Here is a 72,089-nt window from a genome sequence, read left to right as displayed (position 1 = left end):
TAACTCGAGTTTGCTGTCTGCAATTGCAACAATTCCTTTTTTATTTAGACGTGTAGAATTTGCTCTTTCCAGTGGTATTTTCATTTTAGCAGATTCCTTGCATATCTTGAGTTACAACCCTCAAACATGAGTTTACTTTTTTGATTTCAGCCTGTATGTAGGTGGATTAAAATCCTGACGATCAATTGAAAATTTTGACCTTTCGTATTGAAGATATGGATTTTTTTTCTCAAAACACCAAATAAAAGTAGGTCTTTTTGGGGAAAAAATCCATATCTTTAATATGAAAGGTCAAAATTTTCAATTGATCGTCGGCTTTTCCTCCCAGCTACATACACTTTAAGAATATATCATTTGATTTATAACATTTAATTCGAGGACTGTTATAATATATCAAAAATGTGAAAAATATCAAATTTTAATAATTTGTCATAAAATTTGTATTATATCGTGAATTTCAAAAAATGAAAATTATTTGATATCAGAAAGACATTCTTCGTATTCAGAATGCAATTCGATATGTCTGATGTGCTCTCATGTGCTCTCATGTCCCACAAAAAATACTGTCGAAACGCTCAAAACGCTCATTCCAGATCCCTTAAAGTTATAATAGATGTTGTAATTTATCAGCACTATTTTGGATAAAGCATTCAAACTAGATAGAGAGAATGATTTGGAACGGAATTATTATAAAAAACAAAGCGCCCTCTATTGATAGAATGAGCCCTCTGTTTATCACTTTAATTTCTTTGGTAAGAATATTAATCCAAAATGCACTTTAGATCACCACATTCAAACATGACACCAATTTAAAACTCAGTTTTATAATATATTTGATAATTTTGAGGGCTTTCATTTGAAGTGCCCTCTAGCGGGGTTGTATATTCTGTCATGGGATCAAATCTTTTCTTTTTAACAAGATTTGGATCAAATCTTTTCCACTTGCTGTATCACATTGTAAGATCAATAATTGCGTAATTTTCAAAGAGTTGATTAGCTATTTTCATGGTTTTCATAAACAGCGCCCTCTAGTGACCGGGTTTTTAGATTGCAATGCAGGTCAAGGGTAACCGATTGATTTGATGGTACTACGCACACAAAAATATGTGAAAGGTTTGGATTACTATTAGACGAAAGATATTTGCTGAAATAATCATCTCTTTGCTCCTTAGAATTCTCGATATATGGCATTTTCAGTATTTTTGGGAGCCATTTTGAAAAGCGCCTTCTAGTGGTCAAATGCTAAGTACCCATGCCAGATAAGATGAATGCAGATTAAAGACAGATTACAAAATCATGCAATGAAATATCAAGTGGCACTTTGATTTGTCTTCATCTAAGTCATTACAACACTATAATACCATATACTGATATCAATCTTTGTCAATTTAGAGCAATTTGGTAGCAAATGTCACGGTAGTATCCAATTGGTGCTAACAAGATTCTGCACACGACCGTATCAATCAAATTGTCATAACATGCGCATGTTTAGATGTATTTCTTAAATTTCTACTTTGTGTGCACGATTGTAATAATGCGTATGAAGAGGACAATAAATTTTATAGTGCTACTGATACATTTACACATAATAAATTAACTTCGATGCATTAATTGATTTTGATGAATAGCAGCCTTGCCACAAACCAGATCAGTGACTGACAGCGTTTTAATTTAAGGGGGGTAAACAATTTTTGCGCCAATTTTATATAGAAAAATATAACAGGTGTTACACCCCAATTAACACGACCGCCTAGAGCTGTTGCCCTGTTGACGGTCGAAAAGGTATAGTTTCATTAACTTTCCATAATTTTTCGCCATCTTTCCTTCATAATTATTCTTGCCGCCCATATTATAGGTCCCGCCCATTTTCTTTAGTTATTCTTTTTGCCGCCCCTTTATCTGCCGCCGCCCCTTCTTTTTTGCCGCCCCCTGCTTTAACCCCTGGGGACTCTGCGCCTCCAAAGCCCAAAAAAAAAAAAAAATATTCAGGCAGACATAATTGAAAAGATCACTGTTATACCTCATACACTGCTGGCGGTGATGAAGAAGGTCACAAATCCAGGGAATAATATTTCTGCGCACACCCAATTGAATGATCTTATATGATGGGTTTTTTTTATCACTGATATCATTAAGTACCCAGCCTGAAACAAAGTGTTCGGCAAAACCCCGGTTCCGGCACTCCTGGTATCCACGGATACTCATGCTCGTCGGAAATTTCGCGAAATTAGGGGGTAGCAATAAAGAAACAAGATTCGCGAAATACAATTATTAAAAACGGGGGTAATTTTTCATACACTTGTTCGAATTGAAAAAAGGAAAATCACATGAATAAATCATTGTGGTATAGTTTCTGTATTCAGTTTCATTATTCCGTTTTGCGCACATTACATTATAGCTCACATAAATGATATGATGCATACAACAGCGGGTGCCGCGCGCCGTGCGTTAATTTATGCGTTTCCATCAAAAGGGTGTATATTAAAAATATTGTTCGCGTTTTAGCGAAAAAAGCAGGATTGTAGAAGGGTACAAATTTCGCGAAATCGCTAAAAACAGGGGTATTTTCATCCTGAAAAGTTCGCGAAATGAGATTTAAAAGCGGGTGTTTTCAATGTTCGCCAGACGAGCATGAGTACCGCGGATACACTGAGTGCCGGAACCGGAGAAAAAACTAGCAGTATGACTCGGCTTGGATCGTATATCGGGAGCTGCTGCGCCATTTTTAAATTGCTTACGCCGGGCCTGCCAATTTAGCATGACGTAGCCAGTGGGTACTTTCTCTTGATGTACTCCGGAAAGCTGCCGCCAATCAGAGGAGTCGCTGTTTCTGCTCGATTGCCGGGTTTGCTAGGAACGACGAGTGTTAGGAACGACAGATACCGGCTGTGACGGAGACTATGCTGATATGCCTGGACTGCTGACAAATAAAATTATCAGAGAATTTGATTAACTCAAATATGTGTGTATTTATTTGTTTGTTTTGCACCACCATGACCTCTGTGTCGATAATATTTTGCTACCAAGTGTACGTGTGAATTTGTAAAACCAGATATAAAAAGCACCCGAGCTGTAAACATGGATTTCTCCGCCAATTCACCAGCCCTTTGGAGTGTATCTGAAAAGTGGTTCAATTCATATTTTGCGCTCGTGTTGATCTTAACTGTACTGATAGTGTACTTCTTGAGAAAGCGTTTCCAGGAAGGCCCGGATATTCCAGTCCCTTGGGATCTCCCTTTAGTTGGTAGCTTTCCATGGATTATCTGGTCACTTTACCGTTCTGGTACACCATTGTATGAATTTACACGGCAACTGAAATATGTTTACGGAAACGTTTATGGGTTGAATTTCTGTGGTCAGCTGGTGGTAATGATGAACGAATTTGAAGCGATTAAGACAGTTTTTGATAGCCCGCATGTGGTTGCTCGGCCTACTTTAACTTTCGAAAACCCCAATTTAGGATTTGAAGGTAAGACAGTATCACAAACATAAATATCTTAATAAGGTGATATTTATCGTTTTTGTGACCGTGAGAGCAGAGAAAGCCGAGACTTAGGTCCGTATGCACAAAAGAATTACCGTGTCTAAAGTTAGACCAGGTCTAACTGGAATTTAGTTCCATCAAGAATGGTCTGTTACTCTTATTTAAAAAAGTGGCTAGCAAATTCTAAAGATTTTATTGCCATGTTCAAATATAATACAGAATAACTAAAGCAAATTTAAAGGAAAATATACTTTCTCCTGACTAAATTCCACTTAGACCAGGTCTAACTTTAGACCCGGTCTAACTCTTTTGTGCATACGGACGTAAGGGTCGATAACGGTTCTGTGAGATAATTAGAATATAATGAGCCCCATGTTCTTCACAAAAGTATGGGCTAACTTTAGGAGGGGGTAAATCCATAATATAGGAATCGCTATCAAACTGGCCATCTTAAGGTGGTACTACACCCCTTGATGAATTTGTGACTTTTTTGCATTTTTCTCAAAAAATAATAACGCTGGTTACAAATTAAAAGTTATGTATAGGGGCAAGGAATCCAGTTACCATGGAATTTCAATAACTCAAGACAAGCGGTACGTTATTTAAGATAAGAAAAGAGGTACCACCAGCATGTACCATAATACAATGTTAATATAATGAACCACTTGGCTTGAATTTAAAGGATCAGACTTTTGGCCTTGGCAATCATTTTAACCCTGTGTAAATCTCATTGACCTTGATGATTGTACACGGCAGCGCAACTTCATAGGTAAAGCATCCATTACGTTTTGTTACCTAGACTCAGATTTGATCATGTCTCACCAAATCGACGGTAATAACTCTTGTAGTGAGGGATCAACATTTAACCACAAATTGCCCAAGGCAAACCTCACTTCCTGGGAACCAAATACGTACCACACAAGGTCATTTTTATATAACTCATTGACCCATTTGTGTTATACCTCTAGCTATAATGACATCCTTGTGACCTAGTCAACTCATTGACAGATACGAACCTCAGGAGGGAATTCAATTTTTGATCAATTCTCTGCAGGTAGTGAATACTGAATAGACTATGCCATAGTCGAATTTTATTAAAAATATGTTATTATTAGTCATGAACCCATTTCGTTGAACTCAAAATTATACTGATGTTTATTAAAATTAAAGTATTCAATAGTAAAATGGTCATAAAGAGTTAAAAATATCAGATAATTAGTGACAATAAAAGTAATTGAATGCAACATTATCTTGCATAATTATAATCATGATAATGGCTCACTTTAATACTGAACAATTCTGATTTTGGAATCTACCAGTTTATTGATAGCGAACCCCGAAAATCCGACTATGGACTTTGAATTTTAAGCAGAACTTTACCCCGGGACTTTGCTCTCTAAAAACACACAGTCAAGCATATTTGTTTATCAGTCCATTAACCACAAGTACTAAGCATGGTAAAGTACAAGACGCGCTAGATGTTTGATGAGAGATTAAATTTCGCGTCAACACAAAAGCGCCGCAAATACCACAGATAGTTGTGTACGGTGTAGTTAATGGTAATGGCGCGGACCCGGAAGATTTAAACAATAGCGAGATATGGGCGACCAATCACAAGGCAGATCAATTTAAAGATGCATTACATCATGGCCAATTTTAGTTAGGCCAGAAATTGGACTAACACTCCATAGAGTCCCGTGTTAAAAATCTTAACCGCAAGGCAAAGTCAGTAGTCCACTTGGGAAGCTAACAGAGGGAGTGCGGTGACTGAAAATATCAGATACAGATGTGAAAATCTATCAGTTGCACACAAATCAATATAAATCAGAGTTTTATGCTTAAATGTAATGGTCAGAGTATGCAAAATGGGCAAGTGGACTACGGAGAAGTCTAGGTAATGAAACGTAATGTCAAACAATAATGAGTTGCTAAAATTGCTCATTTGTGACCATCCATCACAAAAAGCTCGTAAAGTCGGCAAATTGTATTTCGAGTTACAGTGTAAAATATTCATAGAGGTTGTATTCATATGTCCCTAATATTTGTCCGCCATGTTTCTCATTTTAGTCCAGTCAAACACCAATCTTTAATACTATTGTTGAAGAGGATAATAAGCTTATACTTATGTATAGCATTTAATTTATTTTATTATTTAGTAAAAAGCTTAAGTCTTTGGCTAAATCCTGTTCAGTTCAAGTGGTGGGTTAACCAACAATTAACAATGAGAGGACATTCCTGAACCTCGTTCAGTTGGGGATGATTTGAAGTGACCGCCAATTATGACCATTTGATATTTAATACCAGCAATGTGGAAAAAAAATAACGTAGTGCCAAAATAATGTACCCTTTTACTGAAAGAGCAACGTTTAACAAGTTATATCTCCGCTTCTGGATATCGTTTGAAGTCAAATGATATATCATTGTAAAGCTTATGATATATATTTTCTAAACACGGAAGAAAACAGATTTGACCAGGGGCCGACTTTACGAGCGTTTCGACCTGGACGGTCACATTTATGCGTCCTGCCGGACTCTGAAACACATAAACTGAAGAGATAAGATAAAAAGTGTTAATATAAAGTGTATTGTATAGGGCCTGCCCAAACTCAAAATGTCCATCTCTTTAAAAAATACTGTCTTTGCGCAATAATCCTGGTGGAAGAGGCGCAAACTAGTCTCTTTAATTATGCCTTTGATTCAATAGATAATAGGTATAATGTTCAAAGTATACATGAGAAACAAATAATACTAACGCCATGACCTATGTGTCGATAATCTTGATATGTAAAACCAGATATTTATAGACATAGGCCTAAAGCCCAGGACAGAACAGTACTTGTAGGCTTACACGACACCGGTCCCGAGCTAAACATGGCTTTCTCCATTTTACTTGCCCTTTCCTGTGTATTTGAAAAGTGGTTCAATTCATATTTTGCGCTCGTGTTGATCTTAACTGTACTGATAGTGTACTTCTTGAGAAAGCGTTTCCAGGAAGGCCCGGATATTCCAGTCCCTTGGGATCTCCCTTTAGTTGGTAGCTTTCCATGGATTCTCTGGTCACTTTACCGTTCTGGTACACCATTGTATGAATTTACACGGCAACTGAAATACGTTTACGGAAACGTTTATGGGTTGAATTTCTGTGGTCAGCTGGTGGTAATGATGAACGAATTTGAAGCGATTAAGACAGTTTTTGATAGTCCGCATGTGGTTGCTCGGCCTTCTTTAACTTTCGAAAACCCTAATGAAGGATCAGAAGGTAAGACAATCAAAAATGTAATTAGTATATCTTAATAAGGTGATAAAAGAGAGTTTGCGAAATGCAGTTCGAAACCACAAACATTAACGTCTACTCTAGAGGATTATGTATTCAAAACCACTCTGCCATTTAAGCAGCTCGAAGTCGAAGTCAACGCGGAAATCTATAGCTTGCCGTGAATTATGTTGAAAATACGTCAATTTAAGAATAATAGTTTTGCATATTTCCTCACTTATAGACTACATAATTTACCTCTTAATATATAGTTAATCAAAACAGCTGAAGATTAATAAATCTTGCTGTTATAACATAATTACGCTGTTTTATGTATGTTTTAATTTACCTCTTATGTATTATCTAGTTAATAGACCAATTATTGGAAATCTAATTTGGTTTGGGTAAAAAACATGACACATGTTGCTGAAAATTATTGAATGAATTAGATAGGGTTACGGTAAAATGAATATCAAACTGCTCGTCTTAATTATGTGGTCTTGTCACAATGATAAAAACAAAAGTATTATTTATTTTATAGTAAAATTAGTTCTACCATCATTAGCTATCATTACTCCAATCCGTAATTCATATTAAACTGCATGCATAGATATCGAAACTACTCAAACAAATGAAAGGATCAGTCTTTTGGCCCTGGCAATTTTAAACCTTTTATGAAGCTCATTGACCTTGAATATTGTACACTGCAGCGCAACTTCATGCTATAGTAAAGCATCAAACAATATGAGTTGCTACAATTGCTTTTATGCATCCCAGTCAGCCGGACTCTGAAACACATAAACTGAAAAAGTGTTAAAGTGTATTGTATATGTCTGCGCAATAATCCTGGTGGTATATAGAGACTCAGTTGTGAGGCTGTTCGAAGACTGACGTTGCCAGAGCTGTTCAACTAGTTGAGGATGGAATGATTCAGACAAGTGGCTGAAAGAATGGGAGTGGCTCAGAGCGTCACTAGAAGGGTTGTGCACCAGGCACAGGGAGACTGGCTAGTTCCATATGACAGCTGCTCAAGGTCACCCGAAGGCCCCAACCCGGTCAGGACCGTAGCTTAGAACTACTTGGGAATTCGTACCCTCAGGAATTGGTTCCACACCGGGGTTCCACATAGCGGTCCTACTAGCTCCTACTGACTGTTACAATGCACACATAATACCACAAGAGTGCAAGCCAAGTCGTGACCCGTGAGACCAGCCGCACACGTCTTTACAATACTGGTCTCTGTGCCAGAAGATCAGACGTGCGTACGTGATCTGTTTGTAACACCTCACAGAGCCGGACTTTACTTAATGCCAATGCTTATGTGGACTGCATGGCAGCTAAGACACTGCACTCATATCATCTTTACCGACGAGTCCAGAATTTGAGTCTCGACTAATGATAGACGTGCACTCTTGTGTCAATGTGGAAGGCAGCAGTTCGACCGCTGTTTGGAACCGTTTCCTGAAGATAAGATTTTTACCGGTTATGGTCCTGGGCAGGAGTTGTGACCATTGGGAAACCTTCACTAGCTCTTTTGGTACTCGTCAGTGTCCCTATACCTCTGTATAACTTTGCTAATGACATTTGCGCCACTTTCCATTCGTTTTATAGTCACTTGCCTCTCAGTCATATAGGTATCAAACACGTTTAGAATTTCATAATGAAAAAGTGGTCCAGAATGATTTCGATAGTGACTATTAAATATGGTTAACCATGGTTACACATCCCTTTTTTGAAGCTCATGTATTTTTACACGTTTCCCCCAAATGAGAATTCCGTAATTAATATATGGCAAGACAAGTCAGAGTCCCGGGTCAGAGTACAATAATAGCGTATGCGAACCCCGTTCTGATATGTAAAATTAGGTTTGCTGATAATGCCAATATATGCTCAATAAGTATTCCTTATTCCTCTAATATCTCTGTACAGGGCTGGTTCTTGCAAGTGGGGACGTATGGAGCCAACAGCGAAAATTGACACAAAGGGCTTTCCGCAGCTTTGGAGTTGGAAAGAAATCATTTGAAGAGAACATTGTCTTAGAAAGTCAATCCCTTATTGCGGAAATGGACAATCTCAAAGGTAGCGTGTTTGAAGCTCGGAATATCCTTATCAATGCTGTAAGCAACATTCTAAGCGCTGTCATTTTTGGAAAGCGTTTTGATTACAACGATGAGAAATTTCTTTATTTTCAAACGTTGGCTGGAAAACAATCGGAATTAGGTAATAAAGTTTTACCTGAGCTTATCATACCCTTTCTGCGTTACTTCAGATCCAAAGGCAGACAAGCACTTGAGAAAAACAGGCAAGAATTACATGCATTTTTAGATAGCATCATTCGCGAACATCAAGTTGATTTTGATGCAAACCATCTTCGAGACTACATCGACATATACCTCAATGAACTACAGTTACAAAAAGACGGAACAACCAGCAATTTGGATGAACAAAACATGATGAATACAATTGCTCAACTTTTCTCTGCTGGAACTGATAATCCTGCTGGAGTTCTTCAATGGGGACTCGCCTACATGGTAGCATACCCTCACATTCAGTCTCGAATCCAGAAAGAAATCGATCAAGTTGTCGGTCGAGATCGATTACCCAAGATTTCCGATGAGCACTCATTACCGTACACTTGCGCAGCATTACATGAAATTCAACGCATGTCGGCTCGAAGTCGTCTTGGCTTTCCACATCTGTGTACCAAGACAATTTCTACTTGTGGTGTCACCATTCCTGAAGGCGCTATGGTTCTCTCCAATATTTGGGCGGTTCATATGGACCCGGATGTTTGGTCGCACCCAAGCACTTTCAAACCTGAACGGTTTTTAGATCAGAATGGAGAAGTTTGTCAGCCAGAGGAGTTAATACCGTTTAGTGTAGGTGAGTATAGATCTGCTCTTAAACATTTTTTTGAAGTATCCGTGGGGGAAAAGGTTTCTAATCAGTGGGTTGGACCTCAAAGCCCATGTGAGGTTGAGAGACTATTAATAAACCAGGTGTGACATAGGGCAGCGAGCGTTCAAAACTTGGTTGAAAGCCTTGCTTTAATTTCTAATAATTTGTATGTGTATCCCAAATGTGTATGGTGGTGCGAATATGGTGGACGTACATGGCTGAACTGACTGATCTTAGCAGTTGAATAATTAATATCGCACAATAGGCCATGGTGGCTAATTTCCCACCTGATCATAGTCTGTGCTACAAACCGAGTACCTATATTACAAATAGGGAGCAAATGGGGACTGTGTCGCTAAAATATCGTCAATTTCCACTTGTTTAGAGGAAGGGGTTGGCCAGCAGCTCCTTAGGTCCTGAAGAGGCTGATTTGGGCTGGCGAAATGGAAGTCGCCGATTCGGATCGTCGCACATACCTTGGCAGTGCGTCGCGGACCTGTAAATGCAACTGTTAATCTTGGCTTTTAATCTCTAACCACTTGTTTCATCATTAGTGCCAAATTTTGCAGGAAATTAATTATAAAGTACAATAAAAAAAATTGTTAGAATTTTAGTAAAAGAATTATTTTAGAATGAAATTTTGGTAGTAATGCTATTCCCCCTATTAATTCCAGGTCGTCGTATTTGTTTGGGAGATAAGTTAGCCAGGATGGAACTGTTTATCATCTTCAGCCATCTTCTTCATCAGTTTACATTTGAGCCATCGGAGCCTACTGAAGACCGGGCATCTCTAGACCCCGGAATAGGAATGGATCCTAAGTATCCCAAACTCCGAGCAATCAAACGGGAATGAAACATTCTTATAAACTTCTTCTCCATTATTATTCTTTTGTCCAAACTAAAGACTGCACAAAAAGTAACGCAGCTGTTATAAATACGCCTATAGCTTCAGAACTAATAATTGTTTACACAATATTGAAACATAGAAAATTAAGGATAATTTATTTACACACATTTTGATACCCCATTCGTCCAATTTTGTTCATTATTATGTTTTGATGGATCCAAGTTGTGATAATATTGGATCCAAAACATAATAATGATAAAATTGGATGCTTTACGCCCAATATTTATTGGTCTCGCTATGAGTTGTAAATGATATTGGACTCGACTACGTCTCGTCCAATATTTTAAAACTCATAGCTTGACCAATAAATATGGGCTCAACCGATCCAATTTTATATCAATATTAACAACACAGCAGTGTTTTGAAAGACAAATGTCCGAATGTAAAAGTTGCAGCTATTTGTATTGATTTAAAGTCAGCGCGAAGATAATGGAGGGTTTTACGTGCCACAATGCTGCGTAATAACCATTTGAACGCTGTAAACTGCAACTTTTAAATTCGGGTATTTTTGTTTCAAAATATTGTGAAAACAATTATTAGTTCTGAAGCTATAGGCGTATTTATAACAGCTGCGTTTCTTTTTGTGTAGACTTTAGTTCTTCGTAACACGGAACGTCATTTTACCCAATATTTCTTTGTATTTTTGTTAACAAGAACTTTTGCAAATTATATATTGATAATGCTGATGAATAATTTGGAGCAATTTACTAAATATTTGAACAAATACCCAGATGATTTGATGTTTGAGTACTAGACTGGTATTAGTCGCAATTAGTAAGATACCAACAATTGATTTTGAACAATGGTGACTAATTTGCATAAAATCATCAAATTATGGAAATTGTCTGTCCATTTCTTCCTTTTGTGGTGGTTTTTCGTTAACAAAGTCTAATACTTTGTCTACAGAATTGAAGAAGCAAGTATCTATATTTTTTATTTAGCAGAAGACTTGTATTTAGATCTCATTATCTAACTCATAAAAAGCTCTTTGGTGTCTGTCCATGACTTCCTTTTGTCATGGTAGCCTAGGCCATCAGTATTCGTTTTTGCTCATCATCCTGTTGTTTCGTCTTTTTTTACACAGAAATGAATAGTAAATTTGTAACATATTAACAAATAATAAAGGCCTCCGTCACCAAATTTTGAAAAAAGTTTTACTTGGCCTTATTAATAATTCGCGCGATTCACAATACAATGCGCCGCCAACGGTTGCTCTTGCTAGTCCAAACTTTGACCTTTAGGGTCGATATCGCCTTCCTAGCCACCATTGGGTTTTTACGTGAGTGTGATAATAATAATACTGAAAACAGCTTCACAAAGGATTCCGTGTGATCAATAGATCGAAAATGGATATACTACAATTATTGTAAACTTCTGTAAGTGTACATTCGCGTGAACGTAATTATATTGACATTTACACACACAATGACATGTTCCCGTGTTGAATTCGTATTACGCGGGCTTTGGATGTCGACATTTACCCACGATACACTGCGTATTTCGGCCTTTCCCCAGCTACCGCTGGAGGCGCATCGTATTGTGAATCGACCGAATTGCTATCAGATTGATATCTTTGTTTATCAAAACACTTTGATGTATGTAAATATGTTTTATCGTAAGATGCACTTTGCATTATCGTTATAAGTATAATAAATAATTATTTTCATACATATTATTATATAATAATTATAATATATATAACGACCTATTATTATATACATGTATGCAATGCACATTTTATTATTTTTATACAGTTTATTATTATTATTAGTAGTAGTAGTAGTAGTAGTAGTAGTAGTGGTAGTAGTAGTAGTAGTAGTAGTAGTAGTAGTAGTAGTAGTAGTAGTAGTAGTAGTAGTAGTAGTAGTAGTAGTAGTAGATACATTTTGTGACTATTTTTGCATTTTTCTCAAAAAATAATAAAACACTGGTAACAAAAGTTATGTATAATTATTATAGGGGATAATTATAATTATACAAGAATAATTATTATTGGATTTGTTGCGAATTTGTGATGTTATTAATGTTTAAAATATTGTCTGAGAGTTTCAGACCGGAATATAACTGGCATCTTGTATTTTTTGAGACATTTTTCAAGGTAATTCCTACTCTCAACATTGTCAATAATATTTTTAAAGGCCAATATCTCAATTTCCAATTTTATAATACCATAACTTACGAACTCAATATCTTCACTTAAGAATATCCGATTTCTTTGGGAAAAACGGCATTGTGGAGCAAAATATCTTTATATTTAAGATATGTAAAAACTTCAAAATTGATAACCTGCCCACAAGTGTCTCCTTTTGACATGACACGTCATATATAATGAACCACTTGTCTTGAATCACTGAAATAAATTTCAGTGAAGTAATTGGATTCCGTGCTTTTTATACAAAACTGTTGTTACCAGTGATAGTTATTTATTGAGAAAAATGCAAAATTAGTCCCACCTTAATAGGCAGTATTTAAATTGTTAAATAATGCCTTTTAAGCTTAAGGGAACTGGAATGAGCGTTTTGAGCGTTTCGACAGCATTTTTTGTGGGATATGAGAGCACATCAGACCTATCGAATTGCATTCTGAATACGAAGAATGTCTTTCTGATATCAAATAATTTCATTTTATGAAATTCACGATATAATACAAATTTTATGACAAATTATTAAAATTTGATATTTTTCACATTTTGGAGATATAACAGTCCTCGAAGTAAATTTTATAAATTTAATGATATAGTCTTAAAGTGTATGTAGCTGGGAGGAAAAGCCGACGATCAATTGAAAATTTCGACCTTTCATATTGAATATATGGATTTTTTTCCCAAAAAGACCTAATTTTTTTGGTGTTTTGGGAAAAAAAATCCATATCTTCAATACGAAAGGTCAACATTTTGAATTGATCGTCGGCTTTTCATCCCACCTACATACACTTTAGGTAGAAATCATCAGATTTATAAAGTTTACTTCGAGTACTGTTAAATATCAAAAATATCAATTTTAATGATTTGCCATAAAATGTGTATTACATTGCGAATTTCAAAAATCTAAATTATTTGATATCAGAAGGCCATTCTTCGTATTCAGAATGCAATTCGATATGTCTGATGTGCTCTAATGTCCCACAATAAATACTGTCCAAACGTTCATACCCCTTCCTTAAGCAAAAAATTTAATCCGAAAAGTTAGATATGTACAATTACGTCATGTGGAGTCGCAAAAATGATATGTATGATAAGGTTTTGATGTGCTTATAAATTGGGACTGTTTAAAACTTAATACCGGGTACCAGATTCCTTTACGTTATTCGAAATATGTGACCGTCCACCACGAATGAGCCGTAAATGTCCTCAATTGTATTCTGAGTTACAGTGTAAAATGGGCATGAAGGTCATATTCATAGGTATTTCAATTTGGTGCTACGTGTATCCCATTAAATGAGGTACACGTAGCACCAAATTGAGGTACCTATGAATACGACCTTAATTCCCCTTTTACACTGTACCTTAGAATCCAATTACGGCCATTTACGGCTCATTCGTGGTGGAACGGTCACATATAGGCCGAAATTGTGACGCACGAGTATACTACGTAGGCTAAACAAGGTCAAGTTAAACCCCAGGTTAATCCAACCTGATAGGCAGTGGCGTAGCCAGGATTTTGGAACCGAGGGGGCACAACTTGTAAATGTACCGACGGAAGTTGTGATTTGTTGACCCAAAAATTTTTTTGCATGGTTTGAAAACTGAAGAGCAAAAAAAAAAATCATCATTTTGTTATAATTCTCCCCTTTTTTCTGTCACCCTAGGTAAAAAATTGTCTATTGTTAAAACCCATTTTTTTTTCACCAACGCCTTCCGTCTACCGACGGCCTTACATGAACCGACGGCCATGGCGAGGTGTGTTGCTAATCTTCGAGTATCGAGTTTCGAGTTCGAGTATCGAGTTTCGAGTTGCAATTTTCGAGTATCGAGTTGCAATTTTCGAGTATCGAGTTGCAATTGTCGAGTATCGAGTTGCGATTGTCGAGTATCGAGTTGAAATCTTCGAGTATCGAGTTGCAATTTTCGAGTATCGAGTTGAAATCTTCGAGTATCGAGTTGCAATTTTCGAGTATCGAGTTGAAATCTTCGAGTATCGAGTTGCAATTTTCGAGTATCGAGTTGAAATCTTCGAGTATCGAGTTCAATTTTCGAGTATCGAGTTGCAATTTTAATTTTCAATCTGCTTTTGAAGTAGGCTATAGGATGTCCCCTCTCAGCCTCCTCTCCGACATGAAGAGAAAGCACAAATGTTTAACCCTTCTCTATCCAATTTGTTATTACGTTCTCCACGGAATTCGTAAAAGCCCCGGTAAAAGCACACTAGTTGTTCATAAAAAGGGGTAGGCCTACTAGTGGATAGGTATTAACCTCGGGGGTATATTTACTATATATGAAAGGCAAAATACTTCAGATCAATTTAGATTAACCTTTGGCCTAAATAATATGTGTTTACCACTTTGATTAAGGGCCGCATGTGCGACAAATGCATCATTTGCAACAGAAAAGTTTAACTCGAACTTCGTTCATTTGAGCGCATTTCGAGTAACAAACTCGAAAACTTGCAAAATGAGCGTATTTCGAGTAACAAACTCGAAAACCTGCAAAATGATCAATATTCGAGTGAAATCCATATTTACTATATATGAAAGGCAAAATACTTCAGATCAATCTAGATCAACCTTTGGCCTAATAAAATGTGTTTACCACTTTGATTAAGGGCCGCATGTGCGACAAATGCATCATTTGCAACAGAAAAGTTTAACTCGAACTTCGTTCATTTGAGCGCATTTCGAGTAACAAACTCGAAAACCTGCAAAAGAGCGTAGTTCGAGTTAGAAACTCGAAAACCTACAAAATGATCAATATTCGAGTGAAATCCATATTTACTATATATGAAAGGCAAAATACTTCAGATCAATCTAGATCAACCTTTGGCCTAATAAAATGTGTTTACCACTTTGATTAAGGGTCGCATGTGCGACAAATGCATCATTGCAACAGAAAAGTTTAACTCGAACTTCGTTCATTTGAGCGCATTTCGAGTAACAAACTCGAAAACCTGCAAAATGAGCGGTAGTTCGAGTTAGAAACTCGAAAACCTACAAAATGATCAATATTCGAGTGAAATCCATATTTACTATATATGAAAGGCAAAATACTTCAGATCAATCTAGATGCACACATTTTGGCACTTTCAATTTTGGCCACCTGTATACTCCTATACAAACGTTACCTTTTTATGTCATTTCAAGGTCATGTGAAAAAAGATACATTTTGGCAGACAGAATATTTGGAATCAATATACCCCAAATGACAAAACAAAGGTGGTTGCCAGCTTTTACGCGGATATATAAACATTATAACAAGCTCTTACATCATTCAAATGACAAGCGCTAAAGGCAGACTTTTTACCGGCCATTTTGAAGGACACATGATCAAAATAGATTTTGAAAAATAAAATATTTGCATTCAGCACATCCAAAATAACAAATTAGAGGTGGTTGCTAGCTTTTACATGGATTGAAACATTATAACACTTACATATTTTACATCTATCAAACGACAAATGTGTGCATCCAGCATATCAAATTAATCCGCATTCTCCAAGGATTCCAGAAATGCATTTCTTTTCTCAATAAGACCGATGGTTTTCAAGATAGGGGGTTTTAAAGGCCAGAAGTCTTGTACAGGGGTCAGAAAATAAAAATGCTCGGATTTTCTTCAAAATGGTCGCAAAATGTTCCTCTTGTCATTTGGGATAAGAAAAAGAATAGTTTGCACAACGTCTGATGTCCAGTTCTTAAGATATGGGGCGCCAACTAGAAATCGCTATTAGCCAGAGAAGGGCGGCCACGATTTCTTGGAATTTAAATCCCGTTGCCGTTTTCCCATTCGATTAGGCCTACATGTGATTTTCTAAATTCCCCCCGAAATTCACCAAAATCACATATGTTGTGAAAAAAAATATTGCGATTCATTATCTGCAGGAGTTCAACTTTGGACTCCAGTCTAAGTAGGTTTTTCAGCCCGTTTTCAGTCGACCCAATGCGGAAGTCAATGCGGAAATTCTGAGGATTTTATGACGATGTGTTTAGGCACGATCGAGTCCCACCACCACTGCTATTAGCCTCAGTTGTTATGATGGTGACAAGTGGAATCGTGATCGATACACCATGAAGGAGGCATCCAAGGTGTCCCAAACTATTCTTTTTCTTATACCAAATGACAAGACGAACATTTTGCGACCATTTTGAAGAAAATCCGAGCAACTTTAATTTCTGACCCCTGTACAAGACCTCTGACCTTTAAAGGACCCTATCTTGAGAACCATAGGTCGCATTGAGAAAAGAAATGCATTTCTGAAAACCTTGGAGTACCGGAAGTAATTTGATATGCTGCATACTGACATTTTGACTCTTTTAATTTTTCACCCTATTTACCCGTGTACAAACTTTACCCCCTTATATCAAGGTCATGTGGGAAAGAAACATTTTGGCAGACAATAGATTCGGAATCTCTATACCCAAAAGGACAAAATAAAGGTGGTTGCCAGCCTTTACGCGAATTTGCGTCTAGCTGAACGATTTTTCCATTTTCGCACCAGACTATACGTTTTCAACGATCAGATCGCGAAGTACTGTAGTCTAAATCCCAGTCGTCGAAAAAAGTAAAACTTTGCGGCAGCCGCCTGCTTGACGATATCAAAATAAAAATGCTTGACGAGAAAAAAATTCGACAAATGACTCCAAAATATAGGAACTGTATACAAGTACTAAATTTAGAATACGATGATATGATCATGGTTGTGTTGTTAGTGTCTAAGTAGGCCTATATATGTTTTCGGAATAGTACATTTGTCGCGCATATTTAGGCAAATTAATCTAAATTGATCTGAAGTAGGCCTATGTTGCCTTTCATATATAGTAAATATGGATGAGACTCGAATATTAATCATTTTGCATGTTTCAGTTTGAAACTCGAGTAGGCTCATATCAGCGCTTATTTCGTAGGTTTTCGAGTTTGTTACTCGAAATGCGCTCAAATGAACGAAATTCGAGTTAAACTTTCCTGTTGCAAATGATACATTTTTAGGCATGCGGCCCTTATTAACCCTCGTCCTACCAAGCCTTTTTTTTTTACTACGTATCTTACCATAGGGGGGTTACCACCCCTCGGGAATTCGTTATAAAGCACCCCACACTTACGAAAGTGGTACTAGTGGTTAGCTATGACCCTCCTCTAAACATTGATACCCAACAAGTACCAACATTCCCCATAGCCTAGAAGTTATGACGTCATAATGAAGCCCGCCCTCGAAAAATCATGATATATCAGAATACACACAAAAGTATAGGAAAATTGAAATTTTGCTAATTTTTTTTAGAAAAATGCTATTTTGATAAGGGTTTTCTGTAGAATATTGTGGGAAATGACAATTCTAAGCTACATACCAAATTAGAAGTCAGTAGTACTTCAAATATTTATGTAAGAGCAGTACAAATATGCCCAGGTGGCAACCACCCCCCCCCCGTACCCGCCATCTTTGACGAGCTACCCTACCCCGGGGAAGGTGGTACCCCGGGTTTTTATGTCAAAATAAGCGCAAAGGATGAAAGGACAACTACCTAGAAGCCGTAGGTCCCATTCGTTTGCGTTTTTATGCGACGGGGAACAATCCGTTAGGGGGGGTGGTAACCACCCCCCCCCCCCCCTTGGTAGGACGAGGGTTAATCAAAGTGGTAAACACATATTATTTAGCCCAAAGGTTAATCTAGATTGATCTGAAGTACTTTACCTTTCATATAGTAAATATGGATTTCACTCGAATATTGATCATTTTGCAGGTTTTCGAGTTTTTTACTCGAAGTACGCTCATTTTGCAGGTTTTCGAGTTTGTTACTCGAAATGCGCTCAAATGAACGAAGTTCGAGTTAAACTTTCCTGTTGCAAATGACCCTTAATTAAAGTGGTAAACACATATTATTAGGCCAAAGGTTAATCTAGATTGATCTGAAGTATTTTGCCTTTCATATACAGTAAATATGGATTTCACTCGAATATTGGTTATTTTGTAAGTTTTGGAGTTTTGAACTCGAAGTACGCTCATTTTGCAGGTTTTCGAGTTTGTTACTCGAAATGCGCTCAAATGAACGAAGTTCGAGTTAAACTTTTCTGTTGCAAATGATGCATTTGTCGCACATGCGACCCTTAATCAAAGTGGTAAACACATTTTATTAGGCCAAAGGTTGATCTAGATTGATCTGAAGTATTTTGCCTTTCATATATAGTAAATATGGATTTCACTCGAATATTGATCATTTTGCAGGTTTTCGAGTTTGTTACTCGAAGTACGCTCATTTTGCAAGTTTTCGAGTTTGTTACTCGAAATGCGCTCAAATGAACGAAGTTCGAGTTAAACTTTTCTGTTGCAAATGATGCATTTGTCGCACATGCGACCCTTAATCAAAGTGGTAACACATTTTATTAGGCCAAAGGTTGATCTAGATTGATCTGAAGTATTTTGCCTTTCATTATAGTAAATATGGATTTCACTCGAATATTGATCATTTTGCAGGTTTTCGAGTTTGTTACTCGAAGTACGCTCATTTTGCAAGTTTTCGAGTTTGTTACTCGAAATGCGCTCAAATGAACGAAGTTCGAGTTAAACTTTTCTGTTGCAAATGATGCATTTGTCGCACATGCGGCCCTTAATCAAAGTGGTAAACACATATTATTAGGCCAAAGGTTAAGGGATCTAAAATGAGCGTTTATTGCGTTTCGACAGTATTTTTTATGGGACATGAGGGCACCTCGGACCTATCGAATTGCATTCTGAATACGAAGCATGTCTTTCTGATATCAAATAATTTTCATTTTTGAAAATCACAATATAATACAAATTTTATGACAAATTATAAAAATTTGATATTTTTCAAATTTTGATATATAACAGTCCTCGAAGTAAGTTATGTAAATCTAATGATATATTCTTAAAGTGTATGTAGCAGGAGGAAAAGCCGACGGTCAATTGAAAATTTTGACCTTTCATATTGAAGATATGGATTTTTTTTTCCAAAAGACCTAATTTTTTTTGGTTTTTTGGGGAAAAAATCCATATCTTCAATACGAAAGGTCAACATTTTCAATTGATCGTCGGCTTTTCATCCCACCTACATACACTTTATGTATAAATCATCAGATTTATAAAGTTTACTTCAAGTACTGTTAAATATCAAAAATATCAATTTTTAATGATTTGCCATAAAATGTGTATTAAATTAAGAATTTCAAAAAATCAAAATTATTTCATATCAGAATGACATTCTTCGTATTCAGAATGCAATTCGATATGTCTGATGTGCTCTGATGTCCCAAAATAAATACTGTCCAAACGTTCATACCCCAGCCCTTAATCTAGATTGATCTGAAGTATTTTGCCTTTCATATATAGTAAATATGGATTTCACTCGAATATTGATCATTTTGTAGGTTTTCGAGTTTCTAACTCGAAATACGCTCTTTTGGCAGGTTTTCGAGTTTGTTACTCGAAATGCGCTCAAATGAACGAAGTTCGAGTTAAACTTTTCTGTTGCAAATGATGCATTTGTCGCACATGCGGCCCTTAATCAAAGTGGTAAACACATATTATTAGGCCAAAGGTTAATCTAGATTGATCTGAAGTATTTTGCCTTTCATATATAGTAAATATGGATTTCACTCGAATATTGATCATTTTGTAGGTTTTCGAGTTTCTAACTCGAACTACCGCTCATTTTGCAGGTTTTCGAGTTTGTTACTCGAAATGCGCTCAAATGAACGAAGTTCGAGTTAAACTTTTCTGTTGCAAATGATGCATTTGTCGCACATGCGACCCTTAATCAAAGTGGTAAACACATTTTATTAGGCCAAAGGTTGATCTAGATTGATCTGAAGTATTTTGCCTTTCATATATAGTAAATATGGATTTCACTCGAATATTGATCATTTTGTAGGTTTTCGAGTTTCTAACTCGAACTACGCTCAGGTTTTCGAGTTTGTTACTCGAAATGCGCTCAAATGAACGAAGTTCGAGTTAAACTTTTCTGTTGCAAATGATGCATTTGTCGCACATGCGGCCCTTAATCAAAGTGGTAAACACATTTTATTAGGCCAAAGGTTGATCTAGATTGATCTGAAGTATTTTGCCTTTCATATATAGTAAATATGGATTTCACTCGAATATTGATCATTTTGCAGGTTTTCGAGTTTGTTACTCGAAGTACGCTCATTTTGCAAGTTTTCGAGTTTGTTACTCGAAATGCGCTCAAATGAACGAAGTTCGAGTTAAACTTTTCTGTTGCAAATGATGCATTTGTCGCACATGCGGCCCTTAATCAAAGTGGTAAACACATATTATTTAGGCCAAAGGTTAATCTAAATTGATCTGAAGTATTTTGCCTTTCATATATAGTAAATATACCCCCGAGGTTAATACCTATCCACTAGTAGGCCTACCCCTTTTATGTACAACTAGTGTGCTTTTTCCGGGGCTTTTACGAATTCCGTGGAGAACGTAATAACAAATTGGATAGAGAAGGGTTAAACATTTGTGCTTTCTCTCTTCATGTCGGAGAGGGACATCCTATAGCCTACTTCAAAAGCAGATTGAAAATTAAAATTGCAACTCGATACTCGAAAATTGAACTCGATACTCGAAGATTTCAACTCGATACTCGAAAATTGCAACTCGATACTCGAAGATTTCAACTCGATACTCGAAAATTGCAACTCGATACTCGAAGATTTCAACTCGATACTCGAAAATTGCAACTCGATACTCGAAGATTTCAACTCGATACTCGACAATCGCAACTCGATACTCGACAATTGCAACTCGATACTCGAAAATTGCAACTCGATACTCGAAAAGTGCAACTCGAAACTCGATACTCGAACTCGAAACTCGATACTCGAAGATTAGCAACACACCTCGCCATGGCCGTCGGTTCATGTAAGGCCGTCGGTAGACGGAAGGCGTTGGTGAAAAAAATGGGTTTTAACAATAGACAATTTTTACCTAGGGTGACAGAAAAAAGGGGAGAATTATAACAAAATGATGATTTTTTTTTTTTGCTCTTCAGTTTTTCAAACCATGCAAAAACATTTTTGGGTCAACAAATCACAACTTCCGTCGGTACATTTACAAGTTGTGCCCCCTCGGTTCCAAAATCCTGGCTACGCCACTGCCTATCAGGTTGGATTAACCTGGGGTTTAACTTGACCTTGTTTAGCCTACGTAGTATACTCGTGCGTCACAATTTCGGCCTATATGTGACCGTCCACCACGAATGAGCCGTAAATGTCCTCAATTGTATTCTGAGTTACAGTGTAAATGGGCATGAAGGTCGTATTCATAGGTACCTCAATTTGGTGCTACGTGTACCTCATTTAATGGGATACACGTAGCACCAAATTGAAATACCTATGAATATGACCTTCATGCCCATTTTACACTGTAACTCAGAATACAATTGAGGACATTTACGGCTCATTCGTGGTGGACGGTCACATATTTCGAATAACGTAAAGGAATCTGGTACCCGGTATTAAGTTTTAAACAGTCCCAATTTATAAGCACATCAAAACCTTATCATACATATCATTTTTGCGACTCCACATGACGTAATTGTACATATCTAACTTTTCGGATTAAATTTTTTGCTTAAGGAAGGGGTATGAACGTTTGGACAGTATTTATTGTGGGACATTAGAGCACATCAGACATATCGAATTGCATTCTGAATACGAAGAATGGCCTTCTGATATCAAATAATTTAGATTTTTGAAATTCGCAATGTAATACACATTTTATGGCAAATCATTAAAATTGATATTTTGATATTTAACAGTACTTGAAGTAAACTTTATAAATCTGATGATTTCTACCTAAAGTGTATGTAGGTGGGATGAAAAGCCGACGATCAATTCAAAATGTTGACCTTTCGTATTGAAGATATGGATTTTTTTTCCCAAAACACAAAAAAGTTGAGATTTTTACACCACTGGATACCTCTGGCTACATAATGTTTATGTACCAAATATTTCTTGCAGATTAATTCGTTTATCAAAAATATCGCCAAATTTGAATTTCGTTCTGGTGCACCAGAACGAAATTACAACACATTGTCTATGGAGCAGTGTAATACACATAATCATGCATAACTCGCAAACGCAAAATCGGAATCAACTGAAATTTTGGAAATAAGCTTTTTTCGTGGATATCTACTGAAAAATGTCATAAAAAGAGGATGCTAGGATCACGAAATCCTCCTTTAAATAGTAAACAACTGTTGATATTATGCAACAATGTTTGTTGCCGTGTACGTGAGATAAGAAGACACTTTTCAGTTGCAGATTTTATCCATTCAGATCTCTCACTAAAATTCAGGTCTCGTCAGCACTGACAATGGGTGTTCATTTCTGAAGCCAAAATGCAGATTTTAATATCTTAAAAGAGCATCGGGCTTGAGATTGGAATTCCAGTTTCCTTTCTCACGATGTAAGGGCTAAGAGTAAAATAATGTACAATTGTGTTTGGGAGTGTATGTGGCCTTCTCTCCTTTCTCCTTTTCCTTGCTATTTTCTTCCATTTCTTGCTTTGTTTATCAAAGCTATCTAGGCCAGCATGCATTTTATTAGCCTACACTAATTTTTGCTTTTTTTTAGTATAAGCTTGGACCAGTCCAAGGATTTCCCATGGATTAGCATGTGTCGCTCACGGACCAACCTGGTTAAACAAGACATGATTCAGGCTGTCAACCTTTAAGTTAAAGGTGGGTAACCTGATTGACAGCCTCATTCCCAACTTTACCCATCAAAATGCGGATTTTGGTTTCAGGTGAAAGCTCATATTTTTCTCATTCTCATTAACATATTGAAATTAGGCATTCCAAATCGGTATATTTCCCAAGAAATCATCAAAAAACTGTCGGATTAGTCTCAATTGTGGTATACCACGTTTTAGACTAATTCAGCAGTTTTTTGATGATATCTTTGGAAATACAACTATTTGGAACTCCTATTTCAGTATGTTAATGAGTCGAAAAAATAGGATCTTTCCTTTGATATCAATTTATTACATGATCATGATGATTATCATTATAAAAACACTGTAGACTACTAGTTTTACCCTGTATCAAATGTCAATAATTCCATAAGGAATTAGTCGCATTTACAAGCAACATTTACATATTCGTTTTGCTCTGTGGGCCTAAAACACATCAAATTTGGCTGATGATTCCATTTAGGTGAAGTTGGGACATGTGTAAACATTACAACTTTTATATTTTATTATATAGTATAATCAAAATCAAATTTCATATTAGTACATATGGTTTTAACACACAACTTAAAACTTGACAACGATCAAGATATACTACATTTTTGATTATTTATTAAATGTTGCAATTATCAAAATAACAGAAACAATAGCATAAAAACAACAATAACAGGATCATCAACACTTATCATACTCATCTTCAAGTAACAACTGTAAAAAAAACACTGCCAGAAGGCTTTTACAATTAATAAAATACAGAATTTTTTACTTTTTATCTCAATATTCTCCAGTTAAACAGGCTTTTATGTTGGATTGTCATGTGTTTAAAAAAACCCCAATCAGCTCCATAAAAGTAGGATTTGCAAATTGGGAAATTCCCAGAAATACTGCGAAGAAAAAAACCCAAGGGGGATTAATGTCAAATTGATGTTGTTTTGACCTATTTTGCATCCATGGGAAATAATTTAAATTGAACAGGTATACTTTATTTCACTTCTTTGGCTCAATAATAACAGCAGATCATATATGTGACCGTCCAGGTCGAAACGCTCGTAAAGTCGGCCCCCGGTCAAATTTGTTTTCTTCCGTGTTTAGAAAATATATATCATAAGCTTTACAATGATATATCATTTGACTTCAAACGATATCCAGAAGCGGAGTTATAACTTGTTAAACTTTGCTCCCTCAGTAAAAGGGTACATTATTTTGGCACTACATTATTTCTTTTTTCCACATTGCTGGTATTAAATATCAAATGGTCATAATTGGCGGTCACTTCAAATCATCCCCCAACTGAATGAGGTTCAGGAATGTCCTCTCATTGTTAATTGTTGGTTAACCCACCACCTGACCAGGATTTAGCCAAAGCAAACAAAGGCTTTTTACTAAAGCTATACATAAGTATACACTTATTATCCCCTTCAACAATAGGATTAAAGATTGGTATTTGACTGGACTAAAATGAGAAACATGTCGGACAAATATTAGGGACATATGAATACAACCTCTATATGCATATTTTGCACTGTAACTCAAAATACAATTTGCCGACTTTACGAGCGGTTTGAGATGGATGGTCACATATAGAAAGATTTTAACTCCTGGTCTCAATACAAAAATATTTACCTCAGCAATCTTCAGTTAACACTACATCCTTCGTCAGCAGAATGGGCCAATGGCACACTCTTGAAGTGTGACATAATGATCCAGTCATAGAACTTTGAAACTTGTAACACCCTCCATCACTTCAAGAGTACTCAATCGGGTCGTTCCGCTGACGATGGCTGTAGTAGTAACAGCTGAGAATTACAGAAGTAAATTTTTTCGTATTGAGATCAACGGTTAAAATATTTATTACCAATAGAGGTAGTCATTGTGACATCAACACCGCCATCTTGTGGGTCCGGAGTGCCTTGTTGCTGAGATCACCGCGTTGACGCTTGACTGAAGAGGTGCATCACGCGCTGCGACTTCCGCGTAATCGGGGGCGTAATGTCTAACGCATGACATGCAGAACGGCAGTACCCACAAGATGGCGGATCCTGTGGAAAAGGCTGACAGCCTCTATACAGATGAACTTTCATGCTAACACCAGATCCCATTTGCCCAACTATCATTCAATGTAAACACCATCATCCCTGGCACAAGATAAATGACTTTATTCTGTATAAAATAATTTATGTATGTATGGGTTTTAGTTAATAGGCAGAAGTATAAATTTGATTTTGAACCAAGATTTTAAAAATGCGAGTTACGAGTAGTATTTCTTACAAAATTGCCTTGGTAATATAAATTGATTGCCAGTAAATAAGGGAATTTTCCATTCAGTATTTCCCACTATATACCAGCCATCCTTGCACAAAAGAACAGCATAACTACCCTGTTGATCCTAGTAAGACTGATGCCCTCAGTCCTTAATGTTCTGATAAGCATATGTAACACAAATGATATGAGCAGTTGGTACACCATGAAGGATGCAGTCTAGATCCTAGTCAGACTTGGTTACTTCTAACAAGGCTCTCAACCTTTATTGTCTCTCTCTACCCAGGTGTATAATGGGTACTGGCATAATATTAATATTATACTGGGAAGGTAAAAACATTGTGCAGGAGGAGTGGTGAATCCCCCACAACAAAATATTTCAGAGGATTCTGGCCCAAATACCATGAAAAAAGAGATGGGCACTTTGGCACTTGAGGATTGCTCCTGTATTTGAGTAATTGCTCCGACATGACTCTACCTTAACTTTCATATGAATCATATCATTGTACCCAGGGGTACTGACTAGTGGGGCAGGTAAACAATTGAAGTGACCAGCCTGACAGCAACTTATACCTGCCTGGCATACTGGATTCTCTTTACAGGGATTATCACTGATTTGCCAATTCATCAAAATTCAGACTTATGCATTTTTAGAACAAGCATGGATGAGTTAATTGAAACTGGCAAACGACAAACGTGAAAGCAATCTCATACAGACATTCTGACATCAAAATGAAGAAAGAAGAAAAGTATGTCCATACTTTTATTATTTATGTTTTTGTAAACCATGGTTGTTATCCATATGCCTTCCTCAAGGCAGTAAAGTAGAATCAAATTTTGAGATTTTCTCAAGAACTGCTCATTTTTGCAGGAATCTGTTATGCTAGTTGGATTCCTTGCATCATTTCCTTTCTGAAAATGTATACTTTTATATTCTTCTCATCATTACATTTAGAGATACAATAAAAAACAATATCTAAATTACTGACTTGAGGTAGGTATATGGACTATTATGCACACTAGCAGTCAACATTGTGGATTGCAATTTAAACAACAGAGGGAATTATTTGCAATGTTTACAAAATAGGCATGAGATTTTATGATCTACTTGGTCTATATAGAATTTCTGATTGTCTGGTGGTGCTGTTAGACAAAATATATTGCACAGAAAATCCCAGTTACCCGCCTCTCTGGTAAGTAAATGTTTACATCAGCCATTGGATGTCAGGTGGGTGTAAAGTCTGGTATTAACCCTGATATTATGGAGACTTTTGAGCCTCATTACAGCTAAATTGTTGGTCCTAAGTATAAAAAAGTATACATATGTCAGATATGTAAAAATGTTCTGTTTAAATTTGGAGAAAATGATGAAAACATGGTTTTAACCCATTAAGTTTGTGGTCAATATAAAAAATATTTTTGAAGTAAAATTTTGTTTCTTACTGATTTTCAAAAGCTTGATATAAAGTTCTATAAAACCATTTTTCATTTGCTAGAATTTATTTGACAAACTTTAGAAATATTCACAGTGTTTTTGTTTACCATTTTCTCCAAAACTATTTGATTCTTCAGGTCCATTGTTGTATTTTCTTACAAAACCACTCCGCTTTCAAGGTAAAACCATTCCGCTTTGAAGACTCAAACTTCAATATCAATAAGTTAGCTCTTTGGCTATTTAATACACATGTACTATGTTCTCATACAAGGCCTTAACGTTCACTACTGCTCAACTGTTAGCTATTTGGTTCTTCAGGTCCCATGTAGTATTTTCTAATGTAAGCTGTGTTCTGTACTTGAAATGTCAGCGATACATCAAGGCACCTGTACAGAGAGACACACATGACAACAAAGAATATGTTATACAACTATCAATTATTATAGTTTAATAATTGTGCATCAGTTAAAGCCATATTATAACATTTGCTGAGGAGAACGCCCTCAAAAAAATTTTTAATTCAGGTTTTTACACGATTGTTATGTACTTTAGTAAACAAAGATTCTCTGCAAAAATCAAGACTTTAGGTGCTGTAGTTTTGTCAAAATCCGAGATTTTGAATAAACCGCCGGAACCGTTGTTTTATTATTACGATAGAAATATTAGTCGAACGCGTATGCGATGTCAACACAGTACTACGTCCACGGCGTGCGGGACACACACACCAGAGGATCGTACCATATTACAACCGCCGCAGTAACATGCATTGGCGCTAGTAGTAAATTCCAATTTTCTTTGCTTTACCTCACTTGTTCGGCTCAAAATTAAAAGGGGACATATCTGACAGTAAATGCTAACATTTTATTGAAAATGAATACTAATCTATTTTTAAAGAAATGTTATAATATGGCTTTAATTGGAGGGCATTGTGAAAAATCTAAACATTTTGCCTTTAGAATCAAGGAATATCCCAAAGTAAAATGCAGTAGCTCACCTCATGATTATCCTCCAGAGTGATTGTTACAATGTGCGAGGCAGGTAAGCAAGGGGGGACAATTTTTTGGTCAAAAATGTGATTTTTGGTCAAAAATGTGATTTTTGGTCAAAATTTTAATTTTCTCGATTATATTCTGTAACCGCCTAAAAGTGGGGTCGTTAAATGGTGTTACGATATCTATACACTACATGTATGGTGATCGTGGACTGCAAGCTGATGCAGAGACCTCCCTGTTCAGGTGAAATTGGTCGCCAATATCCAGAATAATTGGTTTTTAAAAATGTGTATAAAGTATAGGATGGCAGATTCTCAAAGCATAATAATGGTTGAAATCTGCCAATGCCTTGCGGAGCTAGAGCTCATTGCCAGAAAGAAAGAAAGAATTGGCAAAAGACAGAACACAGCGAATTTGCAAATTCGCTGTGTAATAATTTGGAATTAAATCAAGTCAGAGTCAGAGAACTCCGATACCCCATTAGCTGATTCCTCTCCAGTATATCCACTAAAGCATCTGCGCTCAAGGATAAGGGCTATATACATGACAAGAATTTTATGCATTTGGTGTATGCAGCCAAAGGATGTGAAACATCCTAACCACAATGCATCATGGTATCTCATCAGCCAAGAACGTGCTTGGAAGTGATTCAAACAACATACATACTATGTTACTGTAGGGCATTGACATAAGAGATTGCATTCTGATGCTGACTGATGCCATACCTGTCCCATTCGCAGCTGAAATAAAATACCATCAGAAGTGCTGGCTCAAATATATCAACATCAGCTGAACCATGGAAGGTGCCTTCATCTACAAAATGTCCCACTGAGAGAGGCACTACAGTACTTGTTCTTCAAGCATGTCCGAGAAGTTATATTGGAGGAGCATGAGGTATGAACCCTGCAAGGGCTGCTTTGTGATTACAAAGCCAATGTGATTAATTCTGGCTACCCAAGAAACGACTAAAATTAAGTTACATCAAGAATACACTGTGCCGAGAGTTTGGAAGTAAAATTGGATTTCATTCCCAGTCAAATCGAAATATGAGACTAAGTGAGCTCATATTCGACACCTCGGCTGGTGGTACATATGTTGAAGCAGTTATGTACTCCATTGGTGTCAATGAGCAGCTGATGAGGAATGTAGCCATTCGCCTGAGGAATCATTTACGTCTTATGCAAAACAGTACCCTGGCCTCCATAGGTAGTAGAGCTGGAGAAAGGAGGAACAACTCTGTGACCTAATTCCACAGAGGAGTAAGATAAGACAGAGCGCGTACCACCAGTCAAAGTCTCCGCCTCATCCGATAATGAGGGCCGATTGTTCCATGAAATGCGACAGGCGAGACTGCTACGCAATTACCGCGTATTTTCATGGTCTATTGCGTAATCGCGAAAGCACGCAACGCTCTATCGCGATAGGCACGCAGCGCTGGCGTGATTGTTTGACACAGCACGATCGAACAATCGGCCCTCATGAATATGCGAGAACTGCACCATACAATACACGGGGACTTTGACTGGTGGTACGCGCTCTGTCTTATCTTACTCCTCTGTGCCTAATTCATACAGCTTCTAACATGGTTGAAGACACCAGGGAAAAACAATGTTGATTTAAGTCCAAAATCCCTCCTTAACTTCACTCCTGACATACTGTACATACTGTACATTACTGGCCTCCTCGTTTGTAGTGAGCTCATGTAGCGTCATGCTGAGACTTATGCTGCATGATGTCCGGCGGCAAGTTAATGGATAAAATAAAATAAATTCACAAAGATGAAGTAGGCTATAGGCTATATAAATATTTTGGGAGTAATTATTGGTCATTGACTCTTTTGTTTTGTTTCTTATGTTTGTTTTTTATTAACTTAACTTGGTTTTTATTACTCAAATACTTTTGATCAGATGTGCACGTTTAAACATATTTATACTTTACTTAAACAAGAAATCCTTTAAAAAGTACCAATTTCACACCAAATGTATCAACAAATTATTGACACAATTTGTGTGCCAGTTTAAACAATTTGATCACATTTCAGACAATTTGTGTAGAAAATCTCAATTTAGTGTTAAATGAGACCGTTTTTGCATGACATTTTTTTGGATTATTTGAAAGTTTTTACAGGCTGTAATTTTTGAAATCATCATTGTATTATGCATTTTATCGTTTATTATGCATATATTATTCTTTTTAAATAAATCCAAGTAAGGTAAATCATCCACAGTAAAGTGCTCAACCAAGAAGGGAGCTGGAATACATTTAAAATAGACTTGGTGATTTATTAAAGCATTATTTACAATATTGTTTCATGCAAGCCAGCGAAGCAAGACCTACACTCGTCAGAATATGCTTATCACTGAAACTGATTTCTATTTCTGTGTGAATGCTCACGATTTGAGTGGCATTGGTCAAGTTTGCAACGCGATCACCGGCGTAAAAGCTTGACTAGTGCTAGCAATCTTTAGACAGTTTAATTGGCATACATTTACAGTCAAAAATGGTTACATAACATAAGCAATTCAAGTTCATGAAGACAGTCAATACTTGATATATTGATCAGTTGTAGTTGATTAAGAGATGCTTCTTCCTGTGTCTACAAGTGTTTATTAGCTCATTCCTTTTGTTCAGTGAAAGAGATGGGGTTTAAATATGATGAAGTATTTTCCTCTAGACAAAGTCTGCATAGTTTGTTGGTAGTTGAATAGGCCTTAGCCCGACTGATTAATTTCCATTCAACTGAATGGAAATTTTCTTATCCATTAATTACCAAAAACTATGCAGATGTTGTTAGAGGAAAAATTTGTCACTGTTAAAAGTCACTCTTACTGAACAAAAGCGTGTTTTTAAACACTTTAGACACAGGAAGTCAATATATGTTAATCAATACAATGATGAATTATCAAGTCGATTGACTGTCTTCTGGTGAACTTTATACTGGAAGCTAAACAATTGCCTTGGAGGGACAGTAAAGTTTCACTTAAACTGTTAAAGATTAGCACCATCTGGTTCCTTGGGTTCTGCTTTGTGCAAAATTGATCTGTTGTGTGAAGTTATGATTTGTTTTACATTGGTCATGAAACAGAAATCAGTGAAACTTGACTGTCCTCTCAAGGACGAAAGTGTGTTTGCTTCAGTATAATTTGCATGAAACAATATTGTAAATAATGCTTTAATAAATCACCAAGTCTATTTTAAATGTATTATTCTTTTTATCTTTATCATGTATTTTTCTTTTTGTATTATTCTTTGTATCATGTATTGAGTGAAAAGATTATAATAAATCTATCTAATAAAATAAATCTATCTGCTGTATGCAACTGCATTGATATCTAGCTACATTAGCTAATTAAAATAATGTATCTTTTAGCATAAACAAACAGCATGATTTTCACCAAGACAGACCCGATTACAGAGAAGATGATGAGAATGAACAGTTTTTATCGTTCATGACACCTTTTTCAAGCTTGGTACCTCTTCAAGCTAGGCTTGATTGATCGTTATGGTTTACGCTAAATATTCATAGATGTATTACAAGAGGCACTCAATCATTGAAATGTTTCTTCAGAGCTCAGAACTGTAATGTGACAGTGTAATGTAATCCCATGTAAACATTCAATCCTATAATAGTATGTACAGTGTAATGTTTTTTTCACTGTATAAACATTTCCCTTGTAGCCCAGTATCATTTGCTTTAAGCTAGACATTGTATATAGTTGATTGCTGGTTACTTCTACAGGATGCCTTGAGCCAGTCAACATGTAAACCTTCAATACGATAGGACACAAATTCCGAAGCTGTTACAAAAATCCAAGCAGGGGAATTGTCCATTAAAAATGCCAGTGAAATATATGGCATTCCATACTCATAAGTATGAGTATAATCATACTCATATATTCCATAAGAGGTTGTGTAACTGGGCGACTAGAAGTAAATTTCAATCCAGGAGCTGATGCAGCTCTCACTTTTGAAGAAGAGGAAAGGTTAAAAGACTATCTAACTGCTTGCTTAGAGTTGGGGGTTGGGAAAACTAGAAAACAAGTCAAAGAGATTGCTTATATGATCATTTATAGGGATCCCAGCAGAAGCCATCACGCTGAAAAGTGGTTGCAAAAGAGGAGTGCCGGGAAAGATTGGTATTATGTGTTTATGGCCAAACGTAAGGAACTAAGCTTGAGAACCTCCAAGAAATTGAGTAAATGTAGGGCCCGGATGAGTAGCAAATCAGTTCTTACCAACTCCTATAACATGATTGAACCACATTTGAAAGATACAAATCCACAGTTCATATGGAATTGCAACAAATGTGGTGTGCCTTTAGACTTTCACCCGCGAAAGATTGTGGCAAATAATGTTCAACCAAACTCAATAGTCATTCTCTTGTTACACTGCCATAAAAGCCATGAAACCCTTTATACTCTGGAGTTGGCTTCCATAAATCACATTCAGATCATATGCTTGCCACGCAATACAACACAAATTCTCCAACCTTTGAAGGTGTCCTTTTTCAAATCATTGAAAGCCAAATGGAACCAAGTCAACAAAGACATCTGTAGAACGTAACAGACAGCTGCATAGACAGGAAAGAAACAGTTGCCAACGGCTTTATCCGGTATTGGTATTTCCCCTTCTCTCGAATGACTCTACAAAATATTTTGAAGGACATAGATCTCAGCCCTGCTCAGTGTTTAAATTGGCTATATAATATGCAGCAGAAAGTCAGGCCCAGTACAGCAGCTACAGGAGCAGGAATTCTTTTTATGGTAAGCCTCAATGTAAGATAGAAAATAGAATATGAAAACAAGAATCAGACCATGTCCCTCTAATTACAAAGAAGAATCGTCACAGTTGATTCAAGAAAGTGGAGGTGGGTGTGATGGGGCTCTTTTCCATATTGTTATTACAGTGAGCCACAAGATGTCAGCTAAACTTTGTAAGTCAGCGCATGAAAAGCAGCCAGCGTGGCCAACTGCCCCGTCTTTGTCAATGAGTTGGGATGAATGCTGGCTGCCCTGGATGTCTTATGAATACAGTGAGTGATAATTATTTATTGTGCTTTATGTCTTGGCCAATATTGGGGAAACAAAAGACAATGCTGCCGACCTGTCTTAATCAAAGAACTAACCAACTTAAATCTGACGTTGTCACATGACGTTGTTGACAACAACTCGTCATGTGACACTCATCAAGATCAATAACATCAGTTTGAAAAAAGGCTTAGCGACCGCAAGCCGAAAGCTCACGTAAGTGAACATTTTTGTTGTGAGAAGAGTCATAAATTCATCAATATAACTTAAATCTGACCTTTTTTGCACTTGTCCTGGAGTTAGTACTATATTTCCTGATATTTCTGTGTCTTGTTCCACAGCTACAGGCTCATCAAGATACATCACTGTCTGCTTCCAATGAGTTGTGCTACAAAAAGAGGACAAAATAAATTAAATCATCAAAAATCAGACAAGAATGTAACAACATTTTATATAAACATAAACATAACACAATAAACTTCATATAACAGTTTGTTGATTGATGGTTGTAACAGAACTGGATCAAATCCTTGAATAAGATGAACAGGACTGTTAGATATCATACTATTGGTGGATTCCAATAATCTATTCACATTTTAGATGTTTCGTTTTCTGATCAGGATACTTCATCAGTAATGTACCGATCTAGCTGCTGCACTTTCTGATCAATCAGCTACTGCAAGGAACAGGACACTCTGGGGATGAGGGTGGGAAATTTGCCAGAGGAGGCACAGCGGCTAGATTAATGCATTACTGATGAAGTCTTCCAATCGGAAGATGAAATGTCTAAAACATACATGTGTAAATTATTGGACTTGTAAAACAGAATTTACCAATAGTTCAGAACTGGTTCAAGTGGAGTACCTAGTTTACTAGAATTTGTTCCACCTGTATTTTTTACAGGGATTAGCATCAATTGAAGGGCTTGTTAACTCTACTACGTAGTGGGTGTGGACGAGAGGGGGTAATACCGATATTTCCCTAAAACTGATAAGACAATTTTCCTCTATAAGATAAGTTGATTTTTGGTTGTTACTAGAGAGAGGCAAAGCTCCCACAGCTGGCACTGCTACAGTTCTGCACACCAACCTGTTCTCCCTGTCAGATAAATTAGTGTTGTAAAGATATACTTACTGTTTGTCTGGTGCAGTGGATATATGAACTGATTCTTTCCCAGGAATATTAAATGTCACAGTAAACCAGGAGACAAAGCCACAGAGAGGTAATGAACCAAAGCATTTGAAGTTGAACTTGCCCTGAAATGCAAGAAGAGGTCAATGTGAGCTGTGCTATATCAAATCAATTGAAGGCATACTATCCAGAAGGTGTGTTCAGACCAAAATCATTTATCTGGAATGTAGGCTTATACAGGTTAAGCCGAGTTGATCGGTTAATTGTTCATACCGCCACCGCACCACTCCAACCTTTCAGAATGTAGTACTATGCCTGGTTTGCTTTTGTCATATAGTAAGTTAATTCTGCCATTTCAGTTTAGGTTATCACCAAACGATAATCATCATTCAGTCCAATTTAGCAATAATAATGTTGGAGTTTTAGAGCACGATTTTGGAATCAGAGTTGTTCACATGTGTAGTATGTCATTTATTTCGATACCTGGAATGGAGTTTAGCATCGGATAGCAGCGATACAAAAAAGCCAATAAAGACTTTATAAAACCCAATTCTATTTGTTCAGGTGTTATATTTGTCTTCAGGTATATTTGTTTCTGATCTTAAACCGCTGGAAACAATTCCCTCAACATGGAGTGATATTTTGACATAGATTGAGTCTTAAAACAGTCAACCTTTACTTATCGATCATGATCTTATTTAAGTTCTGCGGTGTTGCTAGATGGATGTTTAGTTTTGCTATCTGGCAGCTTTAGACATACATGTAGATCAACTATTGGATTACTTACCATGACTTTGTTTAAGTCCTGCAGTGTAGCTAGATGGATATTTATTTTTGCTATCTGGCAGCTTTCTCCTATTAAATCTGAACCTATAACTTCCTCTAATTGCACTTGACCTACAACACAATGAGAAAAAAGAATTACTCACAAAAATGGTCTCCAAATCTACATGTACCATATCTCACTACATCCACTGCTATGAATGTCCTTAAAGGTGGATGGTATAATTTGTTCATGTGTTTTGTCACCAAAATAATCCAAATCCAAATTTTCAGTTCAAAAATTTATTGCTCCAGCGGTTTGCATATTAGAAGCAAACAATGGTCCATTAGAACAGTACGTGTGATAGACCAAAATAAGGGTCACATCCCTTTAGGCAACAATTTTTTTGTTCATACCATGTAAAGGAAACCTAATATTTTACTGGGATGACACTGTCAATTGGGTCACCAACCTTTAAACCAAATGGTGATGAATAATACTTAACATATTCCACTGTATTATGACAATCATAGATGGTGAAAACTACATTTTGAGCTAGTCAGGCTGGTAAGTTCCCAAAAAGTATTTTTAACTCTTTAACAAATGTGTATGAGTCTCGGGTGCATAGTGACTTTGAACTTCGCAGAAGCCTGATTGGTTAATTTTTTTACTGCATCATACACTTGTGGGATACACTGTGCTTTCAAATGTACATATTGTGTCAAATTAAATGTAGCACCAGTACAGTGAAGTCCTACAGAAATTTGACTAGTTCAATTTCCTCAATATGATGCCGCCACAATATAATCTACACAGAAAGTTTCCAAAGCATTTGATTAATTTTCCTGCATGTTCTTGTTGAACTATTTGATCTTCAGATTTCCCGACACAGTACTTGAAATTAAATATACAAAAAGATGGAATACTTACCAAATGTACACTTTCTAGCATGACCTTTTAAGCATGACATGTCTACTCCATACATCTTCTTGGTTTCATCCCAAAATTCTATTCTGAATTGATGAAATAATTAACAGAATGGAAAATATTATTGTTCCAATTCCTCACTCTATCATAGACAGTTGAAAAAGAATTCAAATGTTTGTGAACCAGCATATCATGGATAAGTGGTAATTTTCGCAAAGGATTTATTTGTCGCAAGTAGAGGTTAGGTTGTGAATTTAACAATACACAAATGTGAAATTTTGTCATATACCAACATTGTTAATGGCATGAATTTCTGACAAAGTTCCCCTTTGTTGGAAATCACACCAATTTTTTTATGTGAAAGTAAGTTACCACTTATACACTACATGAAACAATTCCACCCATGCATTTTAAGGTCAGTGTTAGCCTTGGAATTATGGAACCCTTTTGGCCTCATTACTGCTAACAATTGTTAGTCTGAAGTGTATAAAAGTCTACATATGGCTTCAAAAATTTGACAAATCCACCTGTGATATCAGATTTAGGTATAAATGTTGATAAATTTTTTAATGCATTCAACAAATTGTCTCTAAAATTAGTTTGTTAACATAATTTGTTAAGATTCTTGCAAAAAAAATGCGTCAACACGTTGACATCACTACCACATCAGAGTGAAAAATGGTATCGGAACTTTTGCTTATATAGATTGTTAAGTGTTGTACAGTGTACATGGATGTACACCAGGCACAAAAAGAAACTCGTCAGTTATATTCATCCCTGCTGTTCAATAACTTGATAATTTTGGATTATTCTGAAATATACATTTTGTTAATTGGCCTTTGCTTTCTCATTTGACACCCTGTTCGTGAAAAACGAACAAGAATTGACCAAGATATGCACCTCCAAAGCCTCCAACCCCAAAAAGAAAAGTTGCATTTTCAACGGGTTTCAATGGGAACGCGTCGTTGTATTGCACACAAGCACCACGGGCCAAACAATAAAGCACACAGTGTAACAGGCACAATTGAATCGTTAAAATTGCAACGTTTGAGAGTTTGGAGGCGCATATCTTGGTCAATTCTTGCTCAATGTTCACGAACAGGTGTCAAATGAGAAAGAAAAGTCCCATTAACAAAATGTATATTTCAGAATAATCCAAAATTATCAAGTTATTTAACAGCAAGGATGAATATAACTGATGAGTTTCTTTTTGTGCCTGGTGTATATGAGGTCACCATGAGCTAGTAGCTTGGACCATGATAAGTTTTAGGTTTATTTTATAGAAGAATGTCATGAAACTATTCCAAATCTATTTGCAAAATATTGGACAAAGTGTGTTACCTTTCTTTGTAGATGTCTTCATTTGTAATAGGTGCTAGATATAGTGTAGCTACACCTGGAAGTATTATACCACCCTGTGATAACAACAACAAACATTCATGTAAGGGAGAAAAGTTTCAAGCTTCACAGCACTTTTACAAAAAGACATGTTTCACTGCGAAGCTATCATTTTATATTCTCATAGAATTTCAATAGTACTTTGGCTCATCCATTCTTTTTGGAAGTTTAACTACTGTATTCAGCTAAATCTGACTCCGATACAGTATGTGAAACAAAAAATGTTAAAAATCCAACATAGAACATAATTACCTAATTAATATCTCACTAATTGGACCATATTTAGTTTTGAAATTTAGTGAGTTTGCAGTACCGTATTCGTTCCATTAAACGCCCATACCCCATAAGCGCCCACCCAGCGACTTTACTACACATGATCCTCTATCATTATGTGCAGGATCCATGCATGCAACTACTCGTGTATCAAACACAGCCATCAACACACAAAGTCCATAACATGGCCCATTTTTAACATATGTAATTATGTAAACAATATAAAAAATAAGAGCCCACTCAAAATGACTTTGTTGAGCGCCCTGGGTGGAATGGAATGAATACGGTACATAACAATACAAATAAATATGCCACATATCTCTAAAAAGAGAAAAAATGTGAGATACAACAGGATGCGATGCGAGCTACGAATTAACAGACCTCATAGGTCAGAAACGAGTCTCCAGTATTTCTACTTGAAAGAATTGGGGCCCGAGCACTGATGTAGACCTCAGCATCGCTAGATGCAGATGGATTACTGACTTGGAACATGCCGTTTTGAAGGATTATGTCCGACACAGCATTTTATTTCAAGCATATGGCCTTATTTTGCAGCATTGCTCCAAAACAGTGGAAGAAACTCTACTTGGAACCTTGCTATCACAGGTACATTGTATGTATGTCTATTTACTTACCAATTTTAACCACTTGTTTCTTGCAAGGATGACAGAATTCAGCATTGATTCATATAAGAGAAAATGTCCCTACAAAATAATAATATCCAAGAAAATCAAATCATAGAATAGAGTCCTACATGTACTTGAAGATTTTATGCAAGTGAATGGCTAGCTCATGGTCCATACTCCAAAATTAGGCACATTCCTCATAAACTGGAAGCCGGAATCCTTTATAATGCATTTTTATGCAATTTTTGATCTAGTAACACCATCCAATAAGCGCTGACACCCACGATTGACAAGCTTACAATTCACCCATCAAAATCTTACACTCATGCACACACCTCAACACATAGACTTATATATAACAAAAAGCTTTATGTTTCACTCTTAAGGTTCGTTCATACTACCACCGCATTTGCGATGCGTTGCTTTGCGATGCGGTGCGTTGTCGCACCGCATCTACTGCATTGCGATATCGCAATAAGTTACATACATTTTAACCTGGAAATGTGACGAGTTGCGTTGAGTTGCGGCAAAAGTAATCGATATATCGGCATCGCAAAGCAACGCATCGCAAATGAGGTGGTAGTATGAACGAACCTTTATACTGTACAGAGGGATATTTGTGATTTATCATGTATCAATTTAGTGGGTGTTTAAATTCACATTCACATTCACATTAATACTATGTGTAATAAATATTTATGCAGGGTTCAAAAATTGCGGTTTCCTGTCCAACCGCAAAAAATAAACCCACACAAAAGTATTTGCCATTGTGACTTACCATCCATTCACTAACTATTACATCAACTCTCTCTGGTACTGTTACTTCCTGAAAAAATAAAATAAAACAGATAATACTAAACACTCTCTATTACAGTGAAGGACTTTCATTCGTAAGTGGTGCAGATATCCCTTGGGCTGCACCCTGAGGGATTTCCTCTGTTTCAAAGGCTAAATGTTTAGATTTTTCACAATGCCTGACATATAACTGATGCGAAGTTATTAACTGAATTCATAACTGCCATTTTATAACTCCTCACACAACCAAATCTCAAGATTTTATTCTCTGATTGAGTTTCCACTATATATGTGCATCAGCAAAACAGAGGGGAAGCACTATTGCAAAACTGTGTTAGTAATTCAACAAACCTCTACTTTTCCATGTATGACCGTTATTTTGTTACTCAGCCCATTAGCCTCCACCACTTTCTTGGCTTGTTCTGCCATTTGACTGGCTTCAATTGCATAGACTGTAATTAAAGTGATAAAGAATAAGGTTAACGAATAAGATGGGCATACTCCTAATTATACTTGCAAAACTTACGTTTTGTAATAACATTTGAATGGCAGTAAATCACTGTTTGAAACCAAACCATAACTGTTGATCATGTTAAGTTTCAGACAAGTTTTCCATCACTAAAAACTTTCTGAAAGGATTCAAAGTAGGGTTCTTAAATTGTGCCAGACACATTAATCCAGAATGACAATGGATATTTTATGGAAGGGCCAGGAAAGTTGAGAAAGACAACTGGAAGGGGCAAAGGGGCTTATCCTCTTTTTTGAAGTGTTTTATTGGAAGTTTATATTTGATTTTCATTTCTGTACAAGGAAGGTAATTTCTGGTTTTTAGGTGCTTTTTTTTTTTTTTTTTTGGTTTAGGTTTCTACAACTTCCACAAACCAAAACCTCATGAACACATTGAGGTAGTTCAGCCCCATTTCGTAATAGACTCATATCTATTTTCTGAACTCTTTTATCCTGGTGCTAACCCTGTAGTACCTAAGACTACACCCAATTCCATATTTTTTAAAATTATTATTCAAAAAAATTATCCTGTTTTGTCAAATGAAGAAACAAAGCTAAATCCTAATCCTTTAGTTAGTTCTAACTGACAATACAAGTCAAATCTTATCATTTGGTCAAAAAATATCAGGGTGTTTTTGTATGCTGTGACAATCAACCCAAAGATATTTACAAAGACTAATTTCATGTTATACATTCTAAATTTGGGAAAATAGATTATCTAACCTCTTTTCTAATCAATTATCAAAATTAGCATATGATATTCAAATTATGAGTAAACTTCTGGCCCTATGTTCAAGATTTTGAATGCTTCATCTTAAGACTTCTTCCAAGTCTTTGAATTTCTTTCATGACTGTAATTGTAAGAAAACATTTTGGCCAATCCCCCCCCCCCCATTAGTATCACTTAAGGGTTATGATTTAGCTATGTTTCATTCGGCAAAACAGGAGAATATTTTATTAATCCTAAAAAAGTAGTGCAACATAGCATAACATAACATTTTGTCTCTGAAATCTCACAACAAATTCCAATCAATTACATTTCAACTCAAATACTTACAATTAGCCCTTGTACATCTAATTATTTATCATTGAAAGATCTTCATAAATGGTTTGATGAAACAAGTTAACTTAAGCTTTATGAACCATCTGCTTACCTTTCTTGGCTCCAGCTTGTGCACAAAAACAACTTAATATTCCTGAAAAGAAAAAGAAAACACTGATAAAAAAAATACTCAAACAATCATGCACTTTAGGCTAAAAAGGAAGCATTCAGTTCTCAAGAAAGAACATGTTTGTTGTCACTTCAATTTATCAATTTTTGTGAACTTATGAGCATGCATTAAATTAACCCTGACACTCCCAAATACTATGGGATATATCCACTGTGCATGCATGTATCCCACGTAATGCAGTGATGCAATCACCCTAAGTCATATATATGCACGGTGTTGTTGGTCAGGCCAGGGAAACACTTGTGGCTACCAGTCCCGACCTAGTGCTTGGCATGCGAGGGGTCTTGGGTTTGCATCCTGACCAAAACAAACAACTTCTTTGTTCACCTTCTCTCTCTTTCTCTCCTTCCTTCTATCCTTTCCAGGGCCCAAAAAGCACTTGGGCATTAGGGTTAATTAACCTTTGTAGGGAAATATGTTAAATTTGGTGTCAAAACAATTGTTTGAAGTTTTTTCTATGCAAAGATACCTTCATGTTTGCTGTCGGTTGCCGAATACTTGAGTTGTGAACGTTTAACAATGGTAAAGGGACTTTTGGGACACCCTGTATGTAACACTTACCGGTGCCAGCTCCAACATCAAGAACCACTTTACCAGCTATCCTATTCACACTTTTTAAAATAGCCATTCTGTAGAAAAAAATCACTATCTATTATTTCAGAACACACATTGTATATGTAGAAAAACATCACAAGTTGTGGTTGTTCAGGAAATGAACATAAGGCTGGTGCATAAAGGGTTTAACCATGTAGGATTTCACAATAGAGAGTTCCCGTGTTTTGGGTTACCCGCCATCTTGGAGGGAAACCTAAACTCCGTTTACAATTTTCAGAATACCAACACTCAAGCAATAATTAGCAAATGTTATTTTGTAGAATGTAGCACCAATAGGGTCATTGACCAAATCAAAGGAATGAGGAATACGGCGGTGCGAATCACGTTATAAACACTATTGTAGTCCGTTCCGCTTGAAAACATGGGAACTCTCTATTACTTGCTCATCTGTATTATTACCTTATCACATTGCAGTTAAAGCCATAATATAGCATTTCTGTCAAATTGCAATACCGTTATTCTTTCACAAAAATGAAAAACTATAATATTACTAATAACTGTCGGGAGGGTTTCTATCCATTAAAAATAATGATGTAACATGAAAGAAAAACCATTTTAATACTACTATCTTGACTTTTCAAATGTTTAGTTCTATAGATTAAGATTTATAAGATTTATTATGATAAAATAATAATACAAAATTGCTCTGATTTCCTACAAATACAGCAACTGCATGGTCCCAATTATGTGTAAGTTGGAACGTGTGCAAACATTAAAAATATTCCAAATTATCAGGTTTAAAAAAGGCATATGAATGTTGTATGAGACACAATAACTGAATTACCAAATTCTTATTGTTGCCGACCCCAGAGGTACACTGCTGCACAGCTACTTAGTGGCTACTCTAGAGTACCAGTGCAGTTCCAATCTGTAGATTCATACGTGTGCACTCTAGTCTCTAGAGTACCAATGGAGTAGCTGGACAGCAATGTACCTCTGGGGTGGTAGCAATAGGAATCAAGTAGTGTATGTAATGTAAGCTGTTAATCCAATCCATCAACTCACCTGTATGTGTTAGTCCTTACAGTGTCTCTAATCATGTCCTCATGTATTCCTATATCACCATAAGATCTACACAATAAAATAAAAATGTTAATAATTTGCTTATAATTACTCAATTAACATTTGTATGACAATCAGTAAAGTGCATGCATGGGCAAAGATCAAGTAGATGGGTTTCTTATGCTTTTGACATTATTGTCACTATCAGCATATATATAATATGTCCAAAAAGATCCAAAAATTTTGAAATATTTGTTGTTTGCCATTATTTCCAAACCACTGGCAGTACCAGAAAGGAGGGCACTGATGAGTCATTTGCCCCTGTCCTGCCACTCATCCTCCATTCTGGGGAAAAAACGCCCAATTATAGGAAAATGTTAACATTTTTCTTCCCCTTCTTTTTATTAAGATACTGCTGCTGTATATTGGGATAATCCCTGCAGTTCAAACTACTCATTTCATCATGTTTGAATGGTGAAAAATTTTAATCTGTTAATGTTTTCAACTCTGCTAAAAATTGATTCAAACATATATCATAATAACAAGACAAGACTAGCCTTTCAACAAGGCTTTGATTGGAGCACCGTAGTGGGAGCGCTATCTATCTTATTCGGCGCTCCCTGTCATGCTCCCCCAGGATCGTGAGGTCTTTGACAAAGACTAAGACAAGACACGACTGTTAGGTAACCCTGATCTAAATGTGGCTTTCAAATTTATCAATAAATAATGAATGCGCTAAAGGGTAGGGTTATGTCAGACATACTCACTTAAAGTAGGAATCATCCTCATCAAACTGTGAACAAACTCTGAAATGTGACAAACAAAAATGTCAAAATGAGTCAAAACATGATTAAATGAGTGGAGGAGAGCATGAATGAATAAATGAATGAACAAATGAATCAATCCAATGATCGAGCGATCCACAAAAGAGAATGAATGAATGAATGAAGGAATGAAGGAATGAAGGAAGGAAGGAAGGAAGGAAGGAAGGAAGGAAGGAAGGAAGGAAGGAAGGAAGGAAGGAAGAAAGGAAGGAAGGGAGGGAGGGAAGAACAAATCAATGGGTCAATGAATGAATGAATCAATCAATCCTATCAATTAATTTTGGTGGTGTTTGCATCAAATTTGCTACATTCAGAGATTTTCCTTTGTCCGTTCTGCAACTGAACGGGATTATTTTGAAACTTTAAAGGCCCATTCAGTGATTTGCTCATCCGGACAATCGTAAAAATCATCAAAATTCAAATTTGTCATTGTCATTGTTGTGCTAACTTAGCCTGCTACTGGTTCAGTCGAAAGCCGTGTATTTGAGACAAAATAAGGCATTAGCTACATGTATTTGAATGGGGCTTCAACGTTGTCAAAACTGCAGTTTTCTTTGTTTTTTGCCAAATTTTTCATTTCAAAGATACCAAATGACAATTTGAATGACTTATCCTTCACTTTTAAGCAATTTGTAAACAATTATAATTTTTTTACACTTTCGCTGGGATCACTGAATGGGACTTTAAAATGCTCACAAAATCATAAAACAAACAAACAAGTTTGGTAATAAATAATATTATTACAATCAAAAAACTTTTGGGATTCGACAATGAATCCCACTAACTTACCTTCAAATGAATTCAATATGGTAAGAATGTTAATTAATACTGGTTGACTAATGCCATAACAAACAGTTTTCCTATAAGCAGGTATTTCAAGTACTAAATGAATGCTGGGTTGAACACAAAGTGAGGGCACATTCAGTGCCCGGATTCAGAGTTAATTTCTTTTCTGAAATTAACTTAAATTTGTGTTTCATCTAAGGAGGTAAGTATTTTTGCTCTATAACCTGCATTAAATTTGAATTTCTGTACTTCTAATCACAAATATCAACATTTTTGGCTTTTGCATCAAATTCTATCCCTGCAGTTTTAAAAGAAGAATCCGATTATATCAGCTGGGACAAGGATCGCCATTAATGTTGCTACAAAAACTTGAATCTTGCCCTTGTGCCCTAAATCGTTACCATACAGAACAATGGAATAAGTGACTTGTTCGTGTGCAAACATAAGGGGACTGGTCAGGATGGAGGTTATTATTCTTGGCCTGAATTAATCAATGCATGAAGTGAATGAATCAATGAATCAGCTGCAGTCACTTATTATGAAACTCCTAGACAGTGAGAACCAATCAGAGCAAACGTAAGTAAATTACTAGCTGTGCATATATATTGTATAATTGCACAGGCACGACTCCGCGTAGTACACACAGCGGCAGCGCTTTCGGACGCATTCACTTTTCTTGTAGGTGGATGCATTTATATTTACTTGCATTTTCTAAAATTTTTAGTCACAATTTTGTATCCCTTGTTGCTCAAGAAAGTGTACAAAATAATGCACTTGTACTGAGATGTTGATGAGTCTAATGCACTCCCCCCTTCGGGGCTTGTGAATATATTAGACTAGAGTGGCAAGTTTTCCGTGATTTAAAACACTGAATTCCGTGATTTTCTGTGCGTGGTTTTAAATACTAAATTCTGTGATTTTCTGTGATGTAATTTCAATTCCGTGTTCACATTGGGGGTAAAAAGAAGTTACTTGTATTATCTCTTCATTATTTTAACCTCACACCTCATTATTTTTTCTTCATTTTTATTCTTCTCAAGGAAAAAACATGTTTTTCTGTGTTTTCCGTTTTTTACTTAAATTCTGTGAATTTGTCCGTTTTTCTGTGACACAGAAAACTTGTCACTCTACATTAGACGCATCAACATCTCGGTACGTGTGCATCATTTTGTACAATTTCACTCCCAACAAGTGATACGGATTTATTAACCTATGACTTACCGTTTAGCTTCCGGCTCCTCCTCTTCTTCCTCTTTAGCAATGGTGTCTCCAGTGTCTCCAGTAGCATCCTGGTCCTCATCAGGAGCATCAATTGCACTGCTTTCAGCTGCTGCTCGTTCTACACTACCATCAATACCAATATTCAGCCTACTGTTCTTGCCACGTGGCCTTCCTTTTTTGGTCTCGTGAAATGCTTCTGTGATCATTGATAACATTTCTATCCTTTGGGCATTCTCTACATGAGAAAGAATGGTATCAAATTGAAATGAATAGAGCAGCATTTAAGGGGGTACTACACCTCTTGATAAATTTGTGACTATTTTTGCATTTTTCTCCAAAAATAATAACACATTGGTAACAAAAGTTATGTATATTATAGGGGCACGGAATCCAGTTACTACCCTGGAATTTCAGTGACAAGCGGTACATTATTTATGATACAAAAAGAAGTACCGCTAGAATGTACCTCTTTTCTTAACATATATAATGAACCACTTGTCTTGAATCACTGAAATTTCAGAGTAGTAATTGGATTCCTTATAATATACATAACTTTTGTTACCAATGTGTTATTATTTTTTGAGAAAAATGCAAAATTAGTCACAAAATTTATCAGGGGGTATTGATTTATGACTTAAACATAACGTTGGTCGCACCACACACTATTCTATTTGAGGCAACATGCTTTTTGAGAAAATCACGATTGAAAATTCTGTTGTTGGATTTGGCTTCATATTTTTTTGGATTTGGCTTCATATTTTTTTCAACAGAATTACAGAGTATATATAAAGAAGATACTTGGAACATTTTTTGATGATCCATCTTTCAAGGAAAATAGCTCTGTATGTGAAACAATTCTATTTTACTCAGTCGCTATATTATGCTACAGTCTTGCTAGGTTTTTCTTTATACCTATTATAGATCTCTATGTGATGTATGTATTGGTTACAAATGTAAATAAGCTCTGAATAGATTAATATGTTATGCATTGTTTCACCGTATAGATCTGTATGTGATATACATCTTATCTGGATATACGTACTAATGAATGGGTAAAAGTAGCTCACATCATTGAATAGCACTTTATGTGAAACACAAAATTTTTAAAAACAGCAAATAGACCAAAATCAAAGTTTGATATCTCATTTTAAATCATAAAAATAGAGGTATGTAAGTTGTTGGATTTGAAGAGCTCAATAACATATTGCTACACACCAATTTTCTCAAAAAAAGTCAAAAATCTTGAATAGAATAGTATGTGATGTGAGCGACGATAAGTGCTCTATAGTGTTTCAATGTTTTCAACAATCTTGCAAGGACTACAGAACTTTTTGATGCTTTCAGTAGTGCTAAAGGAAGTCATCTAATAACACAGAAATGTGTTTAAAAAAAACCATAGATCTAACTATCCTACTTTTTTTATCTAGCCTACAATCTTTTTTGCCTTGTTGAAATATTTGAATTACCTTTCTTTGCTGTCAGGTCAACAGGTTTGGGTTCATCAGGTTCTGGAAACAATGTCGGCATGTAACCATCTAGGCCAGGGAAGGGTGATTTCTGGCCTAAAGATAAGGTCACATCATTAGTTAATTTAAAGTCACACCATTCCTTTACAGTATAATAATAGTTAAGGTGAATGGTGATAAAATCTTAAGCTTGCTGGTTGCATGGAGAAAAATCCAGAAATACATTACTACACGTATAATACAACTTGTACTTTCGCCTCATAACATAGAATTAAGATGGGAGTCCAGACTCCTCTTGGTTACTCCTTCATGTAATTATACACGGAATTAGGGTTAGGGTTAGGGTTAGTTTAGGGTTAGGATTAGGGTTAGGGTTAGGATTAGCTTACACGAAATAATTACATGAAGGATCAACCCATCTCCTAAACTCTGCACTACCAGGTTCCTATTGCTGCTGACCCCAGATGTACACTCTTGCCAAACTACATGGCGCTAGAGTACCAGCGCAGAACCACTCCAGTACCAGTGTGTGTACTGAACATGTGATTCTAATGTGTGTGTATATTAGAGTAGGCCTACCCAAAAGGGTACTCTCAAGTACTAGTGCAGCAGCAGCAGTGTATATCCAGGGGTAGCAGCAATAGGATTCTGGTAGTGTAGATGTAAAAACACTGCATGCTTTTGAACTTATTTAATTTTTTGTTAAAACTGTTTTTACATGTATTATGAAATGTAAACATTTTTATCACCCCCCCCCCCCAAAAAAAACCCTGCTATATCCGACCTAATTAACGCCCCCAGCACTTAAGGTGGTACTACACCCCTTGATAAATTTGTGATTATTTTTGCATTTTTCTCAAAAAATAATAACACACTGGTAACAAAAGTTATATTATAGGGGCAAGGAATCCAGTTACTACACTGGAATTTCAGTGACTCAAGACAAGTGGTATGTTATTTATGATAAGAAAAGAGGTATCGCTAGAATGTACCGCATTTCTTTTCCTTCACGCAACTTCAAACTCGCACCGACAGCTACAAATTTTCAAATGTCCCATGGACAGTAAGAGTCTGGAATGATCTACCCCATACCATAACTGATATTGGCAACCTGATCAGTTTAAAGAGGCACTTCATAAATACTTCAGAACTAAGGAAGCAAACCCAAGAGACTAATTTCATCCTATGCATGCACAAAATTCCTGCTTGTTTATCCTCCACGTGGAATGTTAAGCAGTAACCTAGAAGAAGGAGAAGAATGAAAAGGGCTGCTTGCTTTACCAGTTGTCACTTTAAAAATTTTGTAAGGGGGCATCTATTCGGGGATGAGTGCCAAATAATAAAACTGCCAATTATGTCAAATACGGTAATTTTATTACGATATGCAGGTCAGGTTGAATGCACATAATTTTGAAACACAAATACCACTGTGGCTTGTCATCCTCAACCAATAGTCACGTTTTCCTTAATATTTATCATGTTTGCAGATGTATTCATCGTTTCTGGTCTTAAAAATGTGACACTAGAAATGGGCAACTTACCATTCTTAAAGTGTTTGATACAGATTCTGCCATATTTATGTGGATCCCACTCATCTTTGGTGGGGTATCTACGGAAATAAGACACATACAGGGACTAGTGTTAGATATGCCCAAATTCAAAGGCCATTTGGGACTTAGGTCTGCAAATCTTACCCTCTTCAAACAAGTTTTTTGCCAAACAAATTTCCCTTTTTGGACTAATAATTTTTGAAAAATACCCGCATTCAAGCCATAATGTACTATGATTTCCATCAAATTTTCTTCACTAAAATGCTTAATATAACAGTCAGGAAAGGTTTCTGTCCATTTTAAGATGAATAAACAAGGTAAAATGAAAGAAATGCCACTGACTATTTTGGCAGCTTAACATGGAGTTCTATGTCTATAGGGGACGTCAAAATGTCTGAATACATCATCATGTCAAAACTGCTCTGTTGACCTGACGAACACAACAACTTTGGCTGATTCGTTAGGACATGTGTAAACACAAAAATATGCCCAAAAAAATCAAGTTTGAAAAAAAATTAACAAATTTCATAAGATCATATATTATGACTTTCTAGAATCCAGAAAACCATTTTTTTTTTAAAGTTAGGGGCCCTACTTTCCTGGTCACAAAAAAACACCACATTTCACTCATGTTTTTGGTCATTTATGTGTACAGTGCCAGTTGATTTCTTGAGCGGCCCCTCCCAGCTATTTTCCAATTCCAACAAAACAGACAAAAATGATGGCTAAAATTATAGCGACTTACTTTTGTTTAATGCTATCCTTGAGATGGGGCCACACAGCATCTTTCCATAACCTTCCTTGTAATGTCTTGGGAAAGACAAAATGGGTTTCTGCAGATTTACAGCCTCTAATCACACACGCTCGTACTCTCGGCATCTACACGTATGGGTGAAAATGTATTTACAGGTATTTTGATAAATGAACAGCAAATTAGGCCATGATGTAGGCCTACACATACTGTACTAAATTTATTTAAGGCGTGCAAGATATGTAAATCTGGCTTCTACATGTATTGCAATGATCCACAAGGGTAACCATGACTGTCAACACTCATGCAATTTTTTTTCAGAAATCTTGCGTAAACAATGTACAAATTAAATAATCGCCCACCCAACCAAGGCCAAGATGACTTTGCTTTGTTAAGCGCCCTGGGCGCTTATTGGAACGAATACGGTAGTTTTTCTAACACTTGTTCGCAAAATTGAAAAAGGGTGCTTTTCATTTACGAATCATTTGTACATCCGTTCGGTGCACATATGGTGCTGGGCATAGGCCTATGTATTCTACACATATTTCAACTGAATCACCCTATCATGAACAGACAAACCAATTTTGTTTCGCTCTGCCTGACCAATGTGTGCACGAGCAATCACGTATTTATAAAGACTACGTCCATACGATTCTAATCAATACTTTATGAAAAATATCATCATATGAAATGAGCTGTGTAGGTAAGTACAATGAGTACATTTTGTAAATAAGCTTAAACTTGTCAACAAACACAATGAAATTGAAACACAATGAATTGATCACACACATGAACATCACAACTAGACGTTCGCCTTTCGTATCTCTTTCCTTGTTGGAAAGGTATAACGTTGAGGAGATAGGAACATGTACAGAAGATCCGGGACCTACTCTGCCATGTTTGGCTGAGTAACGGTACATGAACACGGTCTTTTGTGCCTATGTAAATTAGTCATTGTGTAAAGCTGTGTTTATACCCAGACCATGCAGACTGAATCATTGTCGCTAACTACACAAGTTATGTGTGCAATTTTAGAGAACGTTGACCGACAGGGTGTCAATATAGGCCTATACGTGTCGCTTTTGAAAAACAGCGAATCATGCGCATGCTCAGCAGGCAAATACGACGGCGATTTAGTACACTGACCATGCGTGCGATTCAGGTTTCTCCAAAAGCGATTGAGTATAAATGCATCTTTAGAAATGACCGGCGATTGTGTGTTCTCAAGTGGGTTTTATCATGTTAATTAGTGACCTCGATCAAGCATTGAAATGCTGTCATTTTTTGTACTGGATCGTTCAAGCATCTCCAACAAATTTTTCAATGTAAGTGCCTCTGGCCCTAGTAGAAGTAAAAACAGATACTATGGCCAGAGTTCTAGGGCTAATCACAACACAAATTTAAAATCACCAGCTGCCATGCTGAGCCGGGGAATATTGTATTTAACTTGAAATGATTCTTACAATGTTTTATGAATTGTTGGCACCTTTCAAATCCCAATCAAATTTGGTTCACAGCACTATTAAAGATGATTTTTTATGATGAAGAAAATTCTGTCACTGCAAGTGCAAGAAAACAACACATACACATGTATGACCTCTATCAAATTAGTCGGTTTCGTCTATAATTTTAGAGGGGTATGGTGAGTAAAGTGAAGTCTATCAAAATTGCATACAGTATATTTCTAGTATTAAATCAATAAATATAGAACAAATTTCAACAAATAAATTAAATTATATTTTAAGTTGATATCGATAATTGAGAAAAAGCCTTTTAAAATATTATTCCTCTTCAAAATGATTTTGCAATCCCTAAATCTTATATGGTATAACCCAACTTGCCTATCTAGGTCAAGGGTCACTGACCTGAGTTTCTGCCACGAAGCCAGTTGAGATTGGTAAACATTGGAAGTGAATGTTGCAATCGCTTGATTTTTGCTTAGAAATTTGAAGTCAAAGAAGAAAATAGGTTCGGAAAATCGTCAAAGACGGTAAGTCTGAGAAATTTTCTATTGAGAGATTGATTGTAATGTTATATAAATCTTTGAATGTAGCATTTGAGTAAAAAGTTTTAAGCTTACTCACATGCTCAGTCAGACCAAAGTAATTCTACTTTAGTTCAATTCAGTAGTTGGTCAGACTTTGGATTTTATTTATAATTTAGGGTTCATTCTTTTAGTACAGGGAACCCATACCGTAGTAGCTCTGCATAAATTAAATAGGGCAGCACCAATACGTAAATGTCATACTGATAAATGACCTGTATGTGTCTGTTTCGCCCAGTATTTTAAGTTTGCGTGCGTGTTGCGAACTCAACTATAAATCAAATTCAGTAAATTGACGAGCACGTACATCGCATATTTACTGCGTTGGACGCACTTGTCTCTGATTGGCTGCTGAGGCAATCTGCTGTTGCCGAGTGGAAATTGATGAATGAACTGTGCGCCGTACGCGTTGTTAGCTCAGAATTTACAACATCGCGATAGTCGCACTCGTCAAAGGTTTGCTGCATTTGATTATAGGGTTCATTCATATATTTTCATGACTAAACGGTGAATATGCAAGCAGGGCTAGCGGGCCCCGAGGGCATACATGTAAACAACCGTTTAGACAGTCATGAAAATATATGAATGAACCCCGTTCATACATACATGTACCAGAACATTTTGTGATTCTTAATTTCATCAAAATAATAGCAAAAAATAACAAGTAACATTATTTAAAAAAAACCCATGATTTTCCTTCATTTTCCCTACCCCGCGATCTGAACGTCCGGGACACCGGGCATAAATGCTGTTTATGCCCGACTCTCGACCAATCACATGCGCTGTTTGTTACATGGCGTGTGACATGTATGAACCTGTGAATATAAATCGGAAAATAAAATGAACATGATCATGAATGCATAGATTCGATTCATGTAGCCGGTATATAAACTCGTATTCATGTATTTTTAATTAAATGTAATTTTAAAATAAACTATGAAACTATGAAAAAAAAAGTACATCGTATGTGTGAGTAAGGCCCGTCCAATTGTAAGCCGTATTAAACTCACACATACGATGGGTGTCATGGTGTATATGAACGATTTATACGATATGATTATCTGCCTTCCATCATGTCCATGTTCAGCTTTGGACTTGGCACTGACAATGACTGAACTGTGTTACAGCATCGAGCTAAGGAGAACCCATAAATGTATGAACCCAGTTCCCTATCATGTACTACTATGTCTATTATCATTATGAGTCGATACTGAGCTTTCAAAATTACTATAATTCCAAATCCAAATCTGTTCCACTACTAGCATGACCAGTTTAAAAGTCCCGCTGACCCTGGGGCTGACCCTATGCCTGCCACTTCCACATACTTGTGCATAATACGGAAGGTCGATTTGTGCCCATAAATGTTTAGGCCTATGTTAAACTGTATGTTATACAAATTGTACAGCTATCATTTCTACCCTATGACGAACCGACATACCTGTAAATCAAATAGCCCACAAAAAACTGGTCATCGCTGGTATTTTTCATGAAGAAAACGACACTTTTTTACCGAACATGTCCAAAACACGCCAGCTGACGTACAAGCCTCCCCACGCATGTACATAAACAAGCCGTGTTCATTGTTTAATTGTCACCTGCAGCTGTTCGCAAGAAAACTTTCTGCATAAAATTACCTGGGGTCGTTATCAGGCCTGAGACACACTGGCGCTTAGTTTGAGGACAGTCACTATGAGTTACTAATGTCGGCACATGCAGAAAATGCGTGATGGGTCGCCATTTTGTGACTCGTGCAAACTAACACAAACAAATTATTGGACTTAATAATCTTTTCAAGTTTTAATAAAACGTGCATCTATCATGATAATATTACATTTTATTATTTTATTATTTGAATTACATAAGCTATGTCAATTTTGTGTCCATGTTAATTTTTATATGGATTTACCTGTGTTGATTTTAAACTGTTGTGAACGTGGAGCTACGCAAATTGGCAGGCGATTACCCACCATGCAATGCGAATACACGGAAACGATCCAGTTTAGGATGCATCGCAGTTCCTGTTGTGTAAAGTGTAAACCAGGCGTAAACCGCCCATCCAACCTGATCGTGTGCACAGGATTTGTGCTGGAGGCCACTTAATGCGCACAACCAATGCGCAGAAGAAGACCTTGATACTAGGCGGAGCTTACGTTTCACAAGAATGATTGACAGCTGTGAGTAAGTGAAATTCTGTTCTGTGATTGGTTCAAAAATATGGTTCTCGATAAATGAATATATTATCCATGGCTTCAAAATTAGGAACTGCTTTCTTCCACAGAGCCCTATATAGGGCTCTATGGTCTCTACTCATCATACACGATCGAGAAGATCTGGCTAGCGATTTACGCTTGCCAATCAGGCTAGCTATTTGTATGGGCGTGGCCTCTCATCCTTTTTATTATCTCTGGTCTTGTCACGCTGGTAGATTCGCCCACCTGTGATTACTGACCTGGATCTGACAGAAGATTGTGGAATTTACGATTTTCAGCAGCAGGATTTTATGAAACTGCCAATATTTGCAAGTATTCTGAAGGATCGGTAATAATTAAAATATTTTTCATGGTGTCGGTAGTGCAAGTTGAAGTTAGTGAATTTGTGGATTTGTATGTTATGTGCAAGAGTGTTTTCAGGAAGCGTAAATAGGCAGGCCGTTATGCTAAGCTCTCCATGTTATATGCAAGTTCGGCGACGAACTGGACACATCACACGGTAGTGTGATGTGTCCAGCCTGGATATAGGCTGACCCCTGCAAGTATTATTAATTACGATCCGATCAGAAACAAGACATAAATTCACCGTAACTTTGGAAGGAAATGAGGGAATTCGATCAGGTTTTCGCTAGTGATAATCAACTTGAACTTGGAAACACAATGACGCAATCAAAGAACATGTGATCTATGCATAAGGGCACTTAAATAGTAAATACCATCCATTTCCGGTACAGGTCACCAGGGGGTCGGTTTGCGTGACACTGTCAATGAATAAATGATCGATGAGCTGCTGTAGCGGAGTTGCATAACGATGATATTACATTGCACATACCCACTACTCGGTCTGTCAAAGGGGACACTCTTGCGAAATCCCTATTGGTTTGTAGTACAGGGCCTTCCAGTTCAAGTCAAGTTTTTTCAGTAGGCCTACAGAAAATACCAATTTGTCTTTTCTGTGGTAATCATTTAAAGTCGATTTCCCTGATAAGAAATTGAACTTCTGGAATTGTTTTGTCATCTTGATGACGTACGTGTATCTGTATCATCAAGAGCAAAGTTTGCGAAGTTTTAAGCACTCACACTTTGTGAATACATTTTTGGGTCTATACATGTACCTGTTGTGAGTGACTTTGTTTACTTCCTAATTTCCAATGCTTTTAAATCACATATCATGCTTCCCTGATTTCAATGCAATAATGATTAGCACATCTAGTATGTAACTTGTAATTAGACAATTGTTTGCTCAGGGCGCTTATTAAAACTATGAAATTAAAGTTACAATGAAATTCACACACAGAACATTCAAAATAGAGTATCATCTGAAATCAAAATCATAATTCTAAACAGGAAGGTTTATAAAGTTTATTCAGATATTTGATGGGATTTAGTCATACAGGTGCATTGATTTGACAGTTGTCACTCAAAAAAATTGACAAAGGGCGTTTATCAGGGGAGGTGTGGCTGGGACTCTAACGTCAAATATGATATATCACCTTGTACTTTTTTTGATTAAGACTAGCTGTGACTTTTAAATTAGCACCCTGGGTAAAGTGCAACTTGAAAGTTGAATACATTGTAAGTTATCTGAAGGTCCTATTTAATATGCTCATATTATAGGCCTGTAATATGCTTCCACACTAGAGCAACTCATGTACTCAATTGTTTGTTTTAGACCTTTCAATCATTGGTAAGTCATTGCACACTGACAGTACAATAAATAACTGTAGAGTAATTTGGTGGCTGAAACACTAGTGTAAACAAAGCACTATTTATTTATGGCCAGCGAATCACTGATAACCACACAATACTATGTAAACTTTTAACACTAACTAATCACAATGTCAAATCTTGACCCTGGAATATTGATAATACATACATTACCCTTGTCCTGTCCACGTAAGCAATCTGTAATGTTACTGAATACGACAGTATAGTAGAACATGAGGTAAGGAAGAGCAACATTTTAACTGTAAACTTGTGATTTTTTTTCAAACATTATGTAATAAGACTAGATTTTGATATATATATTTCTAATGAAGCAAGTGTGTTATGTGTCATACCAATTTGTTACAAAGTTATACATATTCATGAAAGTGCTTTCAAGAGTTTTTTTTGTAAAAATGATTGCTATAGGTAGGGGGGTCACATCATTCTTTTATCTACAATATAAATGTTTGGCATTAAGTTTTTCAGAAGCATCTTGCAAAATGATGAAGATAGCAATTTAAATGGTTCAAATTGGATAAAGCGTTTTCGAAGTTACGCCAATTTAAAAGTTCGAAAAAATGGCTGTTTTTCAGCATGATTTTGATAAAAACGCATGTTTTCGGCTAATATGGCATGTTTGAAGACTAAAAAAATCAAAATTATATGCTTCCCATGTCCCATTTTCACTTAAAGTTGCTGTATAACTGAGTCTTTCAACATAGATATGTCAAGAGGTACATCATTTGCTTCAGTTTTTGAAAAAGATTACTCCAAATATGGACTAAAACACCAAAATCAAGGATAAATCCGACTCTCATTTTAACCCCTTGCAGAATAAAATTGCAGATTTACGACAATCTCAGATTAAAAATATGAATTGTGAATGGCTGCATTTACACTAAGCCAACTCTAACCCTTGGGTTGAAACACAAAAACAACAACAAAAGCTTCATGTGCATCAAAATATTGTGAGAAATTGCCTCCAAAGTGGGAAAAATCTAGAAAATCAAGGAAATTGCCGATCAATGTAAAAAAGTGCTACAGAATGAAACAGCAAGTTACGGACACCCTCGGAATAAAAATATCAACTTTGTACATCCATATTCAAGGTAAAACAACTCTAGGACTTCAAGTTGGACCACTGCAGTAGATAAAAACAACAAGTTGGTCATAATATGTTGATAACTACACTCCAGAAATGGAAAAGTATGAAAACTTCACAAGTAAGGTCAACAATTTCTATGGGAAAATACACAGGAAAATGGCCAAAAAACAAATGTTTCAATATATTGCCATTTTTAACCCAACATCCTAGAAATTTCTTGTTTACGCCAAAAGAAAGATATTTTTGTGGAGATTCAGGAAAAAGGAGTCTCAATTTGATTGCACATGTGGCACACAGTAGGGTAACTCATCATCTACAGTCATCATATCAAAATTTCACCCTTGGACAGCGTTTCCTATGGGAAAATACACACGTTTCGGGCAAAAAAACATCAAATTTTCAAATTTATCGTGAGAAAAAACAAGTTGTGCCAAAATAAAGATACATTTCTCATGGTTCAGAAAAAGTAACTTTAAAATTCACTACATCGTTGGCACCAGGTCGAAAAACTCACTTTCTAAAGGCAATTTCTTAATTTCTTCTGCGTATCCAGACACTGTTCTTTGCTGATAAATAATCTGGTGCTTTCACAGAGCGCCGTGTAAAATTCAAAAGGTCAATAGACCTAAAAATATTTTTTGTAACTACACATATACTAAATAAATATTTGAAAATGTTTAGGTCTCTATGAAGAAAACAATTTGATATTTTTTTATGCTCAAAACATGCCATTGTTCATTTATGGGTCGTATGCAGACACCTAATGAGCTAATGTGTGACCCCCCTACTATAGGACACAGGATGTGCTGAATTGTAAAGATAACATAAAAATGTTTATACTGCTGTCAAAATTGAATTTGTATATTGGTAGTTGAAAATATTAATCTAGCTGCTATGGTAAATGAACATTGAATTTGATAGCAATTATGAAATATGTGTTGCATATACTTGATCATAAACACTCTTGACAACTCTGGGCTCATACTAGTCGAAAATATGTTTATGGAGATGTGCGGTAGATTGGGGGTGCATTTTAGACCCAGGCATATTTTCATCCATTTTGGTTTATTTATTGGTAAGTTTTCTAAAAAATTGCCATGTTTTTCATTGTTTTCCAGCAAATTTTTCAGAATCCCAGTCACACATCCCCACCAAAACCAAAGTTGAGACCCTGCGGGCCTTTGTCATACATTTCGTACATGCATTGCAGTGTCATGGCGGTACACTACAGTTAATAATATAAAGAGACTGCTTTCAGGTGCGACTTGCACATATGTTACTCTCCTATTTACTTTTTGTAAATTATTTCAAATTATGCAATAAAGTATAAAATATTATAATTGTAAAGTTATAGAATTTATGTGTGAGTGATAAAATGAATTTGGTTAAATTTGGAAGTATATAATCACAAGATGAATAATAGATTTTTCAAGTTCAATCACCATGGCTTATTGCAGAGATGCTCTCAAAATATTGAGTTATTTTGGTCCACTCTATGTGACAGCTAAATAACTTGTCAGGGTTAAAACTGATTTTTTTAATGTAAGGAATATAGTCCAATATATATGAATATGTAGCATTATTCTAATAAAATGGGCTATTCCAGATGTATTCCGCACCCCCCCTATGGAAGACATTTAAAAAAAATACAATTCCAGCTGGAATTGAGATGTGTCTAGAATTCCAGCAGTCATTTTTAGCAAAGATTCCGGCTGGAGGGTATGGAAGACATTGAGATTAGGTGAAATTCCGGCTGCTAAAATAAACGAAAAAACAAGAGTGGGGATTGTGAAAGGCCATGAAGTGCCTATGGAAGACATTCACATTTCTTAATATTCTGGCTGGAAAATGGTCAAAAATGCTCCAATTCCAGCAGAATCTTCACTTATGATCACCATCTCGATTAACCTATGAAAGACATTTACTTGAATTCTGGCTGGAAACAAAAATGTTCTAATTCCAGCTGGAACCCTATGGAAGACATTTACATTTACGTGAATTCGCTAGCCATATTAGACATATTACCACAATTCCGCAGTGTCTTCCATGGGTTTTCCTGACATGTGAATTCGCTGTCAATTTAGCCCGAATTCGGAAGTGTCTTCCATAGGGGGGTGCGGAATACATCTGAATAGCCCAATGCAGCTAAAATGTCCCCACAAGGCTGATGTCTCCATAAGGGCTGTCACAACTTACAAATTTTGTCCCCACAAGGTATATCCACACAATCACACGAAACAAAGCTAACAAATCTGGAAGACAGAAAAAACAAGATATGCCCATTTAAGACCAAATGGTTAGTCAGTTAGTAAGCTAGTAACTAAAGTAAGCTAGTAACATAGGGGGGGGCTTTGAAAAAAAAATTACGAGGATGTGCCACGCAGACTTTCGGATGCTGACTTTCTCTATGCTGTTTTTCGCACCCATCAGTATACCAATTTTTCACAAAAAGCACCCAAATTTGCCCTAATTGGGCGCTTTTAGGGGCACTTTTTCCCAAATGCGCATTGGTCTCCACTGAAAACCCACCCATCGATATACCAAAATTGCTGAAAAGGTACCCCAAAACCGTGGCACATCCCCGTATACCTTCAACCAGGTCCCACTCCTGGGTCCCACTATGCGGTCCACCAAAAACTTGTGAAATACCAGTGTTTAAATGCAACATGTGGTTGATGTGTACACAGAATTTAATTGCCAGGTGGTGTGTTCATTAAATTTGATATTAAATGCCTATTCATTTATAGACAATTCAAAGTGGAAATATTTGTATTACATTTATTTTTGCTTTTGGCTCCAACAATAACCACAAAAACAAATACATGTGTGTATAAACATATATATATTCATATTTAAGGTAGCTTTACAAAATATGAATTTAAAAGCAATAGAATCAGTTTTTTAATTGGTTATGTGCAAAACTGCAAACCATTAATTGTGCAACAATTTCCACTTAAAAGTAGTACTATAGTTTGTATACCTTCCTCGAGTCAGTAATTTTGATATTGTTTCTTATTGTATCTCTAAATGTAATGATGAGAAGTATATGAAAGTATATATACATTTTCAGAAAGGATATGATTCAAGTAATCCAACTAGCATAACACTTAACAGATTCCTGCAAAAATTAACAGTTTTTGAGAAAATCTCAAAATTTGATTTTACTTTACTGACTCGAGGAAGGTATATGGACTATAGTCATTAGCAAATTTGAATTGACTGATTCCATAATTTAGCATTGTTGTAGCTAGCATCTGGATTTGAAGTGAATGATGAAATATATATAATTAAGTATGAGTATTGTACATGTAATTAATATGTTACTGTTTTATATATTGATATTTCAGGCATTGAACATTGAACCGTGACTGCAAAGAGCTGTTTGGAACTCAAAAATCATCAATATGAAGGCCCTGATTTTAGTAGGAGGATATGGAACAAGGTTACGACCTTTGACACTGAACAAACCCAAGCCATTGGTTGAATTTTGTAATAAACCCATGCTGTTGCACCAAGTGGAGGCTTTGGCAGAGGTAATTACAAAAACTTAGTATAAAACTCTAAAAATTCAACCCTGTTACAGACCTTTTACAGTTTCCGATGTGTAAGAGTAATGGGAATATTGGTCCAAATGAGATTGAACCAGATGGGAATTGGACAAATGCCTATTGGACCAAGTGGGATTGGACTGAGTGGCTATACACCCTATATGTGACACAATTTGCTCCATCATGGGGGCCAAAGGAGGCATTTTTGAAAATTGAGTTACTAATGTATTACCTTGTAGTAATATTATTAGGCTTGCATTCATATACTGAAAACACCAAATGTCTAGCATACTTGTTCTAAAGTTATGAGGTTTTCTACTTTTTTTTACTCCATATTTTTACCTTTATCTCAGTTTCAAATTTGCCACCTTTGGCCCCCATGGACCAGATTGTGTCACATATATACGTATACCATATGTACTCTGTGGTTAGGGTAAGGGTTTGAGATTTTAGTAAGCTATATAAGAAAGAATGAACAGTTTACCAACCCAAAGTGTTACAATTAAACATGACAACAAATCCCGACCGGTACACAACCCAAATTGAAAATAAAAGGCAAGGGAATGTGCCGGCATGGGAATCGAACCCGCAACCTTCCGATCTCTAGACGGATGCCTTATCCATTAGGCTACCAGCTCCTACTGATAAACGGTGGGTAAGCTAAATATAGTTATTTCCATATATCATCTGGATTCAATCTGTAAATAAACATGGCTTTTAAATTGCACTGAGATCTGAAGGCATTTCATAACAATTTCCAAACATTGTTGTTAATGTTTAGGTTGGTGTAAAGGAAGTTATACTAGCAGTCAGCTACAGAGCAGAAATGTTGGAAAGGGAACTCAGAGCACAGGGAGAAAGGGTGAGTAGTAGAGCAGGCAACAACACTAATATGATCGGTGCAATTTCACTTGAATTTTTAACATATCTATCAAAACACAAATCCATATCAGTAGCAATAAAGGTGAACATAAATGTACTTCTGATTTGTTAAGGTATTCGCTCCTTACACGGTCATCATGTTTATTGAACTAGCAGCATACATGAATGGGAATTGAACCAGTCATATATCATAAAAGGTGCAGCAGTATGTTAAATTTGTGTTATTTTGCCAATTTTTACACTGATTATCAAGTCACAAAAGTGCAGAATGACCTGTTTCAGGCAGCATACATTGTACATGAATGGGAAATACACCAGTCAATCATATATCATAAAAGGTGCAGAATTGTTTTGATGTTAAATTTGTATTATTTGCCAATTTTTACAGAGGATTTCAATTCACAAAAGTACAGAATTGCCTGTTTCAAGTGTTTCAAAGCCATTTTATAAATCGATGTTGAAGTAAATGAAGTGTACTCAATCAAGTGATTATCAGCCCCATGCTTAGAGGAATGTAGGTAAAACGTGCAAATGTTAGGATTTGGGGGGATTTTCATTTGGCTGGCAATTGGGCTGCCTAAGTGTTTTGCTCACTGTACCTTTGGTCTGAAAAATAATGGCAACCCTGGTAACAAGTTGATGGGTTAATGCAAATAGGCCTCATCTGCAATAGCTGCCAGGTGTCATATGAGTACATTGTAGAAGGCAGATATTGTCAAATGCATACCGCGGAAACATGGCATGTTGCCTCGGGCGATCGACGCTAAGTCAGGTACCGCGTGAGCAAACTCAAAAATAGCGCAGTAGCGCGAGCGTACAAAAGAAACTTTGCGCGTAAAGTAAGTGATGTCGCCAGGTCTGTACGCTGTACCGGCGTCAGCTGAATTCGAGTACGCTTAGAGGGCACAGGCATGGAAAATTCCAATCTGTGTATTAATAATCTAAGGTCAAATGTCTTTAGGGCAGCTATTACTAATATGGCCTTCTTGCACTAAACCCACATGCAAGATATGGTTCTATCAGTGTTTACATGTCATCTGGTTGGACAATTAGTGATAATTTACGCTCAATATGTTGTATTTTTGTTTTCAGCTTGGAGTTAAAATCACCACATCACATGAGGATGAACCACTAGGAACAGGTAAATTTATGCAGATAAAAATATTATGATAACATCTTCCATTGATAGTCTATAATATCAAATTGATTAAAAAAATTCATCAAGTGGAAATGGGCGGCGCCATTAGACAAGACTACCAAGTGACAGGTGATGGACCAGACACATACGAAAATATATGAAATGTTTTGAGAATTTGCATGAAAGTTACTTACATCTTGCCTAGCTAGTTTATTATATAGCAAGGGTCTCTGAATTTTTCATAAGTTATGAAAAACCTTTTTTACAGACGGCAATAAAAATCCATCAACGGACAAGTCTTCTTATGCTCTCATAGCTCATAAACTTGGGAAAAATCAAACATTTTAGTCTAAAAAACAATGACTGAATTTTATTATGAGCAACTTGGCAAAGGATTTACATAATTTAAGCTTTCCTGTATCGTAAAATTCAAGGGGTCAATGCAGTTTTGATTAGACCTGTTAGTCAATTTTAACTTAAATTTCAATTTAAGGGCCCAAACCATCCAAAACAAAAAAATAAAAGGGTCCCAGGATACGTAGACACGCAAGAATGCGACCCCTGATGTAATGCGACCAACGATGTATGACCGACAGCCTTATGATCAAATCAACTCCACCATTAATTCCTGGCACCATTTTCTTCCCCTTACAGCTGGACCATTAGCATTAGCCAAAGATATACTGAAAGAAGGCAGAGAACCATTCTTTGTGTTGAATAGCGACATCAGTTGTGAGTTTCCATTCAGGGAGATGATAGATTACCATACAAAACATGGCAAAGAAGGCACTATAGTGGTAAGTCGGTCTTATATCCATCGGTAATTATTCACAATTGTTTGCAAGAAAGTGACAAAGATCAAGAAACTCTTCTAGCTGTGACATCATATTTTCCACTCATGCATTTGGCTTATTTTGGGACAGTTTTTTTGCCTGAAAACTATACAATGTAAAGCAGCAAAGCAAAGAAATGAGTGAAACATGATAAGCAAGAATTACATCTTGGGCTCAATGCAAGTACACTGCCTTTTCTCTGATAAACAGATATTTTAAGCATTTCTTTCAACAAAAATGTTTGACTTGCATTTACTTTGACATTTCATCCCACATCCATGGGATTTCATCAGAAAGTGAGGTTGAGTTTGTGTTCTTTAAAAACTCTTAAATCATGAAAGTTTGCATAATGTCATTACGTTTTTTCAAACACTTTTTTACAGGTTACTAAAGTTGAAGAGCCTTCCAGATTTGGTGTAGTAGTGTACAATGGCAAGGGTAGAATTGAGAGCTTTGTAGAGAAACCACAGGTGTTTGTATCCAATAAAATCAATGCTGGCATGTATATATTCAATACAGAAATACTAGACAGAATACAGGTGAGTTGAAAAAACAAGCAAATTCCAATGTTAAAAATTAAGCAAGATTCAATCACATCTTCATCTTAAGTAGATTTTACCCACAGACTACTACAGACCATGTATCAACAGTCTAAGTCCCTGTGCATTGTATGCTGTGAATTCTCACATATTCATGAGGGCTGATTGTTTGATTATGCCGTGTCTAACAATCATGCCAGTGTTGCATACCTTAGATCGTTGCGTGCCATCGTGATTAAGTGATAGACCGTAAAAATATGCAGTAAGTGCGTAGCAGTTTTGCTGGTCGCATTTCAGGGATCAATCGGCCCTTATCGGGTGATGCTGAGACTTTGACTGCTTGTACGCGGTCTGTTATCTTTTTCATCCATGATTTTGCCATTTTGCTTAATCACACATACAAACGTAGGGTTGGATCCATGACTTGTTTGAAAGATGAGGCCATAACATTAAAAAAAATAGGAGCCTTTCAAGTAATTGACCTTTTTGGTGAATCCCATAATTCCTTGCGGTTAGACCCGAGATGTGGCCATTTGACGTCACACCGATGCACACACAAAGCGAACATCATTACTGAGCATTGCAAGTTGGCGTAACATCAAAGGATGACATCTCGGGTCTAACCGCAAGGAATTATGGGATTTACAAGTTTTATCACAACCGTTGCACCACATTTTGAAACCTACTTTGTGCTTCATTTTGATTGGCTTATTACTTTGCCTATTTGTTACAATTAAATTAATTTGGATACTCAGCACTTTCAAATGTCAGACTGGAGCAACCAATGTGTGAATGATTATTTTACTTTTATCGTATTATTTTATTTTTTCCATCTTCCAGCTTAGACCAACATCAATAGAGAAAGAAATCTTCCCTCAAATGGCCCAAGATGGTCAACTCTATGCAATGGACCTACACGGGTTCTGGATGGACGTAGGTCAACCACCAGATTTCTTGAAAGGAATGTGCATGTACTTGAACAGTTTAGGCCAGAAAAACTCGGACCAATTAAGTCATGGTGATGGCATTGTAGGAAATGTTATGGTGGTAAGTATTGTGCATATTAAAATTAATATAAGGTCACTGGGCGGGAAAAACCTCATAATGTCCTTTTGGCCCTTGGACATGGACAAAGCCTTGTAGGTGTAGACAGCATCCATGTTCAAGAGCCAAAAGTACATGCAGGAAACACCTCATAATGTACTTTTGGCCCTTGAACATGGATAAAGCCTTGTAGATGTAGTCTTTATATTGAATGGTTTGCTTCATCCATGTTCAAGGGCAAAAAGTACATATATGAGGTTTTCCCCGCCCAGTGAATATTATGTAAAGTAAGAAATGATTGCTCACTACAAGAGGCAACTGAATATAATAAAGAACAGTAAAGAACAGTTTAACAACCCAAAGTATTGCAATTAAACAAGACAAGAAATAAACACAAATCCCACACAACTCAACTTGGAAAAAAAAATGGGAATGTGCTGGCATGGGATTCGAACCCACAACCTTTTGATCTCTAGACAGATGCCCTATCCATTAGGCTACCAGCTGCCACTGATAAATGGTGGTTAAAACTGGGTACTACTGTAGGGAGTCAAGGTATACAATACTCACAAACAAATATATATTATGTAAGTACACAATGCAGGAGATCATTACTGATGCTAATAATCATTACCCCAGCACAATACAAGTAAAGTACTTATACTGGGGTAACGATTAAGGATCATTTGTCACCTGTCAAAATTGCCCAATTAACCCCAAAAATTATAGCAGGTTCACATGACAATTTGGGCAAGAAGCTCAATTCGGCTGAAAAGTGAGTAAGGCAGTTTTCCTAGCAGGGTGATGACATGAATTTTGCTACCAAATTTGTGTCATAACTTATGGTGAAATCAAAACCTAGTTTTGTACTAGCAATTAGAAATCAACGCAGTCAAGCCAGTTTACTCCATTACAGACTCAAACTGCTCCAATTATGGATGTTAGGTGTAGTTCATATAAACGCAGAGATGCCAACATTAACATCCAGAAAATGGAAGGATTCAAACAGAAAATAGGGAGGTTTTCAAAATTACATGCAACTTCAATGGCACATAGAGAGGTTGCCAAATTTGGGTGTCAAAATGGACAAAAATGTTTCCAAAAATAAGGAGCCTCCCTCTAAAATAGGGAGGATTGGCATCTCTGTTAAAACGGTATAAGAAACACAAGTAGTTTTACAACGCTTCCAACCCATCATGAGGTAATTTGTTGTCAATTTAGAAGTACTCCGAAATCATTATTTTATGGATCAGCATTACTTATAATACATTCAGCTTGTAAATCTGCCTTGAGATATATAGTCTTGTTGTAAAAACAGAATAATTTGTACAGTTGTGTGCAGAGACTAGCATATACTAGTCTCAGGTTGTGTGACATGGACTGTATAATGTTGGCGTTGCTGTATTTGATGGTCTTGCATATAACTCGATGTATTTAATGATCTTACATATAACTTGATGTATTTGTTGATGGTCTTACATATAACTTGATGTTTTAACTCAACTAAACAACCAAGTTTTCTGATATTTTTACAAGCAATGTATCTTGTTACTGAAAAGCAATATTAAAATTTCGCATTGTTGTCCTTTATTTGCTTCCAGGATCCATCTGCTAAAATAGGAAACAATTGTAGAATAGGTCCCAATGTAGTGATAGGACCTAATGTAGTCATTGAAGATGGTGTGTGCCTGAAACGTAGTACCATACTATCAGGAGCCATTATCAAGTCACATTCCTGGATACAGTCATCAATTATAGGATGGAAATGCAGAATTGGACAATGGGTAAGTAGGTTGGATAAATTAAAATCTAAATTTGTGAATATTTTATAAGATATTCGCCATCTTGCTACCACAACAAGGTTCTCTTTTACTTTTAAATTTGAAATGTTTTATGTAATATGCATGAGCCATTAATTTAGGGATTCAATCCCGGGATTCAATCATGTTTCACCATTGCTAATCAGTGAAGAACAATGGTGAAACATGATTGAATCCCTTTCAACAACGAAACCAAGCTAAGGATCGCCTAATTCACATAATTCTGTCATTCGCAATGTGCCACTCAACCTACAATAACAAGAAGATCAGTGAGTATACGATACTGGACCGTGGATTCATCACCGATTAACAATGCTTGGCGTTGAGTTGTTGAAATCAAATTGAATTATTTATCTTCATCATTTGGCGAAGCAGGTATGCTAAAATATATGTGTACAGAAAATCTGTGTGTTAGCAGGGACAGACTTAGGTTTCAGTTTTCTACTGGCCCTCCGGGCCAGTGAAATGGCAGATCTAGTGGCCCTGCAATAAATTTACTGGCCCAGCTTTTTCAATATGTTCTACTGCAAAAAAAACCCCTCTAATTTCTTTCTTGGTGTTTGGGGGGAAAATCTTCCTTCCCAGTGGCGTAACTAGGGTTGGTAGCGCCCAGGGCAAGAAACAAAATTGGCGCCCCTATCCCCCACCCAAGAATATCTTAGATGCGAGCAGTGGCGTATAGCTCAGGGGCTGAGGATACATAATGCTCCCCAATTCTTGAAAAAATTGCGCGCCAGGCGCGCGAAAATTTGGACAAATAAGGCCTATACACTAATTAATTTTGGTTACTAGATGTTGAATATCTGTCTTAAAATGTTCTTTCAATTGATTTTGTGCTGAAATGCGCACAAAAATTTTAATTTTCATCGCTTGGAGGGGTGCAGAATCGATGCTGAATTGGTCAATTTGGCGCACTAGGGTGGCGCCCGGGCCATGTTATATGTTGCCCCCTCTGCCCCCCATAGTTACGCCAGTGGTCCTGCCTTTTTTAGTTCCAAAAGTTCACAAAGGTTCAAATATGCGGTGTTTACGGTATCACTATCATCATCAGATAGCGCACGAAAGAGCTTGGAAGTAGTAGGCTACGTAGGCCTACTATCACCGTATATTTCCAACTTGCTAGCAATGCAAGAATAAGAATTTAAATATACAAAAAATCATTGAATAAAGATATAAATTACAGGGGATAGGCGGAGCAGAAACTGTGTAAACAATGTCCATGACTGATTATATCTTGTCTCATATGTGTTGGCTCAAAAATCTAGTGGCCCGCCGGGCCAGTGTTGTTGGAAGTTTTCTGGCCCGACGCAAAATCCACTGGCCCCGGGCCACCGGGCCACTGCTTAAATCCGTCCCTGTGTGTTAGATATGTTTAGATATATATTTAAGTTTTATGTGGAATCGAATGTTTAAAAACTGTCATGTTACCATTCAAGGGCGTGCATTTTTGGCGATATTGAGGATTTGTGCCAAAATAATCCTGAGAACACCGGACACAAAGGGCTATTTGCGTTGAAATTAATATTTAAATTAATGGATTTCAAAATCAGACTTCCTGTTAACAAAAGGAGCAAAGGTAGCATAAATCTTCCATAGAGTTTGTGTATGCAATGCAGGTGGTCTCTGGTGTTTAGAGCAACAAAGGGCTTTCTGCAGACGTTTTTTTGCATTATCTCGAAATTTTAGCTATAGCCCTTTATTCCACTAAGCCCTCACATTTGTGAGACGTTGGGTGCAAATATTTTATCTCATTAACCGTTGGCCTCTGTTTTGTGTTATTATCATTATGCAGGTACGGATGGAGAACGTCTCAGTATTAGGAGAAGATGTAGAAGTCAAGGACGAGCTATATATCAATGGCGGACGAATTCTTCCACACAAATCAATCGGTGCCTCTGTATCAGAACCTCAAATTATTATGTAACCATGCTGACTATAATAGATGCTATTTTTTGATACCAAACTTTTATAAAATCAACTTGTGTCCAATTTTAGGGTTTCTTTCTTTGCATTTGTTGTCAGAGAATTTTAATTTAAGCATTTTTACTTGGGAACAAATATAAATGTAATTGACTTTTCTAGTTGCAATCCATACACCCCAATGGAAGACCTTAGTCTCCCACACAGGGAGTGTGGATTTCAAATGGAATCACCCATTCAGGTAACCTTGTTTGAAATTCACACTCCGTGTGTGGGAGATTAAGGTCATGTCTTCAATAGGGGGTGTATGGATTTTAACTGGAATAGCCAAACTGTTAAACCTATTGTCTGCGTGGGATAATCATAAGTAACAAATCAAAGCATGATTTAGTTTTTTCTCAGTTCAATTAAAACATTCCTTTTTCATTTTGAAAAAAGAATAACATATGCAGCTGATTTTGGTATCTTGAACAGGCAAAACAAATGAAATTATGTTCTTGATGGTAATAACCCGACGGTAATAAAATAATTTGAATTGTACCTTGTGTGCTACAAATGGACAAAATATGTGACACAATCTGATCTATGGAGGCCAAAGGTGGCAAATTTGAAATTGAAATAAAGTCAAAAATATGGAGTAAAAAAACAAATACATAGGAAATTATACATAGCCTAATGTTTGTATAAGGCAATAATTATATAGTAACTCAATTTTCAGAAATGCCTCCTTTGGCGACCAGATTGTTTCACACATACGCAGTTTTACTTTTAAAAAACATATATCTAATTAAAATTATTTTCTTGTTTATTCAAAATTCTTGACCATGATTTGGGCTAGTCCTGTCACTTTCCTGCTCCAGATAACCAGAAATCAAAGAAACACCTGACAATCCTCAAGAATGGGTGAGGATCCACACTTCCTGCCATTCTCTTCCAGTAGTGTTTGTATTTCTGTATATTTTGGACTTGCTCAAAACTGCTTCCAGAACCTATTCCATCTATCACTGTAATCATGTTTTTACTTTGTTTTATCTTGTTCTTTTATATTTACAACTACCTAATTTTGTAGAATGTTTTCTTTTGAAATAATTTTGAAATTTGAAATAAGTAGAAAAGCATTTTTGTAGCATTCCTGTGTACATTGTTTGGATCATTCCTTCTTCAACATGAATTGCTTCTTTAAAGGCTAATACAAGTATAAAAAGGATAAAAAGACTAGTTTGCGTCTGACGTCATCTGTCAATCAAACTCAGAGCAAGGTTTGTTTACAAGTGTCGTGATGATATGAGTTGCTGAACACGGCGGTAAACCGGCGCCTTATTGTTAATTTTGCACCATCAAACATACAAACCATCTCAAAAGTTAGGTCTTAATAGTAGGAAACTTTCTTTGGTGAAGGCACCATGTCCACAATGCCTAGAAAAGTTGCTTTTTGTCTTGTAAGAGTACGCTATTCCTTTTCTCCGATCAGCACCAGCCAGATAAATCGACCTTCCTTGTACGCACTATTAGCCAATCAAGGATCGTAGAGAATTTGATTGACAGTGACGTCAGACGCAAACTAGTCTTTTTATCTTTGTCTTTCATTATAATTCTATGTTTTTCATGAGGCCCAGTGTAGTATGGAAGCACTTTTATTACTTATTTGCTTTGTTGCAAAATATTTATTTTAATTTGATTAAGCATACAATACCTATTGATCTACAAGGCTGACATTGGACATGTTTCTAAAATATTGCAAAATTGCTATAAAAAAAGACAAATGAAAACAACACTTTCCTTATGTCTTTGTTTTAATAGTAAGTTCAAGTATTACAATTCTTTTAGTTATAAGTTTAGGAGCAAGGCTGAAATATTTCTCAATTTTCCTCAGTGGTAGACCAGGATGATTTTTTCTTGGGCAAGGGGTTAGACAATTGTCAGTCAGAGATTTATTATTTTGATCAATTTGATAAATTGTTTATTTTGGTTACATTTTTCTTGTGAACTGTTTGTTGGGTTAAACCACAGAACAGAGCCTTTGTGATAAGACTAGGTGATAAGAAGAATAATGTAGTGTGGGCTATGGGCTTATTGTTTGAATTGTTGATTGATATTTATTTATTTAGTAATACAGTGCCATATATATACGGATTATATACAGTAATGAGGAGTGAGTGATCAACTTTATAATAACCTACAACTTAATCATAGCCCTATTATATTAAAAACTCATTCAAATTTCATATTTTCAGTACAGATGGCTCACAATATGCCAACAAATTGGTGATACTGGGATGGGAACACAATGACCCTCCCCCCTCTTTGGATAAACCACTGCTACCTTCCCTTTCCCCAATTCACATTACATCAATATTGAGTGATGCAGACTGGGAAAGGGAGGGTGTTAATAATTACAGTAAGAATTCCAAGTGATTGAACACAATAATATGCGATCTTATTTCAAAGGACAAAATGTGTGCGGGGTGAAAATACTGATCAAACCAATCCAAAGACAAACTGACTAATCAGGAGTGAGTTGGATTTACCATCCTGCATAGCATTTGTAATATTGTACATGCATGTTCATTCAATTGATATTCTTGCTGCCAGTGTCAATAAATATTGTTATGGGAAGAGCAACCGGATGAAGTCTTCCAAGATTTTCTCCAAGATCGTAGTTGCAGTAGAGACTTGACCCTAATGCCCCAAGTGCTTTTTGGTGATTGAAAAGGAAAGAAGGAATAAAGGGAAAAAATGAACAAATGAATCTGAGACCCCACGTTAAACCGTGTTAATATCGCTTATGGTGATTGTGTCACCTCGTCACGTGGGATGCATGCATGCGCAGATGCACACAGTATGTCATTTAGTATTTTATAGTACCTGGAAGTGTAACGGTTAATACAAGCATAATTTAAGAATGCTATGAATGAACTGTCATTTTATATGTAATCAATCAAAAATGAATTAGTATTGTCTGAAGCTCTTGATTAGCAGTGCACTGTTAATGTATTATTAAAATGCAGATACCAAAACTTAATGCTTATAGGTTGTTCACTTATTATGTATGGTTTGAGGATTTTGTATCAAGATTGTCCCTATCAAAATATGTGATGCGATCAAGCAAAATCAGTCGGAACTCGCAAATATTGATTTTGAGATATAGCCAAAAGTTTCCTGTTGTTTCGGAAACTCTTTTAATTGCTCATATCTTTAGAATTGGTTGTTCAATTTCAATAGGGTTTTCTGCAAATGTAAAATGCAGCTTTGTAAATGCTAGCAGCATGTAGACTGATATTGGACTCTGTAATATTGACATAAACTTAAAAAGTTACCTTTTCAGAGTCTGAGTGGAGCAAAGATGTAGCTTACAAATGCTGTTTACTATCCTATAAGAAACTGAAACTATTTCCAGGTTCTGACTGATTTTGCTTGATTGCATCACATATTAGTCGCTTCTCATTCATAGACTTGTTCATCTTTTATTTCATATATATTTAATGGTCTGAAGTGTTAGATCCTAGACCACTAATTATTCAGTTAACAAGGAAGTAATGTTTAAGCTTTATTGAGAAAACTTGGTTTATTTTAATCAGTAGCTTTGATAGAGCAAAATGACTCATCAAAATCGACTATTGAAAGGCATGAATGATTCAAGCTTGAAAACATGACGGGGTCATCTTGTATTCGTAATAACTTCTGATTGCAATAACCCATCTACACAATGTTCCCTGCATAAACATTATTATTTAAACAATTGATATCAAGGATGTTGTCATTGTATGCGAGATGTGACATTTTATTGGGACAGTGTGTACAAGGAAGTGCGCTTTTTTAAAGCCCATACTTTGGCTCAAAATATGTCTGTATTCCTGATACAAGAAAAAGACTAAAATGAAATAACAACAGAATATCAGGTTTGATTTTTAATTCATTATTTTTTATTTCATTTTAAAATTTATTTAAAAATACATAAATTCTGAATAATAATAAACCGTTATGGAAATAGAAACAGTAACTTGAGAAGTACAAGAAGAATCCATCTGCAAATGCTCCATTCCCATCTGCAATATAAGTGTCATAGAATGCTGTATGTGTGTACAGTATAGAATGCAGATCTGTCAAATGTATATTCACCCTTTGCATGTTTGACAGGTGTGCGCACACACAGTACGTACTTGCCGGCAGAACCTCATTTAGAGATGGCCGTGCGATCGGCGAATAGGGCAGCTATTGCAGATAGACACTTGAACACACTTCTCGCATTTGTTTTTCGTAACCTGCATATGTGGCTGGCAATTTTATCAGAAGGATACAAATTGTAGCAAATCT

The 72,089-nt window shown here is 36.4% G+C and overlaps 2 protein-coding genes across 2 annotated transcripts; one reads left to right on the top strand and one right to left on the bottom strand.

Moving 5' to 3' along the window:
* Window positions 1–27,198: 27,198 nt before the first annotated feature.
* Window positions 27,199–50,576, bottom strand: LOC140148832 (protein arginine N-methyltransferase 6-like). The gene is made up of 18 exons (XM_072170906.1): window positions 50,449–50,576; window positions 48,980–49,113; window positions 48,226–48,293; window positions 46,685–46,780; window positions 45,219–45,453; window positions 43,155–43,193; window positions 42,391–42,456; window positions 41,332–41,399; window positions 40,693–40,734; window positions 39,383–39,483; window positions 39,015–39,062; window positions 38,246–38,314; window positions 37,281–37,354; window positions 35,943–36,025; window positions 35,037–35,146; window positions 34,253–34,374; window positions 33,396–33,506; window positions 27,199–27,485 (listed from the first exon to the last, which is right to left on the bottom strand). Exons 2-18 carry the CDS (start codon window positions 49,111–49,113, stop codon window positions 27,398–27,400), a joined length of 1,554 nt encoding a protein of 517 aa, XP_072027007.1. The 5' UTR covers window positions 50,449–50,576; the 3' UTR covers window positions 27,199–27,397.
* Window positions 50,577–50,841: 265 nt separating this feature from the next.
* LOC140148830 (mannose-1-phosphate guanylyltransferase catalytic subunit beta-like) lies at window positions 50,842–67,959 on the top strand. The gene is made up of 9 exons (XM_072170904.1): window positions 50,842–50,975; window positions 59,399–59,584; window positions 60,381–60,461; window positions 61,574–61,622; window positions 62,274–62,416; window positions 62,836–62,991; window positions 63,832–64,038; window positions 65,637–65,819; window positions 67,648–67,959. The coding sequence occupies exons 2-9, from the start codon at window positions 59,456–59,458 to the stop codon at window positions 67,777–67,779; spliced, it is 1,080 nt and encodes a 359-aa protein (XP_072027005.1). The 5' UTR covers window positions 50,842–50,975; window positions 59,399–59,455; the 3' UTR covers window positions 67,780–67,959.
* Window positions 67,960–72,089: the final 4,130 nt, after the last annotated feature.

The sequence above is a fragment of the Amphiura filiformis genome, chromosome 3, assembly GCF_039555335.1.
Source record: "Amphiura filiformis chromosome 3, Afil_fr2py, whole genome shotgun sequence".
Lineage (NCBI taxonomy): Eukaryota > Metazoa > Echinodermata > Ophiuroidea > Amphilepidida > Amphiuridae > Amphiura > Amphiura filiformis.
The sequence above is the reverse complement of the archived record's forward strand: the minus strand, read 5'-3'. Positions and strand labels throughout refer to the sequence as shown.

Coding starts and splice junctions, on each gene's coding strand:
- LOC140148832 (XM_072170906.1), bottom strand. CDS start 49,113: ATGCCGAGAGTACGAGCGTGTGTGATTAGAGGCTGTAAATCTGCAGAA. Junction 39,484..40,692: donor ACAAGCTGGAGCCAAGAAAG/GTAAGCAGATGG, acceptor CTTTAATTACAG/TCTATGCAATTGAAGCCAGT. Junction 38,315..39,014: donor TAATAGTTAGTGAATGGATG/GTAAGTCACAAT, acceptor ATTATTTTGTAG/GGACATTTTCTCTTATATGA.
- LOC140148830 (XM_072170904.1), top strand. CDS start 59,456: ATGAAGGCCCTGATTTTAGTAGGAGGATATGGAACAAGGTTACGACCT. Junction 62,417..62,835: donor GCAAAGAAGGCACTATAGTG/GTAAGTCGGTCT, acceptor ACTTTTTTACAG/GTTACTAAAGTTGAAGAGCC. Junction 65,820..67,647: donor AATGCAGAATTGGACAATGG/GTAAGTAGGTTG, acceptor ATCATTATGCAG/GTACGGATGGAGAACGTCTC.